Source organism: Ambystoma mexicanum, chromosome 3q, assembly GCF_040938575.1.
Source record: "Ambystoma mexicanum isolate Mex_15411 chromosome 3q, UKY_AmexF1_1, whole genome shotgun sequence".
NCBI classification, from domain to species: Eukaryota; Metazoa; Chordata; class Amphibia; order Caudata; family Ambystomatidae; genus Ambystoma; species Ambystoma mexicanum.
Window position 1 is genome coordinate 771,866,346 of NC_090926.1, and position 72,089 is coordinate 771,938,434.

Consider the following 72,089-nt stretch of genomic DNA (forward strand, 5'->3'; position numbering starts at 1 on the left):
TACATGGATAATGAGACACGGACTCAGTCGTTCCTCTTTGGGAGTCTGCAGCCGCTCTGACTCACGTGCCTGCAGGGGCTCCTTTTATTAGCTTGGGCCATGACATAGTCATGGCCCATCTTAAAGGGGCCATACACGTGAGGAAAACACATCCCCTTAAAGGGGCAATGCACACAGGAGGGTCCCACCTAACATTGCGTGTGTGTATTTCGCATAATCCTGCTTTCCTCGCTGCTTACAGACAAATCCATTGCCGTGAAGATATGTGTCTATATACCGTGAACCGCAATTAATGTACCTGCTCAGTGTGAGTAACACTGTGGCGGTGGTCGGTGCCTGCTTAACGCTGTGCGTATTGTAATGTCCTGTTTCTATCTTTGCTATAGGAAAGAGGACCCTGTCTCCTTTCTATTGTTATGTTTTGTGGGTTGAAGCCCATGTGTTGCTATGGGCGGTGTTTCTGCATGTGCGCCAGTTCGCACTTCACTCCGTGATTTATTGCATCCTGTTGGATTATTGCTGTATCATTGCTGTGCATGAACGTGCCTTTGAAGCATTACAATGGCGACAAGGACATTTCTTGACTGAGCGGAGTTGTTCGAAAGTGCCATCCCTCCAAGAGAGTGAACGTGAAACTTCCAGCTGCCCAATCCGCTAATTGCGGAGCCTCATTCAACCACCCACGCCGTGCTCCAGCTCACAACACCTCAGCTGCTCTCCTCCCTACCAAGCAACACAATGCTACTTAGTCAGCAGCAAGAGCACCCAGCTGCCCAGCCAAGTTCTGCACCAAATCTTTGGAGGCACATCTGATTCAAATTACAAGGTGAGCGTTTACCTCCTACTGAGGCCCCGCCACCATATCTGGTAATGAGGTGGATAGCAACTCACAAAGCCCACACTCCAGCTCCACTTCCACATCCAGAGATGAAGGCAGTCATGATTCATTACAGCTACAGGCCATGCAGCATTTTGATATTTCGGACACCAATAGCCTGGCGCCCAGATGGGCCAGGTGGCTCACAGAGCTACATATCTATATTGATGCGACAGGCATCCGTGAAGAATGCCGTTTGCGAGAAATCTTAATGCATTCACTAGGCCTGGCAGTAAGAGACACTGGGCCTCATTGCAACTCTGGCAGTAGCCATGCCGGCAAAACCAGCACGGCTGCCGCCGGAGTTGCATTTTTACTGGCACCCGCGAATGGGCAAGAACTGGGTCATGCCAAGTTTGGTGGACCTGGTAATTGCCCATTCACCGGTGCCGGCAATAAGGGACTCCCCATCCCCATTCGACCCCATAGGGCTGAATGGAATGGGATATCATTCAGAATGGTGCCGGTGCATCTGACGTGCTGTGCTCGCGGGTGCCGCTCTTTCCGCCAGGCCAGACCTGGCGGGCTGACAGGCGCCCGCGAGCACAGCTCATAGTATGGCGGTCCGGGAACTATGGTACCGGCATGCTTACTGGTACCGTAGTTCCCGGACCGACATGCTTGTCATGAGGCCCACTGTATTTGAGATGCCAGAAAACAACCCTGAAACATTTCAAGGTGTAATTGACTCGCTAAATAACTGCTAAGAAACGTGGATTATGAGACATATTTTCCACGCGACCACGCAGGATAAAGGTGAAAATATGGATAATTTTGTAATGAGAGTACTATGATTTCGACCGATACTCAACGGAAGAAGCACTCAAATCGCAAGCCATTGCATGCTGTAAGTCTCCTAAATTCCACAAGAAATTGCTTCAAAAGAGTAGAACCTTGGATGAAATTCTACAGCTAGCGAGGGCACATTACGATCTGTCTCTGCAAAAAGAATCACTTAGCAATATTGAAATAACGCAATCTGCATCACCAGCAGCCTTGTGCCCCATCCGCACGTCAGACAATACAACAGAGCAGAAAAAGTGTTACAGATGCGGGTACAAGTTCCCACAAGTCGGCCCGTGCCCAGCGGTAGGTCATCATTGTGATAAATGCGGGGGTGAAAACCACTTCCAATCGGTTTGTAAAAACATCACATTCTTTCAGTCAGCGGAGACCAGCAGAGACGCCAGGAAACAAGATGGCCGTCACTCAAGGTGGGAAAGTCCACGACCCAACACGTGGAGATCTCCTCCAGCCAGCAGACGCAGATCACACAACAGATCACGTTAATCGTCATGCAAAGACAGATGGCGGGAGGAGAGGGGAGACCACTCCAGTCGATACAGAAGTACTGCTGTGGGTATGATTGCCCATGAACTGTTTGCCTTTTGGTCTACGAAATCTTCATCATTCAGACTATTCCTGATCGCATCTGTGATCTGAATCCAGTATTGTACACATACGTTTAAACATGCTACATTATCCCTTCCCTGTTTTCACATGTGTACATGTTTAAGTTACTTTCCCCTTCAAATCTGTATGTTAGGTGGCATTGAAATGCTCAAATAATTCTGCCGGGGTTGTGCCTGATCTAATTGTTGGTTGGTGCTCATTATCTGGAGTCAGCAACTCTGTTTTGTGTTAATCCTGTATTCAGTAACACCCCCACACAGGAAGACTATTGCTTCGGGTGAAACCTTTTTCCCCATTTAAAATGACAGTGTATTAATTGATTTATTTCTCAGTAAAGCGCCATGTCTCCAAACTATTAATAGCCCCCCTCCCCGCACCCCGCATGTTCTTTAATTATGTTTCCTCCGGTTCACTGTACGTCTTTCCCACGTTAAATTAAGTTTTGTCCTCTAATGCAGTCGAACAAAGGTTGATTTTGCCGTTGTTCTCCATTTTTAATTAAATTCAGATTGAAATATTGTGTAACCAATGGCCATTTGGCTGACTGACGGGACTCAGGGTGCAGAACCGTGCAATTCTCTATTTTTGTGCGTGCCTTTCCTTAATGTCAAGTAGTGTCGAGCACTCTCTGTTCTTGGCACGGTCCCAGAGCCCGGGTTATTATATTCCTAGTGTAATCCATGCCTTTTCCATTTCAGTATACTGCCTCCAGCAGGAAGTCCTCGTTCATTAGTGGGTGGCAATGGCCGAATGCTACGCCTGCTTTTTGTCCTTCTGTGTGGTTACTAATCCATTCGTCTCTGCATGTTTGGACTCTGCACCAGTGTATAACGTCTGTGAGTCATATCTAGTTCAGGAGTCTAGCAAAGAGCTCTCACTTCTGCTGCATGTCACTTTGAACTTGATATGGCCGTTCCTTCAGGTAAACTCCACTTCCAAGCTCGTGAGAATATCACCCTGGATTGTTGAAGTAGACCTGCAAAGCTTTTTACGTCCATGCCAGGCACATGGACTCTTCCTCAAAGAGGGGTTGGGGCCCTCGTATGTACTGTATTTTGTGAATGTTTGCGTGTTGGGTGAAGGGCACAAGAGCCGGAAGGCGTCCATACTTTACCCCTCCCGTGATCTTAAACGTCATACTTCTGTGGCCCGCACAGGAGCCAACCAAGGTGCGCTAGGCATTGCTCAGACAGCGCTGCTGGCCTGTGCCCTTCATCTGACATTGGATCTGGTGACGTGGAATGTGGGACCCCGAAGATCACTGGCGTGGGGAGGGGGTATAGTTGGCAGGCGACAAAATGTAGAGTTGCATGTAGTAAAGAACTTCATTGCCTCACAATTTGAACCTAACCTACTTGCCTTACTAACCAGGAGAGAGGCAGCGGTGGGGGCGCCTCAAGCGGCTGCCAGTTCCTCCATACAACTTGGTAATGGACTTGAAAAGCGACATGGAAAAAGTTGGGAGTCAGACAGTTTTGCTTCTGCACCCTTGGGCCAACAAAAGAGATTAACGCCCACATTATTTGGTCTTGCCTGCTTTGATCACTGCATCATCCTAATTTCTGCACCAGTTCATGGAAAAATGCAGAAGAAGAAACCTCTATTGTGGAATTATAACTCATGTTATGAATGGAGTACCAACAGGGACGTCATTTAGGGGTCGCCAGAGGTCGACCTCTGAGGTTTGTTTTTTTCTTTTTGTATTGCAAGCTCCTGGGCTGTGGCCAGCACCATGTTGCGCTTTACTTCTGGAGTGGCTGGCTTTCTTGTTCAGGCCCCTTAAAAAAAAAGAAGAAAAATAAGAACAGGAGTGCCACAAGTCTAACACTTTCAGCACTGACCCTAAATAAGAAAGAATAGGAATACCAAATAATGTGTCTTTCTGGAATTCTATACAATAATTGCTTTGCTAGAATCATTAAAGATTTATTTCAGACACACTTGAGGGGGTGAGTCCCTGATTTAGTCTGTTCTTAAACACCTCAACTCAGCCTTTCATCCTTCTGAGGTCGATAAATGAGTACCAACACAGGTTGGGTGATATTGGGTGTATATTTTTTCCAAATAAAGCGCTTAAGCGTAAGTGCTATATAATATCACATCATTATCATTTGGTCATGGACGTCTGCTTGCAATCACAGTAATTTGGTAATATGGGCCTATACACACTGATCTTGACAATACATATGGTGATCCATTCTTGTATGAAATGTACATCACATTATAGTGATATCATAACCATATTTTAGGAACAATGCTATGTGATGCCGCTTCCTGTTTTGTCAACGGGCGAAAGGTCGTGTTCCATGGCTTCCCGCGATATCTCTTCGGGGTGGGGTCAAAAGACATAATTTCCTGTGATGTCATCAGGGGTCACTTATGCTACCCTTGGCCTTTTGGTGAAATGACATCCCTGAGTAGCAAGCGAGAGCTAAGGAGTGCAGAAAACGGTCCAACAGATCCCCAATACTCAGATTATGGCTGTAGAATCCACCTCCACTTTCATATATCTTGTGGTTAGCTTTGCTTGCATAGTCCCAAAAAGCCACTCAAATCTCAGAAAAGATGCAACATGTTGGCCTTACTGGGGGCTCATGAGAAATCAAAAAAAGCCAGAGTTCTGGGGCGAGGCTCCGATTCACTGAGAGCCTCGGGAGGCAGTGTCCATGGATGCAACAGCTACAGAAATGACCTGCACCTCTTCCTGAATGACATTGCATGGGAGACACTTGGCAATATTGTGGAACTGACACCCTTAGACTCGCAGGTGGCATAGGCTGAAGAATGAATTGGTGACATTGTGAACTATACTTGTAGCAGAGCTACAATATTTCGGTTTTGGCCAATAAAGTTGAGAATCTACAAGCACGATACACTACCCTTACATGCAAATGAGGAAGAGGCAGAAGACAGATTGCAGCAGAACTGCGTCCAGATGTGCAGGATTCTGAAACGCATAACAGGTGCTGAATTGATTTCGTTTGCCCAAGACCTGCTCCACAGCTTGCTCAAATTATTGGATGAGGTGACTATATCACTGGACAGAACACATCGGGTCTAGTCCAAGCTACAGCAGCAAAAGCAGAATGGCTGGACCCATGATGTCCTTACTCGGGGGAAAGAACGAATAATGGAAGCCTCACATCATCAAGCAGAAATAGCACCGAAAGATGCTTGAATCAAGCTTTTTCAAGACCTGGCAGACACTACCCTCTCCAAAAGAAAGGCCTTACGTGAAGTGACAACTTGGCTACGTGCGAAATGTGGTTTTCTATGCTCCTTGAATTTCAGATTTGAGGGTCGACATTGTTCCATCTACTCAGTGGATAAAGAGTTCCCTCTGCTACACGAGAGACCACATTAGACCCTTGACAACATGAGGACCGCGCCACATTGTGAGAGAACAGATCTACACACTGGCCTAAGGTTGGGAGGCCCAGCAGGAGGACGCACATCAATGAAGGGTGGCCAAGGTTCTCCAGGGAAATGTCTTGACATGAATAGGAGAGCAGGTCAATGCTAATATCCAATTTCCATTGGAAGGAACTAAATACACAGGAGTGGAGGGGTTGGGCTGTGGTGTTATTGAACCTAAGGTCATTTGGCAGTTCACGGGCAATGGGGCGAAACCCTGGAGATGGCGGGGACTCTCCTTATACTAGATAAAACCCGATGGTTGTCCGGTTAATATTCCTATTGGTCCTTATTATGCTCCTTCTGTCTGATATCATTATACACTTTTAACTTTGTACGACATAAACATGTCCAGTTGCAGTAATGTTGGAGGTGTGGGGGTACCCAAAGCCTTATAGAAATGACCCCTATGTTTACCAGTTGGTTCTATGATCCATTTTTGGGGCTGGGGAGGGTCTAAAGAGTGTGAGATTGAGGGAATTGAAAGGTTGGCTGTTACTGTTAAGGAGGGCAGGGGAGAATGAGTATTTTAAAGAGTGGGCTAGAAGTTCTAATAATCACTTTAAATGTTCAGGGCCTGAAAAGGGATTCTATTTTGAAACTATCACTGGATTTAGAACCATTGGTTGCTGTGCTTCAGGAAATTCATCACTGCTACAAAAATAAATTCAGGCTACATGTCCTTTGCAATATCTTTTTTCCAGTGTAGAGAACCGGGACGGGATATTTATCCTATTGCTAGGGTATCACGTTCTGATTGATCGACATCCGAAAAGACCACCAAGGGAGACACCTACTAGTGAATGGTTGCTTAGTTGGTCATCTCATGCCTCTTTGTTCAATGCACGCTCCAATGAAAAACAAGATGTTTTCCTCACTCGGCTTCTGCCAAGGGTTGCAGCTTTTATAGAGAGTGAGATATTGATGGGTGCAGATTACAACTTGGTTCTAAATCCAACTGCAGACAAATCCCTTCTCCCATTCCCATCTGATTTTGGGGATGATACGGACCTGGCAAGAGCCACTCTTACATGAGCTAGAATTAACAGAAGCATGGTGTCTCCCTCATCGAGGCTACGCATATAATATATTCTTCTCCCAATTACAAGGGGATTTCTCCAGGATCAACTTACTTCTCATTTCTACTACTCGCATACCATACATACCCAAGAGAGATACAAATCTGTATGTCATCGGATCATTCCCCAGTCTCGGCTTCACTAAAGGTGATCAGAGCAACCTACTTCTAAACTTTCTTTCCGGAGGCTATAGGATCCTATTGCTAGAGATCTCAAAGTATGACAGAAAACAGCGACAGCAATCACTATCTCTTTCAATTCACATTCTTCCTCGCAGGTGAGCACGGTGGTTGTTTGGGGTGGATACAGGGCAGTATATGAAGAGCAGAGAAAGATTGAGATCGCGTCTGGAGAAAGAAGTTCAGGAAAAGGAGCAAGAACATAAATTAAAGGTATCCCTGAAAGCACAGAGAGCTCTGAAAATTGCTAGAGCCAAATTGGGAGCTCATTTGAGGGAAAGGAATTCCCAATCCCGATTGAGGACCACACACATTTCCGATTCTCAAGCAGACAAAGCTAATAGATTATTAGCTTACAAGTTACAAAGTCTTGAATTAAACATTGAATTATTTGCTTAAAGTATGAAGAGGATGCAATGAAATATGAATAATAGGAAAAAGGAAAATCACTGAAAAATTGCTTCACTTTGCTTATGTCTAAAGATGGTCTAGAACGAGATAAGCGGCAATTCTATTTCGATTCGATATCTCTTCCTCAATTTTGGGAGGAAAAACGCTGTGTAGACACAGAAAATTGTTCCCACCCAGCATGATTTGATAAACCCTAATTATTCATGGGCTATTAATAATGTACCTGGGCTATGCCTCATAGAACATATTACTGAGCAACCTTCTAGATCCCCTCAGGTATGAAGGTAGCAACATAATATAAATGATGCACATCTCATCAGGCCTATTAGAAATCAAAGAACCAATATTATGACTTGATATTTCAAAATATGGTTTTAATCAAAATGAAGAATCACATAAATTATACAAGCTATAGAATGTGAAATTAAATAAAATCACATTAATTGATGCAAGATGCAACAGACAACAAACCACAGACAACGTTTATGGCACATACAATCAATTAGTAAAGCAAACATAACATAGACTTGAAATGAATAGCCCCCCAGATCTCATACTGGGTGGGATAAAGCAAGAGTCACTATTGACATATATTTATTGTTTATTTATTTTTGCATTTATATAGCACACACAAACCCCCAGGCATCAGGGTGCTTGTGGAAACCAGTTACTTGGGCCCGTAGGCAAGAAGAGTGCAAGTTCAAAAAACATGATGAAATCAGGTCTTGGAATCATAATCAGCACATACAAGTCACATAGCTCAGAGAAGTTACATATGGTTGATGGAAATTCAGTGGCGTAGAGTTACAGAGTGGGTGCATGGATTAGGGGGGGGTCAACCATCATGGTAGAGTTTATGCAAACAACCAGGTTTTGAGGGCTCTGCGAAAGGCCCCGTAGGATTCTTCCACTCTCAGAGTCGGTGGGATAGAGTTCCATTGTTTTGTGGCCATGACAGGGAATCTGGAGCCTCCAGCTCTAGCGCGTTTGAATTTGGGTTGCACCAGTCTGTGAGCGTATGGCGTTCTAGTTGGCCTATTCGTTTGGTGCATAACAATTTATTGGGGCAGATACGGAGGGGCTGATTTTGAGATGCATCTGTGTGTGATGATAAGTTTCTTGAATGGGATTATTTGATGGCTAGGCAGCCAATGTACTGCTTTACAGGCATCAGATATCTGTTTGTTTCTAGGTAGGTTCAAGGCAGCTTGCAAGGCATTATTTTGAATAGTCTAAAGTTTACGTATATTGTGTGAGGATGTGCCATCGAAAAGGGCGTTGCAATAGTCAAGGCTGGCACCTACTACTGCCCGGGCGATCATCAGGCAGCTAACCGCTGAGAGATAAGGTCTGGTGGCATTGAGGAGTTTGGTGGAGTATGCTGCTGAGGAGGATATGGCATTTACTTGGCGGAATAGAGAGAGGGTGGCGTCTAAATAGACTAGACTAGAGTTTTTACGGCATGTGAGACCAAGACCTTGGTACCATCAATGTTGAAGGCTGGGTAATCTGGGTTAAGTTGTTTTAGCACAGAATGGGGCCCAATTAGGAGAAGTTCTGTCTTTTCGTCATTAAGGCAGAGGCCATGGGTGCCCATCCAGGCTTGGATGGTGGCATATGTGGAGTTAAGCAGGGCGGCATCATTGGTGTAAGTGCCAGAGAGGGGAGGAGAATTTGGGTATCGTCAACGTAGTTGGTATATACAATGCCCCGAGAGTCCAGGAGGTCAAAAGGAAGCTTAGTGAAGATGTTGTAAAGTGTAGGAGATACGCATGACCCTTGGGGAACTCCACAATTGACAGGGGCCGGGGCCGCACAAGAAAACTTTCATAACTCTACCTTCTAGGAAGGAGGTTATCCATGATGCAGCTTCTGGGGAGAAGGCAGCTGCTGAAGTGAGGTGATGACATAGTATGTTGTGGTCGACTGAGTCGAAAGCTGCGGACAGGTCTAAAAGGCGCAGAAGTGCAGGCTTACCCTTGTGTCTGATCTCGTCCATTTGGTTCTTGAGATCGAGGAGCGCTGACTCAGTGCTGTGGCCCAGGCGGAACCCCAACTTACAGACACCTAGGATGTGGTTTTATTCTAAATGATGTTGGATCTGGATATATGCTGCTCCGTCAAGTATTGTCAGTAGAAATGGTACTGTGGTGATGGGTCGTCTTTAAGGCTAGATGGGACCTTGCCTGTTGCGAAAGAGGCATTGATGAATTTGGTGATGATTGGGGCTAGTGTTTCCGCACAGTCTTTGATGAGTGGGGCAGGGCATCATCTGGAGGGATTAAGGCTTTTCAGGATGTTCAGGGTATCCTGGGTGCATATTTTATTAAAGCTGAACCGCGGGGTGTCAGGGGTGTCGAGTGTAGTGACGTGGTTGGCTGGGGTGTCCTGGCAGGAGTGTTTAAGGCTGGTTTGTTTGGCGAGTATTTTTTTCTGTAGCATGGCAATTTTATGTAACATAGCATTCTGTATGCTGGTACAACAGGCATAGTCTTTATTATGGGTGGAGACTTGGGGGACTGGGGTTTCCAGTTCTCTGAGGATTGTGAATAGTTCTCGCATGTCTGTGTTGGCAGCGGCTATTCTGGTGTTGAAGATGGAGGCTTTGGCGTTAATGATGGCTTGTTTGTATTTTTTAGCCAGGCTGGTGAATTTCTGTTTGAAAAAGTTGGTGGGGTGTTTTTCCAGGACGATTCTGCAGATCTTTTTTTAGTTCTGAGGCCTGCAAGCTCCTGGGAGTACCAGAAGTAAGCGTGAGTTGTAGGATTCACTTTTTTGGGGCCTAGAGGGGCAATAGTGTCAATAGCAGCAGTTAGTGTGCTGGTGTAAAGATCAGATAAGATTTGTGAATCTGATGCGTTAAGGGATTCGGGTTTGGAAGCATCAAGGAGAGGTAATAGATTCTCTTTATTGAGTTTTCTGGGGCTGCGGGCCAGTGACGGGGATAGCTGCTTGGCGGGGGTTTGGTGTGCACAGAAAGAGGGATGGAGAAGGCAATGATGTGATGGTCAGACCAGGAACAGGGAGTGTTGGATTCAATAGAGATATTGCAGTTGAGGTCTGCTAGCCAGTCAAGAGGTTGTCCTTTAATGTGTGTAGGGTTGTTGATGCGTTGACAGAAGCCTAGGGCAGTTAGTGAGTTGGAAAGAGAGGTGGCATGTAGGTCAGTAGGATCATTGAGGCTGAGATTAATATCACCTAGGAGGGTCACTTGTGAGGAGAGCTTTATGTTGTGGCCTAATGTCTGGACAAGGTCTTCCTTGAAGGACTTTATGGCACCCGGTGGGCGATAGACAATATGGATAGTAATGGTATTGGTAGGGATTGTGGTCAATTTTAGTGAGAGGATGTCACAGGGTTCGTTAAGAGAAGTGTTGAGTTGCCTAATGTGTATGTGGTCTTTGGCTATGAAGGTGGTTCCACTACCTCTGGAGTTAGGTCTATCGCTCCTGAAGATAGTGTAGCCTGGGGGGATGGCTAGTGATAAGGCCGGGCCTGAGGCTGTGTGTTGCCATGTTTCTGTGATTGCTAGGGTATCAAGGTTGTTCACTGAAAGAAGGTCATGGAAGTCCAAAGCGTAAGCAGGAAGAGAGCGTGCATTGATCAGGGCCAGGTTGCGAGCAGGTTTGGTGCAGTTGTTAGTCCCTAGGTCTGATTTAGGCAAGGCCAAGGTAATGAGGGTAGAGGGGTTGGTAGACAAATTGGTGGCAGTAATAGTTTTGATCAGAGGGTGTACCCTTGGTGATGACGCAGCATGGGGGGCAGTGTCTAAGCTAGTCAGGCTGGTATCTGAATATATAGTGGTTGGATATCTATCGGCAGTGTGGAGAGGGGATGCATAAGGTATGGTAGTGGGAGTGAAGGCATGGGTGTTCCTGCTGGGGTGGTATTATGAAGTGTAGTGGGGTAGCTGCACCACAATTAGTATGGGTAGCTAAAGCTGCGATTAGGACAGCAGCATTAATGGCAGAGACATAGGGTGAGGGCTGCACCACTGCAGGCAAGGCAGTGGTGGAGGCAGTATTAGAGGCAGTGATAGTGGTAATGAGACACCTAGCAGCATTTGTAACTGATGCGTCAAGGTGAGTAAGGGGTGCAGCTGTGGGCATGGCAGTGTTGGACGTGGTGGCATTAGCACATGTATCAACATTTGTGGGGGCAATGGGACACATGTCAGCAGTTGTGGTGGCAATAGGGCACAAATCAACAGTTGTGGTGGCAATGGAGCACCTAACAGCATAGGAGGTGGCAATAGGGCACATATCAACAGTTATGGCGGCAATGGGGCACATAGCACCATTAGTAGCGGTTTCAAGATCGATAGGGGGAGCGGCTGCAGTTGCGGGCATCATGGCAGTAGTGACGGCATGCAAATCAAGTTTTGTTGCAGAATCATGGATGGCAGCAAGAAAGTTAGGGAGCATAGTAGCTGTATTGTCCTTGTACAGCACGGGTCCCTGGAGAGGACTCTGGGCAGAGGCGAGCGGCCAAGGGGTGAATGCCCAACACCTGGAGGTGGCAGAAACTTTAGTTTTGGTGGAGTTGGGGAGAGAGACTGCATGAGCTCTGGGGGTGAAAGCAGCATAGCTCGACCAGCCGGCGTTAATATATGTGCACATGCGTATGATACCGTGCTGGAGGAGAGGTTATAGCTGGAGGCAAATCGAGTGGGATCCCTCACTGGAGGACGTTCTGAGACAGCATGTGGCAAGGATGCTTTGTGTAAGGGGACAATCAAGTTCAGTTTGGAGGGCTTGTTGATGGTGCTGCCGATCATGTCTGGCTGCCGGTTCCAGGATGAGGGCTTGCGGCTACTGCGGTGAGGATACACAGAGTCAGAGTTTGGCAAGGTGCGAGGCTGTAGGTGTGGGGTCATATGAAAGCATATGATGAGTAAGGTCGTATCACATTCTTCGGTGCAGATTCTAATTGCGGTCAAGTGTGGAGGGGATAGGTGCATGTTGTGCAGTTGCATGTTTTGTAGTGGTGAGGTCTGTTGGCGGACTTCTTGGCATCTATGTCATGAAGGCATTCCGCTGTTCAACTGACTGGCATAGAATGCAGCGGGTGCAGGATACGCGGTCAGAGTGCAAGGGACTTTAACAAGTGGGTGCAGAGCCTGCTTTGTATTACAAGGCTCTGCTGCATATAGCATTTTGCACGGTGGGAGCAAGGGTGTCGGGTGGCAGTGGTATGTATTGAGCAGCTACCAGGTTGATAATGTAGACAAGTTTTGGATGTGTATGGCTTGGGGGGCTTAACCGACGCAGAGCTTGCAGCCTTTGCAAGTGGATTACCCTTAACTGTCAGCAAATGGTCCCGTTGGGCATGCATTGAGACCTCACAACGTGCCTCCCCAGACTTTATCAGGCTCTTGCGTTCAGGGAGTATGTCCACAGACACCCACGGACATCGTAGGGAGCAGCGGAGAGCTGCAAAGAGGCTCAGTGGCCTTGTGGTTCAGCCTTTGGGGACGGCCAGCTTTGCCTTCCGGCTCAGATGATCCAATGGCATTAAAGGTTGTGGTAGCCAATCGAACAGAGACCTACTACTCCTAATTTGACAAAGCGCTTTGGCAATAGGGTCTACGTAAGGTGTTCAATCCTACCGATGTTAACTCATACATTGCACATTTCGGCAGTTAAAATAATGAACTCTTCTTTCCTCAGGACAAAACTGTGTAATGGCATACCCTGTGAGAAAAACGAAAATGAAAACTCACTATACATTACTCAAAAAGTATTTAAAAAAAGAAAACATTGGTTGCCAAAGGCCACTCCACATGGCAGAGAGTACCGCAGGCATGCAGTTAAATGAAAAGCTAGTAAGGAGTTTAAAAACCAGAGTGTGTGTGGAACCGATACCATCAGAAGGGGCCAGCCGGAGACTAACTGCGTGAAGACAGCACATACAGAGCCAGTGAGAGCGGAGAACAAACTAATGGAGGGCCCTCTGCTCATCACCTGTTTCCCAGAGTATGGAGAGCCTGTGCTGCTGATCTTCAACAGACTGTGTATGAGACTCAAAAGGGCAGCATAGGCAAAAGCCTAAAAAGAAGAGGCATACTGACCTCTAATAAGGGTCAAGTCTAAAGAAAGCCAAGAGTTGTGGTGCAGAACTATATTGAATTTTTTATCCTGATTTATGTTTTATTCATTGTGCATTTGTAAGGTACTTAAACATAAAGTAAATTGGGTTTCAAAGCTCCCACAGGGCAACAGAGAGGGAACATGGGAATGAAAATCAGATACGACAATTAAAGACAGAGGCGGACCAACTAGGCCTTGTGAGCATTCAGAAGGTGCAAGTGCAGAGAGAGAGGGAAGGGAGTAGGGGGCGAGTGCTAGGTGCCCCCAGAGGGAAAAGCTGAGGAGTGAGCAGCTGTAAGTGCTTAGGTGAGTGGCCACCTGCTAATAAATAAGTAAGTGCAGTCCTGTGGTGGCATAGGCCAGTGAGAGCCAAGGCGAGTGCCAGGAGCGATAGAGTGAGAAAGATACAGCAGTCTCAGTAGGAAAAAGATCAAGAAGGGAAACAATCCAAATGTGAGTCCAGCGGTCTCAGTAGGAAAAAGATCAAGAAGGGAAACAATCCAAATGTGAGTCCAGCGGTCTCAGTAGGAAAAAGATCAAGAAGGGAAACAATCCAAATGTGAGTCCAGCGGTCTCAGTAGGAAAAAGATCAAGAAGGGAAACAATCCAAATGTGAGTCCAGCGGTCTCAGTAGGAAAAAGATCAAGAAGGGAAACAATCCAAATGTGAGTCCAGCGGTCTCAGTAGGAAAAAGATCAAGAAGGGAAACAATCCAAATGTGAGTCCAGCGGTCTCAGAAGGAAAAAGATCAAGAAGGGAAACAATCCAAATGTGAGTCATCCAAACTGGATGAGGTGGCCAATAGGTGGAAAAACACTGGCAACACTTAGCATGTCCTTTATCTGTAGATCCAATTGACCAAGCAATCTCTACTCTCTAGAATAAAACATCTTCCAGCCCTGATAGATTCAAACCTATTTTCTATAAGACCTTTAAATCACAACTCATGGGACCTTTGGAGGTACTGTTCCAGTCTTTATGACAGTTGCTATGTGTGAAACCATATTTGGCAGAATCCACTACTTCTTTGCTGTGCAATCAGACAAGAAAACACTTGATTGCAGCTCTTTCCTCTCCAGTAGCCTATTAAATGTTGATGGCAAAATATACTGAAAGATATTAGCCTGGCATATTATGATGGACTTTTCTTGTAGAACCTGAGCGGATGGGATTCATCATTGTTAGGAATACAAATGATATTTGATTCGTCCTAGTTCTGATTGATTGAGCCAAAGACTTGAGTGTCCTTTTAGGATTATTAGAGTTAGATGCAAAGAAAGCTTTCAACAGACTGTATTGGCATTATATTTACAAACTTCTCCAAGCTTTCACCTTTGGCCACACATTTATCTTACAAATGTCAAGGTTTCATAATCCTGCAAACAGACTGCAAATAAATGGGTTACCGCTACAAGGTAAGGCACTGCTGCCCCATGTCCCTGTTCGTATTTGTGCTTCCATTGGAGATTTTTGATCAAAGGATAAGGGAGCAGGAACATATTCATGGTATACCTAAAGCGAAGAGCCCTGCTAAAATGGCTATATTGTGGACAATTATGTTTTTTTGCACAACAGACATTCAACACACACTTCCTGCTGTGATGTTGGAATTAAGAGAATTTGAGATTGTCTCTGGCGAGGTGGAAAACACTGCTAAATCAAAGGGTTTCAATGTTTTGGTAACCCCAAAGGTTATGGATACGGTTGAAACCCAATATCTTTTGGGTGGTACTGCTGAGCAGCCTGCAGGAAGTCTACTTTGTACCAAAAATCTGTGTTTTTCTGGCAAATTGGTTAAAAAAAGTGCCTGCTTAACAATAAATTAATTACCTCCAGACCACTGCTTTGTCTCCCTGAGCTCAGAGACCTGCATTCTAGGTGCTGCTCAGCCGAGTGCGACAGGTGTCTTACCGTTTTCTAGCCCGGGGAGCCTTTGTCTGGGACGGCTGAAGACTGGGTATGCTCTCGCGGGCACCAATATTCAGAATTTACTTAGCATAGACTGGAAAAAGCCCATTTGGCTGCAGACCAACGACCTATAATCCTTTCGCCTGCTCCCCTTGGCGGAGGGGCACATACCCGTGCTACCGCATGGAGGTGGGAAATGCACTGAGTGCTGAGTCTTGGATCTCACATCTGTGACTGGTGATGACTCGGACCAACCAGCCACCTCTGTGCCGCGGCGGGCAATCTGGCTGATTGAAGGTAGAGCTCAGAGGATGTGTGGATAACATGTTGCTGCAAGCCATTATACAACAGACCACCTTACAGTGCACTGTCTTGCTGAGGTAGTATGGATATTGATATTTTATTTCTATCGCGCTCGTACACAAGTGTTTCAGAGCGCGACAAGGCAAGGGAGGGGAACAGGGGAGAACAAAACAACGATCTTACTAGGCCCAGTGACATTGAGAACGTGCAAGTGCATGGGAGAGGGGGCGGGGAAAAGTGCATGGAAGGGGGGAGAAGTGGAAAGTGCGAAGCAAAGGAGAAACAGATAAATAATAATAAATAAATAATAAAATCAACAAACAGTGGTAGTGCAGTCATCAATTTGCAAGTGCTAGGTTTAAGGCTACAGACAGGGAAGGTCTGATAAGTGCAGGAAGAAAAAGGGGGGGGCTGTATGGGTACGGATACAGGACAGAGGGTGGCCAGGTGCACGGTGCCAAGAGAGAACAGATCAGCAGGGCAGAGGGAGAGCGAAGGCAGAACAAAAGAGGAAGGTCTTGAGGTGCTTCCAGAACCGGACATGGTTCTCCTCAAGTTTTAGAGAGGGAGGGATGCTGTTCCAGAGGGTGGCCCCAGCCGAAGACAGAGATCTACCCCTAGCTTGTTTCTTTGAAAAACGACTGACCCTCAGGGAGTTAGAGGTAGAGGAGCGAAGAGCTCGAGAGGGGTTTACAATAGTCCAACCTAGAGACCACCAGAGCTTTGGAGACCATGAGCTTCTGGGGTAAGGAGAGGAAAGGCAGAGAACCTCTGAGGAGGTGCAGTAGGAAGTTTGACTTTTTAGAGACCTCAGAGATGTGGGTGGAGAAGGAAAGTGTGGAGTCAAAGAAGACCCCGAGGTTCTTAGCCTCGCAGGTGGGGATAGGAGGAGGAACAAGGGAAGCTGGCCAGAGAGTGAGGGGAAAGGATGGTGAAGGCGTGCCGATGAGGAGGATCTCCGTCTTGCTGGCATTCAGACAAAGATCATTGGTGGCACACCAATCTTAAATGGCAGTTAGGCAATCAGAGATGAGAGAGGAAGAGGAGGTGGGCGAGGGCAGCCTGGACATGAGTTGAGTGTTGTTAGCGCAACACTGGAAATTTGAGCAGAAAATGGCAATGCAGTGGGTGAGAGTTGCCAGGTATTGGTTGAAAAGCCAGGGCAAGAGGTTTGACCCCTAGGAAACACCACAGGTAGAGAGGAAGATAGATGATAGGAAGGACCCAAGTTGGACCTGGGAGGGTCGATCAGAGTGGAAAGAGGTCAGCCAGGCCAGACCCTGATCAGTGATACCCAGGTTATCACAGAGATGGTTGAGCAGGATGGTATGGTTGACCATATCGAAGGCAGAAGAGAGATCAAGGAGGATGAGGACAGAGGGAATGTTAGAGTCAAGGTTGGAGAGCAGATCTTCACGTATGTTCAGGAGAGCAATTTCCGTGCTTCTGTACCTGTTTGGGCTCTGCTGCCACAGGCTGCTGTGGAGGCAGACGACTGCCTGCTGGCGCACAGACACTCTGAGAGGCAATGAAGAGCTAGCTACCAAGACCATTCTGGGAGGTGCCAGGCCTGCGGAACATCACCGCTATATTGTTGTCTTGGGTGCTGAGAGATGGTTGACTGGGTGGCCTTCCAGTGCACTGTAACACTCCCTAACACACCTGGAGATGTGTTGCACTACATGCTGCAGATGATATATTATACAGCGCACAGCGTATTAACTCTTGCACAGAGCTTTCTATGGAGCCAATCACTGACCATTCACAATTACCAATAATAAGTGGCAGGGCAACATGGAAGTTCTGACGGGCAGGTCTGAAAATGCCCATGACGAAGAAAGAACAAGCCAACAGAACACATGCAAAACATCCGATAGCCAACATTTACCCAACATCATGCAGGCAAGCTTTTTGTTAGTAAACTCCAAAATGTAATGACATCACAGCAAACATATACTCACTGAGAGCAAAATGGAGAAGAAAGCATGAGACTCACTGAAGTGGAAAATAGAGTCAGCTTGGTGAAGGATGATACGGCTTTTGTTAAACCTGATGTCATGAGAATAACTAGAGATCTAAAGCACAATAGGGCAAAATGTGAGGACCTTGAATCCTGCTCCCGGCACAACAATGTTCACATAATTGGTGTGCCAGAAATTGCTGCTAATGGCTCCATGGAAGGGTTTGTGGGAACGCTGCCGCCGGAAGTGCTAGGCAGACGACCTTTGTTGCAGCACCACATGGTGGTGCACACTCACCTCACCCTAACATCCAGTCCTAAGTCGGGCGCAGCTATGAGACCAATCATAGCCTGCATATTACAGCGACCGGTTACTACATCTGGCCAGAGAAAAGGGAAAGTTAAGGCTTGGTTCCCAACATAATCGACATCGTCTCAGACTTCTCAGCGTCAGTGCAACCCGAGATCAAATTGTTCATTGTAGTCAAAAAGTTACTAGGCGAAAGATCCATAGCAAGGAATGCTTTATCCTTACATATGCATACTCTCCACTAGTTCTTTTCTTCATTCTTGCAATCCTGTATAGTCAATAACCTAAGGGCACCTGCATGATACTGTAACTGTCCAATGTATTATGCTTAGGTCCAGATGTGACCAGTTAGACATGGCTCATGCGGTCTCCTCCATGCAAGGTTCAATTACATTCTATTATGTTTTGGGCTAACACTGCTTTAATAGGGAAAGCAATGAGGGTGGGTTTCGGGTTACTGGGTGAGACATTCTAGTAAGAAATGCTAAGTTGCACTTTAATAGGGTTAGGTTCATAACTGTTTCAAGCCAAATGCCTACATGTATTTGCTGATGAAGTACGCTAACCTGAATATAATATGTTGGCATGTCAGAGGTACAGGAAACACAATTGATATGATAGGATAGGTTATTTATAATAGGCTTAATACCCAGAGGTTTCTAAGCGTGGACCCGGGGATCGAACCTGTTTGCTCCATGTCGTCTTGCTTCCAAGGCGAGCACGTTGCCCCTGAGCTATCCTTCCGAGACCGCGAAGACTATTGACATACATTGAACGAAACAAGATCAATATTTTTATACAAAAAACACATGCTCTTGATAAAGCTAATATTAATTTTGACAAAAACTGGGTAAGCAATAGATACTACACATCATATCCCTCACAAGCCAGGGAAACTTAGATCATCATTCATAAATCCTTACAGTTTTTGTCTATTGAGTCACTTGTTGAGCCCCATGGCATATATGTGATAGCCCACGACAGACTGAAAAGTCCTGAACTACTATTAGTAAACATGTACAGCCCAAATATTGATGCTCCCGACTAGCTGCTGACTACTACAGTGAGATGCTGAACAATTGTGATGCTTTTTCATACATTTGTAATTTACAGGATGCACAACAGTTTTTGAAGCAAATGTTTAATATTTGTATATATTTGCTTGTTTTTTAGACGTATTATCTGCTGTTTATTCAATAAGCACCCTACACTAACTTCGGACGAGCTGACATCTATAGTATTTCTCTATTCTGTCCACTAGAACATGCCCGCCGTCTGACACACATATTCCAGCAGTTGTAGCAGGCCGTCTTTTATATAAATCGCATAAATGCTTATGTGAGTTGTGCTGCTCGCGCTATGGACTGGCTGGTTAATCAACACAAACACATGATGGAGCTTACACGTTACACAGAGCACTCAGTTTGCAACAGGCTAATATAAAAGATATGCGTCTCATAGACTTAATGGTTGTTTTCCACAATGCCAGACATGTTTAAAGCGGTTCCATTTTCTATGTTTTATCTTTTATTTTTCCACCATCCAGTTTCTGCTTTCAGTGATTCTGTTGGGTGCACCCCAATGGTGTGTGTACTCTAGGTGGAGGGGTCTCTTATAAAAAATAAAACAATTTGGGCATACTGTAATTAAATTTAGTTTTCCCACCTTTCACAGGTCGAATTCTCTGTCCTTGATGAAAATTACTCCAAAATGCTGATAGGCCAAATAGATGTTTTCAAGTTTTTTTTAGACAGTGATTTAAAGCCCTTGTTTCTATTTATTTTTTTGTATACATTTTTTTTTAAATCCCTTTTGTTTTAGTTACTCTCACCCCGAGGAAGACCTTCACATGTTTCAGTATACATCGAAACCGGTTGGCTTGAGTGATGATGATTAAATTATTCACCTAGAAAATTATTTGAGGACTTCGTTAATTAATTCGACAAGTTCTGAAGGCGATGCTAATCTAGTTTTTTTCTTTGATGAATGCAAGCCATAATAGACTCCTTCATCTGATTATGATTATTCTAAAATTATATTGTAAAGAATAATTCTTCCTTTTTCTGTGTGTGTAATGTGTTGTCTCTTTTTGCCATTCATATGTGTTCCATCTAATACATTGTATGCACTTTAAAAGATCCAAGGTCTCCTCATTGAGTTGTATGTGATTTGTCTAGAATATTGCATGCACTTGAAATATGTTATGCACTTTAACCACGCTGATATCCTTTTCAGTATGTTGCTTTTAAGATAAAGTCTCTTTTGCACTTTTTTCTTGTCTGTACTATGAATGTACTATGAATGTCAGAAATATTTATTGTTCTTTGAATAAAACTGTTTCATTCATTCATTGCCATTTGAATGTATCCCATAGATGCCTCTTTTCTGTTCACATGTTACATTTTCATACATCCCTTTAATATGGCATTATAGACCGGGGAAAGGGCCATTATCATCAGTATGTCTTTTGGAGCTTTAGTTGCTAAGTAAAAAGAAACTTTACTTTAATGTTCAAACATAGCTTTATTCGGCTTTGTGAACCATAAAAGCAACTTTACATCACATTATAAAATTTGAACATATTTAGAACCAGAAATACGACAGAAAAATTACATATATTGCCAGTACAACCGAGAACCTAAAAGTGTACATTTATAAGACATAAACAATCCATATCTAATATGTATATAAAACCAATTAATCAACAATTATTAGTTCTAAAAGGCACTTTGCACTTTACCAGGGAAACTTATCACTTATTTTACAAAATGGTACTGAGAGAGTATACAACGGCAAGCAGGTCAGTGGCCTCCGTAGAGTACACACCCCCACTGGAATGATTCACAACTTCAATTAAGTTACCACTTAAGGGCAGCACAGACAATACATGGATAATACCCAGTGAACATGGACACGGTTTGAAACGATATATAAAACACAGTGATAGACATAGTCACATCTACGAGCATGTCGGGTTACGATAAGATCACGGTGTATAACGATAAGTGCAAAGTACAGAATAAACACAAAGGAGATAAAAGTGACACAATCAACTGAAGGATTACATTTGCACCAGGCATAATTAATGGAGCAGATTCACAGATGCTATAACAAATGGGAATTACGATTTGCCATAACAAATGCACTAATGAGACTTTCTTGTTTATGTTTTGTCTTACCTGTTGATTGTATGTATGTAACTGTGGGCGCCCTGTATATTTTGAATTGACTAAATGTGTCACACACAACGTTAATATATGAAAATGATGCAAATATGCGAATATACAATATGTCTTTTTGTGTTTATGAATTAGTCACAACTTTATAATCAGGCTCTGAAGAAGGATTTTGAATCCGAAATGCATTAGCCACATAGGGTTGAATTTTATGCTTGCCTCAGCAACTGCCTAAATGGTCAAGCTATACTTTTTTAGCTTTGAGAAATTGAAATAAAACATGCATTTAAGAAAATAAAGGGTCTTAACATATCTACACTTGAATGAAAATGTATTGATTTACTCAACAAAATTGCTGAACCCAAAAGTGGGTAAAGGGTGTGCGGCCCACACCGAAGACTCAATAGTCTTGGGCTTTTCTTCTAGTTCACTTTTTTAGTGCCCTACACGGTGGCACTTGACAGTAGGCTGCATCCTACTAATGAACCTTTAATTGAAAATAACAGATGTATTGAACTATTACATATCGATACCAACAATAGCAGTGCACTCTCGCCCTCTTTTTGTGCCATCTTCTTAACCAAGCCCTATGTAGCAATTTTGAAATAAAATAGAATGCATTCAAATCATAAGTACTTTTGCAGAATGCCACAGTAACAGCAATCTGTCTAATTCCCCTCCTACAATGAAGAAGTGGTAGCAAGTAACATTCCCTCAGGCCCGAATATCCTGCGCAAAAAAATAGGAAGTGACTGATCGATTCCTCTAAGTTGCCATAAACTTTGCATTGTGTGTCAGGGGGATTTGAACATTTAGCTGTGAAACTAGCCACCTTTAGGGTATTTGTATGCAGTTGAAGGTATAGGGCTCGTGTGTAACCGGGTGCCACGCAATCTAAGTAAGGCTCAAACCCCTCTTCCTGCTTTGACAATATACACAAAGATCCCATGGGCAGCCCAGCACATGCCCTTTTCATGTTCCTAATTGATTCTTATTTGGACTTCCTTTTGACCAGAAGGCTGTCAGGTCCAGGCCCTGCAAGCATTTACAAACAAACCTAAGCCAAGGGAGGGAACCTGAACCAGAGACATGCTGAAGACTTGTTAGCGCTTCTCTATATTTACCAAGTCCTAGTGCGCTCCTTACTCTCGTCCAGTATGTCAAGGGTTTATTTTCTATAACTTCTGAGATAGGCTTCAGGTCACTTTCCCAACGTAAGCCAGCCATGGGGGCGCCCTTTGGTTGCATAAGTAAAGCCCTCAAAAATATATTATCAACCATGTTAATTTGGTCAAATACACAGTGACCCCATATTTGGACTCCATATGTGGTTGCCACCCAGGTTTGGGTCCTGTACAATTTTAGGGCAGGGGAGACTGCTCCCCTTCCACGACTGTTATAAAATCTGCGCATTCCACCACTTTACTTTTCTAGCATTGCCACAGCCTTAATGTGTTGGGCCGACCATGTCAGATCTGCAGACCTTTTCCCTAAATAATCATAAAACCGCACCTGCTCCAGGGGAAAGGCTTCATTTAAAATCCTCAATTTAACTTTCTTGCTACGTTTGCGGGCAAATAACATCACCTTTGTTTTTTCTGAGTTTAGTACCATTAAGAATTCTTTGCACTTCCTAATAAAATCTTGCAAATTGTGTCTCGGGCCCATGGGAGTGATAGATAATAAAACTGCATCATCTGCTTAATAAAGTGCATAGAATTTGTCCTCCCCTAATTTTGGTGGATCAAGACAGCAATCTAACTATTCTTCTATATTTACATTGATGTACAGGCAAAATAAGAGGGGGGGGCAGACACCCCTCTTTCCTGCAAAGGACTCAGTGATCTCGCCACCCAGCCCCCATCTCACTGATGCCCTGTTACCAGTGTAGAGGGACTAGATGTTGTCCTTTTTTCTCAGTATATATCATAACTTCCAGCAGGAAACGCTATTGAACCCTGTGCACATGTCCACGAATACTGCGTAAATTCTGGTGTGTTGTAAGGTGATATATTTGGACAGGACTACGCTCAGCATGAAACATTGGTCCATTATACTAATGCCGGGTGGAAACCTGGTCTGGAGATGGTTGATATGATTCAACTCAGTGGCCCAACATTGAAGTCGAATCAACAACACCTTAGCTTAGACCTTACCCACGGCGTCCTAGAGCAAAATAGGTCTGTAATTTTATCACCCTTCATAAAAAGGGGTATGATTATCACATCCAGTCAGGATTGAGGTACAAGCCCAGTCCTGCCAACAAAATCAAACACTCGAGCCATCAACGGGGCCCAGATAATCGGCTCATCCTTGAGCAGATCTATCGGAACACCGTCTGGCTTCGGGCCTTCCCACAACCAAGCCCTACAATAGCCTCTTCCATCTGTACAATTGTAAATATTGGATAAGCCACGCCACAGTGCACTTTAATATGTTGCTGGACCAATCCATATGACTCACCCTGTCCCTTTTGGTACAATTTAGTAAAATGTTGATACCATTCATTCGGGGAGATATGGCTGGCAACTGGTCCCGCTGTCTTCAAGACACGTCCTCCAACAACCTTCCAAAAGCTCACATGATCACCATTTGTACTACAATTTAGCAGTTCTTCGCATTTGCTTTGAACATACTGCGCCTTTTTTAGGGTAACCACTGCCTTGTATTTGGCCCGCAGATTCCTCAGGTAGGGCTTATCAATCGGAGAAATGTCTTTCAGGTATATTAACAAGTCATGCTTGGCCTGCTGGCAATCTCCATCAGACCAGCCCCTGTTCCCAAATAAATCTTTCTAATCTTCCCCACTGGTTTTGTGAAAAAAGGCGACAGTATCTTCACCATGTCGTTGCAATAGTTTCCTATGCTAGCGGAAGAACGGTCAGCCAAAGAAACTTTAATAGTGAGTAAAGTAAATAGGCAAAATTAGGTTTATTAAATTAAATGTGGTTTATTTGTAGCTTTTAAATAGAAAAGTGGTTCATGAGTTAAGCATTTTAATTGCAAGTTTGGCTAAACAGTAGCGGTTTTAACATGAACATGTGGTAGGGGTCATGTAAAAGTAAACTGATTCTCTTTATGAAAGTGCAAGTATTTTCCTCATGTTTTAGCTATCTATTTGATGTGTTAAATAGGCTGTTGCAGCGGAACAAAGGTCCTCCCAGAGATCGTTTAAAAATAAATCTTGCCTGGAAATTGCATTCCCTGTCTGCTTTTGAATACAGAATGTTAAGAATGCAGTCAATACTCGTAGTTATTGACTGCGCTCTGAACATTCGGATTGGCTGAGAAGAGGTCAATAATGATCACCATGTTCCAACATGGGGAGGTGATAGTAACACAACTCTGAACCTTGGTCACACAGGACCCCGCCACCGGATCGCTCACCCGGGTAGTCTATAGAAATACATCACTGCACATTTTCGGACCAATCTCCCATTGTCCTTAATATCGATCTTTCTGTAAACCACTCATCTATATTTCTCTGGAAATGTAAGCCCCAAGCATTGCAAGATATTGGGGGTCATTACGACCCAGGCGGTAAGTACGCCAACTTTACCACCATGGTGTAAACTACGTTTACACCATGGTGGATGGCGGATTTACCGCCCCATTCCAAGGTGAGTGGGGCGGTAAATCCCCATTTCACCCTTCCCCATTCCCATTTTTGCCCCATAGGGCATAATGGGAGTGGGGAAGGCGCTAATTACGCCACCGTAAATTACGGTGGCGTAATTAGCACCAAGGCGGTTTAGCGCCATGGATTTTAACGGCTGCTAAAAGCAGCCGTTAAAATCGGAATCAGGCATTAAGGGTTAACGACGGCGTTAACCCTTAACGCCTGAGTTGTAATGAGGCCCATTGTCTTTCAATCGACACTGTGAGATCATATAGAATAGTTTTTTTTAGCAGAGCAACGGTACAGGTGACTTAAATAGTATATTGTGGCAAGCATTCATAGCCTATGTTAGAGGCATAGCGATGACTACAAAAATGAGAATATGGAAGGCTATTGGGAAAGATTTAGCTGCCTGTGAAATAGAACTGCATAAGTTTGAGAAGGTACACACAAACCTGCCCACAAGAAACAGTTTAGCAAATACAAAGTCAGCCCTCGACAAATTTAGAGAAAATACAAAGAAAGAATTATAATAGATGGCAACGCCTCCGGCAGCCAGGAGATGTGGTGAAACTGAGCGGCCTGGTGCTTACTTGTCTAGACTAATAAGAGATGAAACCAGGAATGCCTGCATCCCACAGTCACATAATCAAGCTGGCGAGTTAGGCCAAGATGCACAGGAAATAAAGGGCGCGATTCACAGAAGCTTTTTAAAATGGCACAATCGCATTGAAAAATGCTCTGTGAATCTGGCCCAAACTGTTTTACGACATTACACAGATTTATATAAGATGCAAGATGATAAAACAGCAGACGAAATCCGTGCATTACTGCTCAAAGCCTTAATATATAATTGAGAGAACAGCTAGACTGGCCATCCTCCATGGAAGAGACTACTCACATGCCATAGAGAAGCTACCCAATGGTAAATCTCCTGGCCGGCATGATCTAAGCGCAGAATGTTATAGGTCGTTCTGCGACCTACTGGCTCCACATCTTATCTCTATGGTAAGAATCAGCAGCTTCCAAGATGCTACCTTTGACATTGTCATGTTGTTTCTCAAACCAGATAAGATCCCAACTGAGTGTAGCTCTTATTGTCCACTGTTGTTGATGAACATAGTTACTAAGATTTACACTGAGGTAATTGCCAATAGATTGCTGCCGTGTATGCGACACATGATTCACCGGTCAGTTACCTTCCTAAGCCGATTCACAGCTCAAAATGTAAAATCATGCCGCAGACCAACCCTGCAGGATAAACAATTGTGCTCTCATTCGAGCACAAAAAGCTTTTGACATAGGGCCTCATCACGACTTGGGCGGTAACGGTAACGCTATTAGCGCGGGGGGCTATTAGCGCGACCGCCATAGCCCCTGGCGCTAATAGCGCGGGATCACGACTTTGGCGGACTTGGGAGTCCCCATTCCCCATTGAGCCCATTCGGGAATGCCCCATTGGGCTCAATGGGGAAAATGTGCGCTCTTACCGCCAGCGGATTTCCCGCCGGCGGTAATAGCGCGAATCTTCGGCGGATTTCCCCCCAGCTAAGGGCTGGGCGGAAATCCACCGAAGTCCTGATTTGGCGAACCCTTAAATCCGGCGGTAATAGCGCTACCGCCGGATTTAAGGGTTACCGCCAAAGTCGTGATGAGGCCCATAGTCTCATGGGAATTTGTATTCACTGGCCCAAAATGTATTGTGTATCTAAACATGGGTACTTCCAAAAAACTTTAATGGGGGCAAGTCTCGCGAAGGGAAGGGATGCGCATAAAACAAACAACTAGGATACTGGTGACCCCTCCCTTAACACAGAACACCGGAGTATTGACACTCCACAACCCAAATAATTGACTAGATACTTAGTCAAAATACAACACGGAGTTATGTACATAAAGGGAGCTGTTTATCCAAATATGACAACACAAAGAAAAACGATACATCAAAAAATATCAAAAGGTTAACAAAATAATGACAAATGAATTCATTCAGATAAGACCATTAATGTGACAGGGGGTTAAGTGGGTGTCTATTCCGATTATTGTCTTCATCAACAATGATTATAATTGATAGTTGCAACATAAAGGGCCTCATTACAAGTGTGCCGGTCTGGTAATAACGGTGCCGGTAAGCTTGCCGTTGGGGCCTGGAGGGGTACTTTAAGTGGCAGGTACCCCTGTTAGCTAGAAGAAGGTCCAGCTGATGCAGGGAGTACATTTATGAGGAGTTAGGATTGATGCTATTAAATAAATGTATACATTTGATGCTAACTTTCCTTTGCAGGGCCATGTGAAGTATATTAACGATTGCTTCTTTTCATAAGGTTGTGTAATTGTGTTGCTAACTTTTCTTTTTCTGTCACAGGCACAGTTACGGGGCGGCCTTAGCCGGGGAGGAGCTTTGACCCTGCGGTTTCAGTCACGAGCAGTACTCTATGTCCACACTCAATCCAGATTCGGCCGACGGGCACTGACTCCCTTATGGACAGTTGAGACTCCTCGTTAACTGAATGCAGTGGTCCCAGTTCTATTACTGCCTGGCAGTTGATAACCAGAGGCGAACGTCCGCTACTTTACAAACCGGAAATGATGTGTGTCACCCGTGGACAATAATAGTTGGTTTCAAGCCAGTGAAAATCTAAAGGGCTACCTTAGAAGGTGCTGTAGGACGGTGCTTTGCTTATGTGGCTGGGACCGCCCCAATTTGTGTGCTGACTCCAAGAAATTTGATCTTTTGTTTCCATAAATATACATCGTTTTTGTGGGTATTAAGATTTGGAAGGTAATCATTGCATCATATCTAGGATTTGCTGGGGGGGGTATCAAGGGTGGCCCCACTAGGGCACATACAGAAGATCCAAGTGCTTCCCACGTGCTGCAAGACTGCTTACACTGCTTTCCTCTGCTAACTCTGCTATCGCCATCAACAATACCACACTACTACAGATTGAGAGCAGTGTTTACGTCAAAATGCCACCATTTCCACATGAACATGCCAATGGTCCATGTGTCACACATATTATCCATTCCTTCAACTGTCACATAGTCACCATATTAGAAACATTTATACACAAATCGACACCAGCAACTTCGGTAGATATACGTGGCAATTGGGTGTTAGACATATGGACGTACCTCTCTGAAGATGGCTAGCAGATGCATGACCTCTAGATTTCGAGGAATACCGTTTAACGTGTTGCACAGACTACATTACTATAAAATGAAATCTATTAATTATGGTCACAGCGGTCAAAGCCCCAGATGCAACGCAGAGAATGCAGACTATATACAGATGATGTGCAGTAGTACTAGACCGCAAAAACCGCTGGCTAAATGTGTGTTAGAAGCGAACATAGATCACTGACGAGGTAATTGCACGGTATCCTATAAAATACCTTTTGGGCTTCTTAAATTAAGTGTTGTTGATTAAAGGTAGATCTGTCAACCTGTTTTGCCTGCTTGCAAAAAGATGTATACCAAAGAATTGCATTTGCAATGTGCCTTCCACCATTGAACATTGGTTAAATGATGTAACGTGGGCTAACAATAGCAAAGAGTTGTATGTCCATATGTCTATGGCAGCTTCCTGACACAAGCAGTCATGGATAAACGATAGAAACAACTTGCTAAAAGGTTCTCAAGTCAGTGCACAGCGTTCACGGTTACATTTATAAATGATATAATAAACTCCCGGTCAAATCCATCAATACACAAATTATGTATAGTACTGGAATGTATGCTGGTTATATATATATATATATATATAATTGTAGCTACATCTGTGTAAAATATCTGTCATGTTAATGTCCATGGCTCTCTCATATTGCATATTGTCGAATGCACCAATGTAGCTGTACTACGTAATATTGTAATGCTCAACCAAGTGGATGAATAAAGAATATTTAAAAAAAGAAAATCCTTTTATTGGTCCAATGCCCTATAAAAGGATTGCTCTCTTTGCCCTCGTTTTCTTCCTCCGCTGCCCCATTTCAAGCTCCCTCCACACCTCTGCAGGTCGTACCGTCTTATTTGTACCCCTCCCCGGAAGGTCTTTAAGGCTGTCAACCTTCTTCACCTTGCCATTCTCAACGCTCGCTCTGCTGTCAAACACTCCTCTGACATCTGCCACCTCCTTGAAGAACTTGACCTTGATGTCCTTGGTGTAACTGAGATATGGTTCACGGCCAGCTCTGTCACAAGCTTTGACACTCTCCTCCCCGACGGCTACAAGATCCTCTCCTTCCCCAGATCCACCCGGCCTGGAGCGGGTGTAGCCCTGAACTTCCCTGAGTGGATTCCTGCCTCTATCATCCCCACTCGGGAGGATAGCTCAGCGGCAAGGTGACAACCTGGCCATCACTGATCAGTACAATTCGGGTCCTTCCTATCTTCTATCTCCCTCTCTACCTGTGGTGTTCCCCAGGGGTCTAACCTCTTGCCCTGGCTTTTCAACCAATACCTGGCAACTCTCGCCTACTGCATTTCCGTTTTCTGTTCACATTTCCAGTGCTATGCTGATGACACCCAACTCATCTTCAGGCTTCCTTCAGCCACCTCCTCTCCTTCCCTCATCTCTGATTGCCTAATCGCCATTCAAAATTGGTGTGCCGCCAATGATCTATGTCTAAATGCCAACAAGACCGAGATCCTCCTCATTGGCACACCTTCACCATCCTTTCCCCTCACTCTCTGGTTGGCCTCCCTTGGCCATCCTCCTACCCCATCCTGCGAGGTTAAGAACCTCTGGGTCATCTTTGACTCTACACTGTCCTTCTCCTCACACATTTCTGACGTTTCTAAAATAACAAACTTCTTACTGCACCTCCTCAGAGGTACTCTGCCTTATCTCTCCTTCCCTCAGAAGCTCACTGTCTCCCAATCACTGGTTCTCTCCAGATTGGACTACTGTAACAGCCTCTTTCTAAATCTACCTGCCTACATTATCTTCTCTTCACAACTAATCCTGAACAGGACTATGAGACTTGTCCTTGGCCCCCAGCTTTGAAATCCCTCCATTGGCTCCCTGTCGATGCAAGGATTACATTTCAAACCCTCTGCATTGTACACAAGGCTTTCTGGGGCCGGGGTCCTATCCCTCCGTAAATACCTCCCCTCTCAAGCCCTTCGCTCCTCTACTTCTAACTCCCTCAGGGTCAGTTGTTTTTCAAAGAAACGTGCTGGGGTAGATCGGTCTTCGGCTTGGGCCTCCCTTTGGAACAGCCTCCCTGCCACCTTGAAACTTGAGGAGAACCATCTCCAGTTCCGGAAGCACCTCAAGACCTTCCTCTTCGGCTCTGCCTTTTCCCCTCTTCTCCATTGCTGATTTGTTCTCTCTCTGGCATCATGCACCTGGCCACCCTCTGTCCTTCAGGCCCAAGTACCTGCTCACCCTTCCACCCTCCTGCAATGCCTCCGGGCCACCATTTTCACTGGTGTCTGAATCTGTACCAACTTTTATTCTGCACTATCAGATATACCCTATCTGACTAACCTAGCACTTGCCACTTGCTGGCTCCACTACCATTGTATAGCTTTTATTTATTTATTTTATGTATTTTATTTATTTTACTTATTAATATTTATTCTGTTCTCTACTCGGTTCCACACTTTCCACATATCCCCCTTTCCATGCACTTTCCCCCTTTTTCCCTTTCCCATGCACTCGTGTGCTCTCAATGTCACTGGGCCTAGTAAGATCATTGTTTTTGTTGTCCCCTGTTCGCCTCCCTTTGCCTGGTCGCGCTCTGAAACACTTGTGTATGAGCGCAATATAAATAAAATATAATTTAATTTAATTTCCTTTCAATGTCAGCTTGAATTATTTAGGAGTCAAAATAATGTCTTCTCTGGGGAATCACTTCCGAGCCAATTTCACCCGTTACACCAGGAATTCACTAACGACTTGGAGAGATGCCATGGGCAGGAGGTCTCCAGATTGGGGCATGTAGCTGTTGTAAACAGGAATTTAATACCCAGGTTTGTAAAGACTGGCCCTTCTGATTATGATCGCTTCATCTTAGTTAAGCAAGCTTCAACAGAAGCTCTTTAGAATCATCTGGGCCTTTTATTAAGTCTTGTGGGCTGTGTAGATATCACACAGTTTTGGCTGGGATTCCCTCCCCATTTATTAACAACAGTTTTACATTTGTATAACGAACAAACAGCCCTTGGGCATCGAGGCACTAGCCTTGTATGGTTGTTCCCTTATGTCTCCTCAGACCAACCACTGTTTACTGCTGAAACAGGGTGTGGGCGTGCGTGGCGGGACAAGTCCCCACAGTGGCAGAGCCAGGTTTTGGGGCAGTCGGGGGGCGAAGTGGCACTCAGAGGGGTGCGGTTCAGGGGTCGTGCTGGGGATCACTACCATTTACTTAATTTTACAGGTTACAGGTATAACTAGGAGCTGTTGACCCGATATATATTTCATTTATAAAACCTTACACTACAAGCCACATCTATTATCAGTTACACGCCACACATTTGTTATGGAGGCAACGCCCAATTAAAATGTTATTTCAATTTGACAGTGAAATCTAGAGATCTGAATCGGATCCATCCATCAGCAAGGCAAAAAAGAACAATTCAATGGTCTTTGGAGGTTTAACCCTTTTAATGCATGGTCTGATCCCGTTGGGGGTTTTCATTGGAAACGCTGCCAGCGGAACATATAGCTCAGTGAGTGAGGCACTTGCTGTTGAGCTCATGATTACAGGTGAGTGTCGTGGTAGTACGCACTCAACGTTTTATCCTTTATTGGAAGATACCAGTAAATGGGGTAATAGTTACAGCTATTATTTCCAGCACAATGAAATAACACTAGCTGCAAATGCAGCGGTAGCAGGCGCTATGTAAAAACATCCTATTATTCACACACAGGTTTGAGTGCGAGCTCAGCGTTTCCTCATGGTTTGGACTTTTCTGGTGGCTCCAGTTACTAGGGCAATCCACACGTGGACCCCTTGCTCACCATTCTTAGAGAGGCACAGCTCCACCCTACTGATGAGGTCCAACCAGACCGAAACACATGTCTGGGGATGCTGTTGGTACTCTTGTTCAGAGGAGAATTGCCTGGCATTTCGGTGCTGGACTGCCCCAGGGCAGGACAAAGACTGATATGTTTTGGATATTTCTCCTCTGTGAAAGATAGTGAGCTAAAGACTCTGGGTAAGTCTCTGATAACCAGAACTCTTGTCTGGCAGAGGGACTCCCAGGACCCCCCTTGTTAATTTGCATATTTAAGTAACTTGGGGTCTCACCTTAAGTTACTAGGGGAATCCACACGTGGACCCCTTGCTCACTATTCTTGGAGAGGCACAGCTCCACCCTACTGATGAGGTCCAACCAGACTGAAACACGTGTCTGGGATTGCTGTTGGTACTCTTGTTCAGAGGAGAATTGCCTAGCATTTCGGGGATGGACTGCCCCTGGGCAGGACAAAGACTGATTTGTTCAGGATATTTCTCCTCTGTGAAAGATAGTGAGCTAAAGACTCTGGGTAAGGCTCTTGTAACCAGGACTCATGTCTGGCAGAGGTACTCCCAGGACCCCCCTTGTTAATTTCCAGACTGGGCCATTGTCAGCCCTTCCTCTATTTTCTGTGGCATTTGTATCCTGTGTTCATTTGTCGCTGTGTTTTCTTGTGCTGAGTCTAGGTCCCATGTTCCCCGCTGTCCATTATTCCAGGATTATTAGTGTTATTTTGCATTTTTATCTTGAGCTATTTACAGATAAACGCTTGAACGTGGACCTGGCAGTGGATCCCTTTGTTGCTGAATCTATGGATCTCTTGTGCCCTGATAAGGATCTCCTTTACACCCCTTCCTTTGCGCCAGGGTCCAGCCTGAGGCCTTATTGGGGCGCCCAGACATCCTGCTACTAGTCACAGGAGCCCCTGAATGTGAATCGGATGTAGCGGGTTGGGGCTCAGATCGACACCCCCACTGTTTTCTTGCCTCCCTTGTTTTGCACCCTCTCTGACACACCCCCACCCTTTCCTGGTGGTACCTCTGAAGGCAGTGGCGCCAACTCATAATATGTGGGAGATTGAGGTTGGGGGTATCATCTAGTGGCCACATACAGTAGATTGCAGGGCTATTTACACCTCAGTGCAGAAGTCCCCAGCCCCTGCTGAGCCCCCCCATTAATCGACGATTATCCTCGGGGGAGCCTGTGTTCCCCTTGGTCACCCCGCCAGGATCCCGACCTCTCTAAACACCCAGAATAAAGCCGCTTTCTTAAGCAGTAAAGCCCCGGCTGATTTCCATAACTCACTGTCATCATATCCCAGTGGGATGTGAACTGGCCGCTGATAGTATTTAAGCAGATTCAGAAATAGCGCCTTGTTTTATAGGCGCATGAATGACGTGTACCGTAGAATACACTAAAACACTAGGGTGCGGCGTGTGTGTGTGCCTGTCGAGAGGCCCACAACTGCATGCTGGTTAGTAATATAGTGAGGTAATATAAGCAAACAGTGAGTATAAAAATAAAATAGTATTGGACCCGGCCTCAGCAACAGCCTGATACCTCATTAATACCATACCAATTCCTTTCAAATTGCTATGAGAAAACACAGGATATGCTCCCAGCCCCTTAGGGTTTCTTTCGTCTTGATTTGAACTTTAAATGCAAGTCTTATTTCGCCGGAGAAAACGTGATGCCACTGGGCCAGTTTATTCGGTCAAAGTGAAAGTGGGCAATTCTTTTGGCCAATTTGGGCCAGTTTGATGATTTAATTCACATTTTGTGGCTAGTATTTTTGACTAAGGTTGCTGAGTAAATATTCTTTCAAATGCACAATTTCCACAATGTGCATCACACTTTATCATAAATCCCCCTTGGTTACTATTAACAGTGTCGGAAGGCAGCAGGGATGAGTCAACAGTACTGCGATTTGAACTTGAAAACTGCAGGCTGGCCGCATATTTGAAGCAAATGCTTAACTCGCTGAGCTATTCTTTTAGAGGTCTTCACACAAATGTATTCTACATGTTGTAACCAAGCTTTGAATATCCTTATGCCTTGCACCTGAACACCCTCGGGTCTGGAGCGCATTACAAATAATAAACTAAACTAAACTAAACTAAACTAAACTTAAGGTCATCTACGAATGTAAGGGCCTGGATTACTAACATTTCCATCAGTGCAGTGAAATCTTGCATCAGACACATTGCCCCTGTATGTATAAGGACTCAACCTTTCAAAGCTGCGATGGAGGACCTATGGCATTCAAACGCTGGTCCAACTCTCCATTGAAATGAGTCTGAAAAGTTGGCTGCACCTCCAAATGCGTATCACATGGAGCATTTAGGTTACTTCTAAGTCTGTTAAAGCTGGGTATTGCTACACCTCCCTTCACACACACTGTAATCCTTCCCTCCAGTTCCAAGTGCCAGGCTGTATACATCCACTGGGCCACATTATTCGTCTGCAAGGTCTATTTTTCTTAGGCTACCCCAATGAACCTCAGATTTACATAAAGCTGACAGGAAGCAGAGGTGTCTCAGCTGATAGCTTAAGGGAATGCCTTGTTTCCATTTATAGCTGGATGGACACAAACCCCTTAAAAATCAACACCAATAATACGGACGTCCTGGTCATGAATTCTAAACCTTTGCGTGGAACATTTGCCCCATGCCTAGACCTCTCAGCATCATTGGGAAATCTGGGTATTATTATGCATTGAGACTTGTCTCTGAAATAACACGTACCCTCAATGGGGAAATAGTGTTTTTGCAGCTGAGAAAATGAAAACGGATACGTCCCTTTTTCTCCTTCCTTCAAAACATCATCATTATAGATGCCTTTGTATCCTCATGCCAGGACTTAGGCCGCAGCATTTACTAAGCTCAGTTTAATCACTCAACTTCAAAGAGCTGTGATGAATTACGGGATTCAGTCACTTCTTCCATGGGGGAGCCTTTCCATGTGGGGCTAGGGAGGTGAGCCCGCTACGCAATAGTCTCCCCCTAGTGGTGGCAGTAAGCGGGACCTCACAGGGAGAGACCCCGCCCCCACTGAGGAACAGGGACTCTCAGTCCGCAGAGGAACTCCTTAAAAACCTTCCGTTGTGCATCACGTGGATACATCAAACCAAACCACTGTGTGTTATTGCAATACAAGATTCAAGATTCCTCTTGAAGAACAATATATTACAAACACTATGAAGAAGAAGAATGATGATTACTTCCTGGTCTGGGACCAATAGTACTGTGATTGAGAAGATTGAACCAAGAATGAAGAGTGTTCAACAAACAGAGAGGATGGACTACAGTCCTCTGCTAGGTAGCATCCAGTCACCTGTAATAAAATGGGAAGAGGGACTTCTCTTAGAGGGAGAAACGAAGCCCTGCAGCTTCAACCCATTCAAGTCATGATTGGAACAGGAGAAGAAGAGATCTTCCTTCGGGAGGAAGGCACAAGGTGTTGTCGACCAGAAGCCTCAAGGAAGTCCGAAGCCACTGAGCACAGGGGAAGAAAACTTCAAGAAGAAGAAACAGACCGTGACCCTGGAGGCATGGACTGGTGAGTCAGACAACTACGCTGAGTCCATTGGAGCCTTGAAGCCACGGAGAAGAGTCCAAAAGCAGACGGAACGAAAAACCAAGTTGTCCTAACAATGTATTAAGTCCAGTTCCTGCAAACAGTCCTGGTGATGCTAACGCTCAAAAAGCAAGGTAGCGGGGATGGTAGGAAAAACCCAGGAGGGCACACAGCAATAAATAATACTATCAGCCTACTCCTCACAGTGAGTAGCCCAGAGTTAAGAAGCCTTTTATTCTGTACTATGTGTTTTAATGTTGTTTGACTTGTATGCTTTATCATTTTCTGTTTGTATTAGTGCCTGCTTGCCCATTGGCCTGAGGCGGTATATACATTTATTTTTAAATAAAAAATTAAATAAAATGAGAAGAGTGACAAACACTCTGGGACTCAGCCTACTCATCCCAGTGGGTGGTCTAAAGTTAAGAAGAGTGATAGACACTCTGGGATTCAGCCTACTCGTCCCAGTAAGTGGTGAGAAGAGAAAAACCATTGTGAAACCCATCCTACTGATCTCAGTGAGATAAGAACTGTACAAGATAATTACTATTGGGTCTACAATAAGAATAGCAACGAAGAAGACAGTGAATCAGAAGAGGGGAATGTGATATCAACTGTCTTATGCACCAAGAGTTGAGGAACTGTAGCAACAGAGAAAATAAGAACCTTAAAAATAGAAAATCAGTCTCCCTATTGGAACCACGAAGCTAAAGCATTTAGAGACTCTGAAGAGAGATCTTTTCCCAGGATTTCCAAAGCTAACAAAGCTGTGGAGGAAAGGCATGCCAAGGGAACAATCAGGAGATCCCAGGACTGGGAAAAGTCTGCTGCAAGAACTAAAACAATTACTTCACGAGATAGCCAAGCAATATCTCAAGATTGCATACTAAAACTGAAGAAGCCTACCCAGAAGAAGGGAGTCATTCTCCTGGTCTTTTGTTGTTTTCTATTAGTTGGAGGGAAGACAGAATGTTTATTTTTGGACTTCAAAACAGGCAAAGAGCTCCTATCTTAGTTAGTTTGGTTAGGTAGGGAAACCCATAGACTAGAGATAGCAGGCATTTTACCATTTTTATAAGAATAAAGAAGGTTGAACTTACACAAAACAGTCTGTCTCCTCCTTTTGATCTAGCACAGAGTGCAGAATACAGTTGCAAGGCTTTTACGAGGTCTGAAGAAATTCGACCATATTTCGCCCGGGCTATCAGCTCTGTATTGGAAGTGAAGTAAAAAACAAGTCACTATGAAATCCATGTTCCTGTTACATATATCGTTACATGGGAACAGAATAAATCTTCATCCCGGAAACTCATTAGTTGCCATCTGGTTTGGCAGCTGAAGTTTCAGTCCTCTTGCTAAATTATTGTTCCAACCTTCAAGAGGGCTAAAATGGGAGGCCTAAAATCCGGAACTCCCCTCAGCACTAGTGAATTAAAACAAACGTAGGCCCAGGCAACATCAAAGGGCAAATTACAAGGGGGGATCAGTCGAAGGAGGATTGCTTTGAAGTAATCACAAATGGCAATAATGGTAATTCGAGAGTAGACAATTCTGAGCATAGTCAGAACAATATTAAAGGGAAATCCAAGGAAGATACGAATGATGATGCTCTATATAAATCCATTATCAGGGTGCTTAGGGATGAGTATCCTCAGGAAGCGGCCAAAATGTCTGTCGAGTCGAGGCAGGCAGGTTACGAGGAGGGCACATATGAAGATTATTGTGCTGATATGGACGTGAATGGAAAGGTGAATGAGACCAATATAGTAAAATTGAAGGAACAGCAACAGGTCTATCAGACATTTGACCTGAGAGACCCGATATGACCTGATCTACCGGGGCTGGTCCTGACAACTCTATTCGAGGACTCGACTAATGGCCCATTAAATATACCATTTGTATTGTCATTATTGGGGCAGATCCCTAATTTGGGCCTGATCGAATCGGCGGACATTTATCTGGTAGATTACATACATAGGCAGCGCCTAGATTATGTCCGTCTAGTGATACGTCACCCTTAGTTAGAAACCTAATGATGAAAGAGGCGGAACAATTCCATTCGTAGAGGCAATGACACTTTTGATTATATGCATGTTCAACCAAAATCATTACCTCCCGCAGGTAAAAATTATATTACATCTAAAGAAGAACAACCAAATTGGACAGGTGGGATGAATGAGGCAGCTCCTGGTACGGGGGAAAAACAGGACTTGAGATGGCTTGCCCTGACGTTGCGAGAGTCCATTGATACTCTCAAGAAACCAGGGAAGACCCTCTAGTGATTAGTAATCGGATTTTTAAACTTGTAAGATGGAATTCTAGGGGGTCTTTTAATCTGTTACATAATTCGGCCCTAATGAAGGAACTTGCCCAATATGAGATACTATGTATTCAAGAAACCTGGTCGAGGGTTCCTTTATGTTGGGAGGGCTTCACGGTCTGCTCACTTTGAGCTCAAGAGGGTATTAGGGGTGCCCAAAAGGGGGACTCATAATTGCTGTTAAAAATGACTTGAACCCTACAATCATGGGTGAATGGGCTTTTTCTTTTCTTTTTTTTGTGATGGGCCTTACACTGTTGTTTAATGGCAGGGAAACTCCTTTTTTGTTGCTAAATATATACTGGAACCCGGCTGAACATTCAGATCATCAATTGGAATTGTGTAGTTTGGGATCCCTATTGGAAAATTGGCAGGTAGAGAACAAAAGAGGTCATATTGTGATTGCTGGGGATCTGAATGCTGACATTAATGTAGACTCCTTACTTGGGGATACTCTGAGTAGTAACTTGGACGAGTGCAATCAAACTGGTGTTAACCTGAAATGCAGGGGAAGAATATGGACTCAGTTTTCCGAGGTGTTGGGCTTGGAAATACTGGCCAATCACTTGCCCACCTGGAAGGCTAGAAGACATAACTCCATTATTGACTATATCATATGCTCCGTGGGTGTGTTTAATTGCACAGGCAATTTTGATATCATTGAAACTAATCTCAGTGACCATTGTATGCTGGTCCTGGAATTGGGTATCGTGGTACCAAATGATGTAAAAACAAATTACAAGTATAACCTGAATGTCAACTGTCCGGGAGAATCAAATGGTCCGGCAAAAAAACAAGTCGTTTCATTGCTACTATGATTGAAGACCATGACATCTTCTCAGAAAATCAGAGGGTGGAAACATATTTGGCCCTTAAATTTACAGAATATATAGATAGGTCCTAGGCCAAACTAGGTGACCCGAAAGTTACATCCAAGCCAGGTGCCAAGTGAAAATCTCGAAATTTTGACTTGGAAGTAAGGGATAAAAAACGTCTAATGCGAAAAGAAATTAGACAAGTAAGGAAAGCAGGGTACACTCTTATAGAGACACTGGACAAGCTTAGAAAAATCAAGCAAAGATATAAAAACTGGTCTATACAACATCGAATTCTTAGAAGTCAGAAAGATGGTGAAAGTATGCTGGAAGCTTTACGGGGTGTCAACTCAAGGAATTTCTGGAATTTGATTAACAACTGGGATAAACCCCAAAAAGTGTCTCTCCTGAATCCCATAAACGAATCACAGTGGCTGGGCCACTTTTCTAATTTGTACCATACTAAAAATGTAGAGACATATGTTATGGGAAAACAGGAACCGAAATGGCTGTTGAATTTTAACAAGTGGGACATAAAAAATCTAATAATCAAATCTAAAAATTCGGGGGCACCAGGGCCCAATAATTTGTCCAATAAAATCTTTAAGTGCGACCCTGAAATATGGTCTAAAATACTTACTCTGTTGTTTACTAATATATTAGTAACGAAAATGATCCCATTATCCTGGAGGGTATCAATTATAATCCCGATCTTTAAAAAGGGATCTCGCCTATGTCCAACGAGTTACAGGCCAATAGCCATTGCGGACCCCGAGTCAAAATTGTTTTCATCACTGGTTCTAAGAGATATAGAAAAATGGATGGCAGAAAAACAAATCTTGGATATGAGGCAATTTGGCTTTAGAAACAATATGGGTACCGAATGTGGGAGGCTGATTCTGAATTGTTTGAGAGCAGAAGCATTGAAGAAGGGTGCAGCATCGGTTTTTGTTGCATCAATGGACCTAAGCTCTGCTTTCGATTTGGTAGATCGGACCATTTTGTGGCAGAGATTGGGTGCATTGAACATGCCTGCAATTTTGTTGGACATACTTAGGGCTATCTACTCACAGACATGTGTGAAGGTGAGACTAGATTCTGAGGGGCTGCTCTCTGACAAACTTACTATATACAATGGTCTTCGACAAGGGTGTAGATTGGCACCCACAATTTTTAACCTGTATGTGAGTGGAGCGAACCTGGCGCTTTTGAATAAGGGCCTTGTATCGCCTAAACTTTTGGATATGCATCTAGCATGGTTAGCCTATGCTGACGATTTCCTCCTCATGGATAGCACAAAGGTGAGACTACAAAGAATGCTTAAGGCCTTTGAAGGCTTCATCTCCTCTATTGCATTAAGGATTAACCCAGCTAAAACTGTGATTCTCCGCTTAGGTAGAAAAACAAGAAATTGAATTTATTATCCTGGTCATGTGGCTCCACCAGACTTTGGGGGTAATTCATAGAATTTTGCGCACAAGTGGCGCACGCGGCTGGCGCACAGTGTGCGCGTGCGAATCCCTGCACCAGCTGCGTGCGCCAAAACCCATTTCCGCGCACAGCGTATTCATGGATTCCAGCCACCAAAACCAGCCGTGGCGCACAGTGGCGCAGCGACCCTGCAGCAGCGCCAGTTACGCCCCCAAGAACGCCTTCCGCGCAGGGAAAAGCCATCAAAATCCCCAATCCAGCGCAAAGGGCTGCGCTAACCCTGTACCAGCACGGCAAGCGGGCTACGTGTATCACTGGGGTGCGCGGGAAGTTCCACACACGATTGGCCTGGGCGCGTGTATTTCAGGGGCTCGCGGGTGGTTTCACACGCGATCGGCCCTGGGGGAGCGTGTGCGTGTATTTCAGGGGTGCGTGAGAAGTTCCACACGCGATTGGCCTGGGCGCGTGTATTTCAGGGGCTTGCGGGTGGTTTCACACACGATCGGCCCTGGGGGAGCGTGTGCGTGTATTTCAGGGGTGCGTGAGAAGTTCCACACGCAAATGGCCTGGGTGCGTGTATTTCAGGGGCTCGCGGGTGGTTTCACACGCGATCGGCCCTGGGGGAGCGTGTGCGTGCATTTCAGGGGTGCGCGGGAAGTTCCACACGCGATTGGCCTGGGCGCGTGCATTTCAGGGGTGCGCGGGAAGTTCCACACGCGATTGGCCTGGGCGCGTGCATTTCAGGGGTGCGCGGGAAGTACCACACGCGATTGGCCTGGGCGCGTGTATTTCAGGGGTGCGCGGGAAGTTCCACACGCGATTGGCCTGGGCGCGTGCATTTCAGGGGTGCGCGGGAAGTTCCACACGCGATTGGCCTGGGCGCGTGCATTTCAGGGGTGCGCGGGAAGTTCCACACGCGATTGGCCTGGGCGCGTGCATTTCAGGGGTGCGCGGGAAGTTCCACACGCGATTGGCCTGGGCGCGTGTATTTCAGGGGTGTGCGGGAAGTTCCACACGCGATTGGGCTGCGTGCGGGTATTAGGGGTGCGCGCAAAGTCTTACACGCGTTTGGGCTGCGTGCGGGTATTAGGGGTGCGCGCAAAGTTTTACACGCGATTGGGCTGCGTGCGGGTATTACAGGGGTGCACGCACATTTTTACATGCGATTGGGCTGCGTGCGGGTATTACAGGGGTGCACGCACATTTTTACATGCGATTGGGCTGCATGCGGGTATTAAAGGGGTGCGCGCGAAGTCTTACACGCGATTGGGCTGCGTGCGGGTATTACAGGGGTGCGCACGAAGTTTTACATGCAATTTCAGCAGGGTACGTGTATTCCAGGGGTGCCGGGGAGTCCTACATGTGATTTGCCAGTGTGGGTCCTCCCAGGTGTACCCTGTACACCCTCCACGGCCCCTGCAGGCAGCCCACACCACAGGGGACTACCCTGCATCCCTGGTCATGTCCCGCAGGCAGCCCACCCAACATGGGCATGCCCCCCAGCAAAGGCACATGTCTCCTTGCACCAATGATCACCAACTCATGTCCCCCACTGCACCCCCACCCCCAGCATTGCGGGGCACCTGCCAGCAGGCCCACACCCATGTCTCCCACCACCCCCACCCCCCCAGTCACCAGGGGCAGCCTCCACCAGGCCCCCACCCATGTCTCACACCACCCCCACCCCCCAGCAGTGCAGAGGCACCCACCACCAGGCCCCCACCCATGTCTCCCAGCACCCCCACCCCCCAGCAGTGCAGGGGCCCCCACCACCAGGCCCCCACCCATGTCTCCCACCACCCCCACCCCCCCCAGTCACCAGGGGCAGCCTCCACCAGGTCCCCACCCATGTCTCCCACCACCCCACCCCCCCAGTCACCAGGGGCAGCCTCCACCAGGCCCCCACCCATGTCTCCCACCACCCCCACCCCCCCAGTCACCAGGGGCAGCCTCCACCAGGCCCCCACCCATGTCTCCCAGCACCCCCACCCCCAGCAGTGCAGGGGCACCAACCGCCAGGCCCCCACCCATGTCTCCCACCACCCCCACCCCCCAGTCACCAGGGGCAGCCTCCACCAGGCCCCCACCCATGTCTCCCACCCCCCCCCAGTCACCAGGGGAAGCCTCCACCAGGCCCCCACACATGTCTCCCAGCACCCCCACCCCCCAGTCACCAGGGGCAGCCTCCACCAGGCCCCCACCCATGTCTCCCAGCACCCCCACCCCTCAGCAGTGCAGGGGCACCCACCACCAGGCCCCCACCCATGTCTCCCACCAGCCCCACCCCCCAATCACCAGGGGCAGCCTCCACCAGGCCCCCACCCATGTCTCCCACCACCCCCACCCCCCCAGTCACCAGGGGCAGCCTCCACCAGGCCCCCACCCATGTCTCCCAGCACCCCCACCCCCCAGCAGTGCAGGGGCACCCACCACCAGGCCCCCACCCATGTCTCCCACCACCCCCACCCCCCAGTCACCAGGGGCAGCCTCCACCAGGCCCCCACCCATGTCCCACTCATGTCCCCTTGCACCCCCACCCCCCAGCAGTGCAGGGGCACCCACCACCAGGCCGCCACTCATGTCTCCCACCACCCCCACCCCCCAGCAGTGCAGGGGCACCCACCACCAGGCCCCCACCCATGTCTCCCACCACCCCCACCCCCCCAGTCACCAGGGGCAGCCTCCACAGGCCCCCACCCATGTCTCACACCACCCCCACCCCCCAGCAGTGCAGGGGCACCCACCACCAGGCCCCCACCCATGTCTCCCACCACCCCCACCCCCCAGCACTGTGGGGCACCTGCCAGCAGGCCCCCACCCATGTCCCACTCATGACCCCTTGCACCCCCACCCCCCAGCACTGTGGGGCACCTGCCAGCAGGCCCCCACCGATGTCTCCCAGCACCCCCACCCCCCAGCAGTGCAGGGGCACCCACCACCAGGCCCCCACCCATGTCTCCCACCACCCCCACCCCCCAGTCACCAGGGGCAGCCTCCACCAGGCCCCCACCCATGTCTCCCACCACCCCCACCCCCCCAGTCACCAGGGGCAGCCTCCACCAGGCCCCCACCCATGTCTCCCAGCACCCCCACCCCCCAGTCACCAGGGGCAGCCTCCACCAGGCCCCCACCCATGTCTCCCAGCACCCCCACCCCCCAGCAGTGCAGGGGCACCCACCACCAGGCCCCCACCCATGTCTCCCACCACCCCCACCCCCCCAGTCACCAGGGGCAGCCTCCACCAGGCCCCCACCCATGTCTCCCAGCACCGCCACCCCCCAGTCACCAGGGGCAGCCTCCACCAGGCCCCCACCCATGTCTCCCAGCACCCCCACCCCCCAGTCACCAGGGGCAGCCTCCACCAGGCCCCCACCCATGTCTCCCACCACCCCACCCCCCCCAGTCACCAGGGGCAGCCTCCACCAGGCCCCCACCCATGTCTCCCAGCACCCCCATCCCCCAGCAGTGCAGGGGCACCCACCACCAGGCCCCCACCCATGTCTCCCACCACCCCCACCCCCTAGCACTGTGGGGCACCTGCCAGCAGGCCCCCACCCATGTCCCACTCATGTCCCCTTGCACCCCCACCCCCCAGCACTGTGGGGCACCTGCCAGCAGGCCCCCAACCATGGCCCCCTGCCCCCAGGTCCTGACGATACACAATCATGGCAGTAATGGGCAGCATACCCAGCACAAACACCCAGCCAAGGATTGCATCCACCCACATAGCAAATGCAATTACATGATACAACCCCAATGGCAAGTATGTAAATGAACACATGTCCGTCACACACACATACACAATGGGTGCAAGTGAATGTCAAAACCCATATCATGACATGCATGAAACCAATGAGAAAATACCACAAAAGAAAGTTATAAAAACATGTATTCTCGAAGAAAATGAAGTAAACAAATCAAACATACAACAATGGGGATAACAAAATAAATTGTCCATGTCCGATAAGTAATGTAAAAATCCAAAAAACAAAGGATTCCAAAAACTAATGTTGTCCAAAGCAATATCATGGTGAAAAAAAATAAGGGAAAACCATTGCCTCATGGTGAACACAAATATAAATCAAAAAAATGTATTTTAAAAAATCCAACTATACACAAGAATATGCCAGGGTCCATGAGCCCAACACTATAAATGAAACCTACTACTACCTAATAAAAAAACTATATACAGAAAAGTGGCCATTGTCCGAGCGGTCCAAAAAAATCTCAAAAAATAAAGGAAACCTAACACTAACTAACTAAAGATCTATATACAATGACAGCGGGCAAGTCCTGCGGCTCACTCTGTGATGTTGCCGGCCAGGGCATCATCGAACTCCATGTCGATGTCCTGGAGGCGGGACTCTGTCCTGGCCCCGAGGTCTCGCAGGGATAACCCCATGTTCACCTCAAACTCCCTGCGAGCTTCCTCGAGGCACTCAGCCCGCCTCAACGCCCGACGCATGGAGAACTCCGCCCTGACCATAGTGAGCCGCTCCTCTTCCGCCCGCTGCCGCTCCGCACCTATCCGCTGGACCAACTGCTCCCACACGGAAGACACTACCATCCCAGGGTTCTCCTGCCCTCCGGCCGATGCCTGCCCCTCTGATCTTGATGGCCCCGAGCCATGATGCCTCCCACGTCGAGCCTGCTGCTGCCTCCGACGCCACTGCCTCTGCCAGCACGACGGCATCCAGGCTGATGGAAACCACCGACGCCGTCGTGCACGTGCCCTGCCCGATGATGCCATCACATCCTCCATCTGCTGGGGTCCAGTTGCTGTGTTGTCCACCCCTGCTGGACCTCTGACTCCCGACTGTGGCAGGGATGGGATCCCCACCGAGCTGGCTGCATTGGTCAGGGCAGGTCCACAGGGAGCCCTGGTGGCATCTGGGCCGGAAGACGGCAAGGAGAACGACCGGCGTATAGTCTCCACAGAGGAGGAAAGGGCCGCCAGATTGGCCGACACATGCAGGAAACCCCCGAACATGGCCGATCCCAATTGGGCCACGTCGGCACGGTGCTCTTCGTGATGACGTGCGTGCTCCTCCTGGGAAGCACGCACGGCATCACGAATCACAGCCGTGCGCATCGCGACCCCAATCAGGACCTTCTCCACACGGCCAGGGGTCCCCTCGTCCGCAGGTGGAGGGGAGTCAGATGACATGGACATCCCCTCTACCTGCGGACGGGCCTGGGACGGGGCATCCCTGCTGGTGCAAGGTGGTGCACCCACAGGTTCAGGGACAGCGACATGCACAGGCCCCTCCACGGTGACCTGTGCTGCCTCCTGCCCCTGCCCCTGGACTGCACCACTTGCACCAGCAGGGATGCCCCCACCAGGCCCCATGTGCGCCTCAGTGGCGGCCTCCTCCTCCTCTGTGGAAACCACCAACCTGGATGGCTCCTCGCCGTCTACCGCCGTAGCAGGCCCCTGTGGGGGCTCACCCACCCCTTCCGCTGCAGCCGTGGGGGCATCCCCGCCGCCTTGCTCCACAGCGCCGTCTCCGCCCTCTCCTTCACTAGCCGCTGCGTAGAGGGAGACATAGAACACAAGCATCAGGGTACTGTACAATGGTCCCCTAGACAGGAAGCAATAGCAGATGAGTGCCACTGTCAAAGTACACTTCCATCATGTCACACCACAACACATGTGTCAGTCCAGGCAAAACACACACAGTGACAGTCATGGTGCGTGCCATGGACATTTCAATGCATGTCCAATGGACTCTCGAATCATACAATGTAATGGGACTCACATGCATCATGGGTCATGCCTATCACATGCACACACTTCACCTCAGTCACATCCATCTTGCCCCGTACACCCCAATCACAGTGCATACAAGGATGACTAGGCTGCATCAGTGAATCTGTACATTGTCACAGACATGTGTCATGCATCCATGGCACTCACAAGTCACAGACACGCAGGTCAGGCACACAGACATGGATACCACATATGTATCTGGCATCAGCACCCATCCCTCGCTCCCACCCATGTCCAGGAACAGAGACTGCCATGCTCTCATGTGTGCAATCTGCACAGGGCTCGCCATGTCGCATTCAAACACATGCAACAACCGTGCGGTTCACACATTACAGGTTGCACATGCATTCCCATGATGTCCCTGCACACATACATACGTACATGGCCTATGTCACACATGCAGGCAAGTATCAGACAACCAACACACTGCAACATGCCCTGTCTCACACAGCAATGCTTGGCCACTTACCGCTCAACTCCAGACGGGTCTCCCTCTCAAGGACCTGGGCGTGGAGCGCTGGGTGTGAGTGTTCCAGGACCCTCAACTGGATGGAACTCATGCGGCCCCGGCCCCCCTCCACGAGGCGCCGGGCCTTCATGAGGGTCCTGGACCTCAAGTCCTCCCAGCGCTTCTTGACCTTCTGGATGGTGCGGGTTGCCACCCCCTCCGCGTTGATGGCAACCACACAGTCGGCCCAGATCCTCTCCCGTCCTTCCCTGTTGGCGCGGGACGATCCGAAGAGGGCATCATACTGCCCCAGGACTTGCTCCACCAGGACACCAACTTCGGTGGCAGTGAAGCTGGTGCCCCTCTGCCCCTCTGGCCGGGGGTTGCCACTGGTGTCAGATGTGGATGTGCCCGACATGGCAACCCCAGGGGCAGGAGTGGGTGGGCAACTGGGTCCTGGGGCTGGGCTGTGGAGCGATGTTATTCGAGTCGGGAGTCTTCTGTACCAGCAGGGGTGGACACAGCAACTGGACCCCTGCAGATGGCTGATGTGCAGGCACCAAATGGCAGGGCACGGTGGCAGCAGGCAGGCATGCAGGCAGGCAGCAGCAGATGGCACGTGGGAGGCTGCTCGGGGCACTGGGGGGCAGTGATTCGGCCTTCTGGGCAGGAGCGTGGTCTTCCGTGTGTTTTCGCGTGGCCAGCTTGATACGGAGTGATTTGGCACGTGAAAAATCTGCACGTCAGCGTGTAATTCGAGGAAAGGCCCTTAGCGCGTAAGCGCGTCTGCACGCATACACATTTTCATTGGACAGAAGGCCCCTCGAGCGCAAGCGCCCCTGTGACGTGACACGTACAGACGTGCATGGGCATCACAGCGCGCGTGAAAAAGTGCACGTCCGCGTGTAATATGAGGAAAGGGCCCATGCGTAAGCGTGCGTGAAAAAGTGCACGTCCGCGTGTAATACGAGGAAAGGGCCCATGCGTAAGCGCGCGTGAAAAAGTGCACGTCCGCGTGTAATACAAGGAAAGGGCCCATGCGTAAGCGCGCGTGAAAAAGTGCACGTCCGTGTGTAATACGAGGAAAGGGCCCATGCGTAAGCGCGTGTGAAAAACTGCATGTCCGCGTGTAATGCGCGTAATCGCGCGTGATAAAGTGCACGTCCGCATGTGACGTGACGCGTGCGTGCGTTTCCCTCAGCACGGGTTAAAGGTGAGCGGGCCCAGCAGTTCGCTGTACGTGCCTTTCGTGGAGACCGACGTGTGTTGCTGCTTCCTGTTGTTTCACGCGCCATCACTACTTCACAGCTCTCAAGGACGTATCTCTTCTTTTGGCGGTGGTATTGGCTACGCGTGTTTTTCTGCATCGCGCTAGTCAGACGGTGAGTCACAAACGCTCCTTTTCCGACTGCGGGTGCCCCTGTGTATCGCACCCATTTTCGATGTCATCGTAGCCTGCGTGTCCCACGCGTACGCGTTATTCGTGTTACTGGGTGCCACCGCGTACTGCGGGAGGTTTAATCCACGCACGTAGGCTGCAGGGTTGCATGCACGGTTTTACTGCAGTTTTGGGGTGCCTGAGCATTGCGTGACCCGTCACCACATCACCGGGGTCACATACAGCCTTGCAGGTGCAGGGGGGCTGTTAACATCTTGCTTCCCACCCCCTTCACCCCAATTGCCCAGGTCAATTGTTCTGTACATCTCCCATTGGCACCACTCCATCTGTGCCAGCACTATTACATCTGTGCCATGGTTGGGAGGCCACCAAAGGTGAGGGGCGCCTCAGCTGGGCGTACTCCTCGTGGCGGGCATGGTCGGGGACGTGTCCGTGGTGACCAGGGAGTAGGGGGACTCCAGGGTGTCCAGGGCAGCCACAGAGGGGGAAGAGGCAGGGGTGCGCCACTTGAGCACAATGTTGTGCCATGTGTCGGTGCAGCCATGCCACCACCCCCTGTGGTTCCGGGGGATGCAGCTCCTGCATCTGGCACTGGCACCCGTATGACCCGGCAGTCCGTTCCATCGACTGCCACGGGCCCAAGGGTAGCGGTAGCTGCAGGTGCAGCTGTGGACACCGCCACCCAGGCTCAGGGTCTGCCAGCGCAGGCTGCGTTGGCACTTGAAGAGCCCTTGGTAGATCTCCAACAGGCCAGGGGGGAAACCATTGGGGCAGGCCGGGCTGCTCAGACCAAGACACGTGTCCCTGGGGCAGTCATGTCATCTGCTGCCCCGAACAGCCGGGTGTTGGCAAGTGCAGGGGCAGATGCACCCAACAGCACCCCGGTTGTGAGTCTGCCAACCAGGACCGTTGCAGTCAATGACCCTGCCACAGCTGATGTTGCTGCGCAGGGTCCGTTAGTGGGCACCCAGCTGCCACTGACACAAGACAGGCCTTTGGTCATCCCTCCACCTGCCACTCCCTCGGCTCAATCCACCGAACCCACTGGCCATACTGGTCAGGGCGGCATTAGCCAGCCAAGGTCTGCGCCACAGTCCAAGAGGAGGAAGGTTGCACCTGCAGCACAGGCTGGGACCCCACACACAGCCACGACCTCCTGCACGTCGAGGAAGAAGCCTTTCTGTAAGCAGGAACTGGACTTCCTCGTGGCTACGTGCGGGGCCACAGCCGTGACATGCTAGTGGGTGCCAATAGTCAGACTACGGCTGCCCAACGTGACACCCACTGGAAGCATGTTGCGGAACATGTCAGTTCATTCGGCCATGAGGTACGCACGCCGCAGGAGTGCAAAAAGCGCTGGAATGACATCAAGCGCAGCACTAAGGCTAAGCGTGCCTCAAATTACAACTTGACTCTGGTGACTGGCGGTGGGCCTGCACCAGAGGAGGAAGAACTCACTCCGCATGAGGCTCTCGTTGCGGAGTTCATACCACCAGAATTGGTCGAAGGAGTGGGAGAGATGCTGGACTTTGATGCCCAGTCCAGTGAGTGTTGATGCGTAGTTGTTGAGGACGTGTGTGTTTCACTTGTGGGATGTGTTGTGCATGATTGCTGCTACATGTGACGTGTACATGGTTCTGATGTGTAAGTAATGCAATGCTACCGTCATGCATGTCTCCTCTGCCTGCATGTGGGACTCCATGTGGCCATGCTCCCTTGCCCCTCCTCTGCCACTCTGCACCCCAGTTCCACCTTTGCACTGGTCTGCTTCATTCTTGCCAATGTGTAGTTTCTTGTTCATGTGTCCTGTGTAGATGCTAACTTCCAGCGTAGAAACTGCCAGACATATGCCGTGTGGTACAGCCTTAGTACTCGATGCAGGGTATCCCACTTGTACTGTGCATGGGTCAGATGTCCCGCAGGGACATGAGTGCCCATTCATGCTCCATGTGCATTGCACGCATGCCCCTATGTGTCCTTGACTGGATGATCACTGTAATATGAGTCCTTGGTTACATACATTGCCTGCCATATTATCGGCCTCCCCATGTCAACTGTGGCTCAGTCCTGCGTTGCACACATGTTTAGGCTCTGACAATCTGTGTGGCTCACAGGCCTCAGCCTGTTCAATGGCCAATGACTCTGTCCAACTCTTGTCGTGTCTTCTTCACACGTGGCCGGCCTCCGGTTCTTCCATCATGTGTCCTGCCCACTGTCCCAGCATCATTTGCAGTGTTGTAATTTGAATCACATTAAGCTGTTGATGCCAGTCAACACTGCCTGTCAATACACAGGTGTATGGTCAGCCTTTTGATACCATGCTAGGCATCCCTGCTTTGGTACTGGGGTGGAGGGGTGCTTGGCTTCTAGACATGGTACACATTGAATACACAATGCACTTGATGTCTGAATTTGACATTGCACTGCCTTCACATTTCCTGGCACACACTATGGAGTGCTTGTACATGTAGGTAGTGAGTGGCGTACACATTTTCTGCACTGCATAGACCCACTTCCATGGAAACTGCCACCTTTCAACAGGTCTGATCACAGAAGCTATTCAAAGTAGACCCAGCATGCATGCCAGGTCATATGTTGTGTGTCACATGTCTGCCGGATGCCTTTGCTGTTGGTGTGTGTGTGTGTCGTGTGCTTCTGACATGTGTACTGACCTTTTCCTCTCTATTTTTCAGGTGATGACACAATGGATGCAGAGGATGGTGTTGTCATGCCAGACACAGGGTTGGTAAGACCACATCAACCCGGCACTAGTGGGGGTCGTGGGGTGGTAGGCCACGAAAACCCCCAAGTGCTGCAGTCCATCCTGTCTCTGGCTGCCTATGAGTCCAGCCTTGATGACGACTCTGACGTCCATGTTGAGTTATATGAGCATCAAGTCCATGTGTCAAGGGTGAGTGATTCTGATGTGGACACTCCTCTGTCTGCGACACCTGCACTGAGGGATCAGACAGTCTTGGTTCCTCCGCCTGTGGTGGATCGGGACGCAGGGTCACCCTCCACACCAGTCACTGATGTGCCTGAGACATCACGTCGACGGGAGCATGTAGTCGTGCAGCCGCAGGCGGTGCCAACACAGCGAGGACCCCGGTCCTTGGGTCCAGCAGGGGTCAAGCCCGGCAACGCGGTCGCCGCGCGCAACCGCTGTATACTGAGTGGGAGCAAGACATGACTGCCAATTCCGAACGGCAGGGGGCAGCAATGGAGAACATCGCTGACAGCATGGAGCGTGTGGCCCGATCTGTGCTCCCCTCTGCTAGGCAGGTGCTTCTCCAGCAGCAGGCGGCACGGTCCATGGCCCGCTCGCTCAGGCTGGGCATGGTGGCCTCAGACAGGGCACGCCAGGCTGAAATGTCGTCTCTGCGTCAAGCAATTTCTGCTCACGCAGAGGCGCACATGGATGCCCTGAGGGAGGAGTATGCCTCCCTCAGATCCACTCTGGGTGTCCTTATGATGTCCCAGAGGCAGCAGGCAGAGGAGAGGTTTGCACAGCTTGAGCGCACCATCTCGGCTGAGCTACAGGCTTGCCGGGAGGTGCAGCTGTTGTCCAGCCAGGCCTTGCAGGAGGAACTCCGTGTTACACGTGCTACCTTGCAAGAGGAAGCACGTGTATCACGTGAGGTTCTGCATGCAGACCTATGTAACATCGCCACACAGAACCAGGCTCTCCTGTCCGGCAGACTTGCTGCCGACGAGGGGCAAGCTGCGGCTAGGCGTGGCCAGGCTACTGTGCCACGTCCTCCTTTCCAGGATGAGCCAGACTCGGACGACCATCTATCTCCCACATAGGTCGTGCTGTGCAGGCGTTGAGCCCATGGAGGTATTTTTTTTTGGCTCAGCATCATCGCATGTGGATGTTGAGCAGCACCCTGTACCTCCTCCCTCCTGGGTGCCTCCCCTCCCCCCGGGTCGTATGTGGCCATTTTTGATTTTTCTTTTAGTTTAGTTAGTTAAGTTTCTGTTTGATAGTTAGTTTAAATAGGTAATGTAGGTTTTCCATAAATAGTGTAATTAGTTAATAGTTGAGTTAGTTTAAAATTTGTAGTCTATTGTGCTTTCATGTGACAGTGCGGTGCCTTGTGGTTTTTGAAGGCATCCACTGTCTGTTCCAGCTGGGCCCTTCATGGTTGTCTTGTGTATGTGTTTGCTGCTTGGGTTCCTTGACTCACATATGCCACTCCTGCCTCCCTTATCCATGGGCTCGCAAGGATGGTTCGGTGTTACAGAATTTTACACAAGGGCTTTGGACTGTCATATCTGTGGCATGTCTGGTGCTTTGTGACTTGTGTTGACACCCCTAGTGGGGATGATTTAGGTGTAATTGTCCACTGTTCAGCTTTTGCTAGATGGGGTGTGTCATGATTAATGTGGACATTGATTGCTATGCATTGTGTATTATGTTTCATATCTTTCCTGTACACGTGCTTGTTGCAATTCATGCTGTAGATAGTGTTCCACACTTTGGAGGTGAAAGACGGACTGATGGTGTGATTTGTGATGTGACTCTCTGACATGGTCAAGTAATGAGATGCCTGATGAGACACACACAGATCACTTTGATGCACTGATCATGTGTTTCATGCCCTTTCTGCAGGGGGATGAGGCACCAGAGCACCTTTGCCAGCAGACATGGCCCATTGGACGACGGAATTCCTGACCCGTTTGTTGGTGCCCACATGCACATGTGTGCACAAGCAGAGCCACAGTGATTGCAGACCCACATCCTAGAACTGCTGACATGTTCCAAGGAACTCCAGGCAAGGTGAGCATCACAGAGGGGCCACGACACAGCAAAGCTTGCACCAGGCGAGTTGCACATGCAGGCTTAGTCACAGCACTGAGGGTGAGCTTAGATGAATATTGGTGTTGAAGCACACAATGCAGCTCAGATGTGTTTGTGGACTGATGGCTGTTGATAGTAGGGTTGTCTGGGACACATGCAGGGGCAGTGGCACATACCCTGCGGTACACCAAGGTTCATTGAGGCACTTGTATCAACCATGTAGCCTTCCGAGACATGGAAAGGGGCAGCTCACAGGGACATACAGCAAGAGACATACTCAGGTGCAGTGCATGTCTATTCCACGTACTTCATGATAAATGCACTGCCAACTTTGTTTCGGTCATGGTGGTACGCAACTTGCTCTGTAGTCATGGCTTGCTATATGGGTCTGTCTGCTTACCCAGGGAACATTGCATGTTGTGTGAATTGTGACACATTGGTGTTCCATTTGCCACGCACCCACCAGCGGCTGACTTACTGCATTGACTGTGTATGACCCGTCACAGGGGTGATGTTATATATGGGTACAAAGCATCGAGCACAGATTGTCTGTTTGTAGAGTAGTTTGTTGCTATGGGGCATGTTTTGTGTTGTGTTTTTGTGTAATTGGCACATACAGGTTGTTGACTGTGTCTCTCTTTGCAGCATTGCAGTGCTCCTGTAACCAGACCTGAGAGTGCGCAGGCAGGAGGCCAGCACTCAAAACCAGAGCTAAGTGTCTTGTTGATTTTCTTACGAACTGCTCTGCATAGGCTTGCTGGGGAGTGTACTGATGCATGGATGTATGTGTGGTTCTATTTGGTATGTTTTTTTTTCCCTAATCACCCGTGATCCTATGCAATTTTGAAACCTGTACCCTCTACCCGGTGTTCCTGCTTCCCGTGCCTATCCAAGCAACGTTCCCTGACCCTCTTTCCCCACTGGGGTTGCGGATGCCTGTGTAAGCCCCGAACTTGCAGGCACCAAAACCCTAGAGGGGGTGGTTGGTTCGTACCACTCCTGAGCCTGGACTACAGAAGGCCATGACAATGATGTCCAAGTTTGTTTGGATTGTGTATGTGTTCATGCAGGTTGTACATTTTCGTGCATTCCCTAGTTTCATGTGTCATTCCTCCTCCCCTCACCTGCCACTCATTCCAGTCATCCAGTGTGTCTACACCTGTCCCAACTGCATATCCCTGAACGTCATTCCCCACCAGGATCTCAGGGGCCTGTGTGAGTTTGACCTTGCAGGCACCCGGGACATGGTGTGGGTGGTTGTTTCATGACACTCCCGCGCCTGTACAGGGGACCTGTGACAGAACACATCCATTCATGGTGCATCATCCCATGTCATGAACCACACATGTCTCACATCCTGTCGTGACATTGTTTTGCTGTGCTACCTTGGTTGTTGCATCATTGTGGTAGTACTTGGCGTTTGTGAGGTACTGCTACGTCAAGTCATCTACTGGAGGGTGTTCGGGTTCGTTTTCATGCCTTGGATTTTGTGGATTTGGAAATGTGTGGATTCTGAGGGTTCAGGCATCTTTTTACACACAAGGTGGGAGATGGACACGAAGGGTAAAGGTGATCCTGTGGCCAGGTGGAAATGAGGGTTGGAGGCTCCATGACCCAGGTGCAGTTGTTCAGTGGGTCATGGTCATTTGTGAGGGGGGGGGGGTTGTTGTTGATAGTTGCGTTGCCCTGCAGTGTGATGGGAACTCTGACATTGTAATGTTGTTATCCTATGTACATGTTGGGTTCTGCTGATCAATGCCTGTTCATGTGTTGTGTTTTCCTTTCAGGTGCGAGGGGATAGTTGTGGTTTGACATGCTGGGGTGTACACCTGGTGAATGTTCACATGTGATGTGTAGGGAACACTGATGGTCACTTGAGTGCACATGCATATGTGGAGTGCATGTCCTTGCAGAACCACACACTTGCACTCGGATGCACTCCATGTACTCCCACCCTTGCATATCCACGTGTACACTGTTTGCCTTCTGGTGCCCACTGTGTCCCGGCAGCACATGTTCTGTGACCGATTATGGTTCCAGAACATGCCTAATTTGATGTTTGATGTGGTCTGTCACTTAGATGTGATGCTCAGGGTGTGCATCACACACAATGGCTGTTCACTGTGCTGTGCGCTGAGCAGTGTGATGCAGGAGTAGGACACTGCACACATGAGCTGCAGTGTTGATTTTGCAATGCATAATGTGCATATAGACAGGCATTCATTGTGATGTTACGTCTACGACTGTTGTAATGCATTTGGAAACGACTTATTTTGGGTGGGACATTTTGTTGGTCTGTCATGTCATCTGATTCCAGGTCAGGCATCATTGTCCGATGCCACTGTACATTTAGGACATGGCAATGTGTACCTTATCGTTACTGCGTCGGTGTATGGGTATTGCTTGCCATGTCATGTTGATGTTTGGGAGGGTTTGACTGACATGACAGTGATGGCCATGGCCTGTTTTGCAGGTGTGTGTGATGCACACCTTGCATGTCCAGGTCATCCGCTTCTCAGAGCATTTAGCTGGGGGTGGTTTCTCTCCGCAGCAGGGCCCTCCCCCTGGAACAGACTTCCTGCCTGACTTGAACTTGAGGGGAACCATCTCCAGTTCTGGAAGCACCTCAAGACCTTCCTCTTTGCTTCTGCTTACTCTCTGCCTCTCCCTTGCAGAATTCTTCACTGGAACTGCACAGGAGCTGCAACTGGGACACTCTGACCAACCTCGGTCCCTGGCCCAGCCACTCTCCACTTGCACTGCCACCCTGGCAACCCCTGCACTGCAGTACTGTCTCTCTATCCCTACAGCCCTCCCTTCCCAGCACTTGTCTGCACTTACCTTTGCAGTTGCCACCAGGCGACCTATGTATTATTTTTTGGCCTACTTCCCCTGTACTGGACTCCCCCCCACCCTTCCCCTTGCACTTTTCCCTTCCCCCTACCCCTGCACTTGCACAATCTCAATGACACCTGGCCTAGTAGTACCGTTCTCTGTGTTCCCTTGTTCCCCCCCCCTGCCTCATTGCGCCTTGGAATACTTGTGTATGGCCCATGTCATGTCACATGTCATATGTGTGCATTTTGGTTGCACAGGATAGCTTGTGTTTAAGTAGCTAGGGATGCAGACGATGTGGCACTTCCATGGCAACTATCTCAGGGTGGTAGGGTTGTGACAGTTGACTGTCACTTTGTCATCATCGATTGTCACCTGGTATGTGCCAGGCCTGTGTGCACTCCGCAGGGGTGGGAGTTTAGGTGAAAAATGTGGCCACAAGCTGGGTCCGGGCTTCCTCCCCACGAGCCCTGTCCCCTCCCATGGGCAGCGCCTGTGCCTGTGGTTGGGGATGTGGGGGCACCACCGGGACGCCCTGCCGTGTTGCAACATTGTGCAGGACACATGCTGCCACAATGATCCTGCACACTACTGGTGGTGCATAGAGTAGTTGCCCACCAGAGCGGTCAAGGGAGCGGAAACGTGACTTGAGCACTCCGAATGTGCGCTCCACTATGCCCCTGGTTGCAATATGGGCGGCGTTGTATCTTACCTGGGGTGGTGTGGTGGGGTTCCGGATTGGCGTCATCATGTGGTTGCTCAGAGGGTAGGCACTGTCCCCTGGGGAGGTGATAATAATTGAGATTATTAGGGTTGGGATATTTGTCTGTGTGTGACTTGCATGCATGTGCAAGGGCATTTGTACTGACCTAGGAGCCATGTGTCGCCATGCTGCCCAGCTTCCAGGGCCCGGCTCAGGGCGGACATTCTGTATATGAAACTGTCATGGGTGGAGCCAGGGTAGTTTGCATAGACAGAGGTGATGATTCCCTTTGCATCGCATACCACCTGTACATTGATGGAATGCCAGTGCTTGCGGTTTCGGTAGATGTGCTCAGTGGCCCTAGGTGGACGTAGGGCCACATGGGTGCAATCTATGGCACCGAGCACTTTGGGGAAGTGTGCCACCCTGAAAAAATCCAGGACAACGGCCTGCCTTTCTGCGGGTGTTCTGGGCATGTATATGTGCCTGCGGACTGAGGGGCGCGCTGTCATGATTGCCAGTACCTGGTGTAGGCAGCGTGACTGCGTGGCCTGTGAGACCCCCCCCACTATGGCAGTGGTCCGCTGAAACGACCCAGTGGCCAAAAAATGCAGGACATTGAGCAGCTTCTCCAAGGGGCTCAATGCTTGGGAGCAAAGGGTGGGGGATGTGAGGTCATCTTCCCACTCCCTGACCAGGTCTAGGATGATATGGGGTGGAAACCTATACCTCCCGTAGACCTGGTCGTCAGGCATCCCAAAAAGGCTTGTCCGTGGTACAAAAATGCGTGCCCTGGCAATTCTCCTCCTCCTGCGGTGTCCCACGATCAGTGCAGCAACAAATGGGGCATTCATCGTCGCTGTATATACGCGTTTGTTGTTTGCGCGCACTTTTATGCTGTGCGCGGGACGCCTCCGTGTGGGCGGACTCGTTGACGCCTGTGCACGTCTTTTGCCGTGCGTGGGTTTCCCGTATTCGGGTGTCATCGCGTGTGATCGGAGGGGAGCGAGCGTACACGCGATTGGCCTGGGTACGTGTGTTTCGGGGTGCGCGGGTAGTTCCACACGCGATTGGCCTGGGTACGTGTGTTTCGGGGTGCCGTGAACTTTCACACGCGATTGGTTGAAATCCACGTGTGTTCTGTCATCACGTGCAATGAGCGATACACCCTTGCACGTCACGTCACATACGCGCTCACGCGATGAGGGCCTTTGGTCCAATGAAAATGCTTTTGCGTGCAGACGCGCTTACGCGCTAAGGGCCTTTCCTCGAATTACACGCTGACGTGCAGAATTTTCACGTGCCAAATCACTCCGTATCAAGCTGGCCACGCGTGAGCACACGGAAGACCACGCTCCTGCCCAGAAGGCTGAACTACTGCCCCCCAGAGCCCCGAGCACGCTCCCACCTGCCATCTGCTGCTGCCTGACTGCCTGCTGCCCACGTGCCCTGCCATTTGCTGTCTGCACATCAGCCAGGGGTGCTGTTGGTGTGACCACCCCTGCTGGAACCGAAGACTCCCGACTGGGATTCCATCGCTCCACAGCCCAGCCCCAGGACCCAGTTGCCCACCCACTCCTGCCTCTGGGGTTGTCATGTCGGGGCAAACTCCATCTGTGACCACTGACAACCCCCGGCCAGAGAGGCAGAGGGGCACCAGCTTCAGTGCCACCGAAGTTGGTGTCCTGGTGGAGCAAGTCCTGGGGCAGTATGATGCCCTCTTCGGAAGTTCCCGCGCCAACAAGGAAGGACGGACTCGGATCTGGACTGACATCGTGACTGCCATCAACGCGGAGGGGGTGGCAGTCCGCAACTTACAACATGTCAAGAAGCGCTGGGAGGACTTCAGGTCCAGGACCCTGAACAAGGCCCGGCGCCTCTTGAAGGCAGCGGATGCCAAGGGGCGCCGGGGCCACTTGTCGGAAGAACAGATGAGGGTCCTGGAACGCATATCCCCAGCGCTCCACGTCCAGGTCCTTGAGAAGCAGACCCGTCTGGAGTCGAGCGGTGAGTGTACATGCATCCTGATTGTGAGCAGTGCGTGTGGTGATTGTTCAGTAGTGTGCAGGTTGCACATCTGTTTGTATGGGGTCGAGTATGGGTGGGGGTGTACAGGGCCGTGGGGCTGACACATGCGAGGGCTGTAATGTGTGAGACATGGGTGGGGGCCTGGTGGAGGCTGCCCCTGGGGGGTGGGGGGTGGGGGTGGTGGGAGACATGGGTGGGGGCCTGGTGGAGGCTGCCCCTGGGGGGTGGGGGGTAGGGGTGGTGTGAGACATGGGTGGGGGCCTGGTGGAGGCTGCCCTTGGTGACTGGGGGTGGGGGTGGTGTGAGACATGGGTGGGGGCCTGGTGGAGGCTGCCCCTGGTGACTGGGGGGGTGGGGGTGATGGGAGACATGGGTGGGGGCCTGGTGGTGGGTGCCCCTGCACTGCTGGGGGGTGGGGGTGGTGGGAGACATGGGTGGGGGCCTGGTGGGGGCTGGCCCTGGTGGCTGGGGGGTGGGGGTGGTGGGAGACATGGGTGGGGGCCTGGTGGAGGCTGCCCCTGGGGGGTGGTGGGTGGGGGTGGTGTGAGACATGGGTGGGGGCCTGGTGGAGGCTGCCCCTGGTGACTGGGGGGGTGGGGGTGATGGGAGACATGGGTTGGACATGGGTGGGGGCCTGCTGGCAGGTGCCCCACAGTGCTGGGGGGTGGGGGTGCTGGGAGACATGGGTTGGACATGGGTGGGGGCCTGCTGGCAGGTGCCCCACAGTGCTGGGGGGTGGGGGTGCTGGGAGACATGAGTTGGACATGGGTGGGGGCCTGCTGGCAGGTGCCCCACAGTGCTGGGGGGTGGGGGTGGTGAGAGACATGGGTGGGGGCCTGGTGGTGGGTGCCCCTGCACTGCTGGGGGGTGGGGGTGGTGGGAGACATGGGTGGGGGCCTGGTGGGGGCTGGCCCTGGTGGCTGGGGGGTGGGGGCGGTGGGAGACATGGGTGGGGGCCTGGTGGAGGCTTCCCCTGGGGGGTGGGGGGTGGGGGTGGTGTGAGACATGGGTGGGGGCCTGGTGGAGGCTGCCCCTGGTGACTGGGGGGGTGGGGGTGATGGGAGACATGGGTTGGACATGGGTGGGGGCCTGCTGGCAGGTGCCCCACAGTGCTGGGGGGTGGGGGTGGTGGGAGACATGAGTTGGACATGGGTGGGGGCCTGCTGGCAGGTGCCCCACAGTGCTGGGGGGTGGGGGTGCTGGGAGACATGGGTTGGACATGGGTGGGGGCCTGCTGGCAGGTGCCCCACAGTGCTGGGGGTGGGGGTGCTGGGAGACATGAGTTGGACATGGATGGGGGCCTGCTGGCAGGTGCCCCACAGTGCTGGGGGGTGGGGGTGGTGGGAGACATGGGTGGGGGCCTGGTGGAGGCTGCCCCTGGGGGTGGGGGGTGGGGGTGGTGAGAGACTTTAGTGGGGGCCTGGTGGAGGCTGCCCCTGGTGGCTGGTGGGTGGGGGTGGTGGGAGACATGGGTGGGGGCCTGGTGGAGGCTGCCCCTGGGGGGTGTGGGGTGGGGGTGGTGGGAGACATGGGTGGGGGCCTGGTGGAGGCTACCCCTGGTGGCTGGGGGTGGTGGGAGACATGAGTTGGACATCGGTGGGGGCCTGCTGGCAGGTGCCCCACAGTGCTGGGGGGTGGGGGTGCAGGGGGACATGTGTTGTTGGGCAGTAGTGCTAGTTGATATGTGGGTTGGCTGGTGGACATGGCCATGGTGGATGGGGTGCCTGCAGGACATGTGCTGGGTAGGCCCCTGTGGTGTGAGCCACCTGCAGGGGCCGTGGAGGGTGTAGAGGGTACACCTGGGAGGACCCACACGTGCAATTCACGTGTGCTGCTCCCCGCGCACCCCTGTAATACACATACCCTGATAATATCGCGTGTGTAACTTCCCGCGCACCCACGAAATACACGTACCTCGCTCAATCGCGTGTGTATCTTCCCGCGCACCCCCGAAATACACGTACCCCGCTCATTCGCGTGTGTAACTTCCCGCGCACCCCCGAAATACACGTACCCCGCTCATTCGCATATTTAACTTCCCGCGCACCCCCGGAATACACGTACCCCGCTCAATCGCGTATTTAACTTCCCGCGCACCCCCGAAATACACGTAACCCGCTCAATCGCGTGTGTAACTCCCCGCGCACCCCCGAAATACACGTACCCGATCAATCACGTGTGTAACTTCCCGCGCACCCCCGAAATACACGTACCCCGCTCAATCGCGTATTTAACTTCCCGCGCACCCCTGAAATACACGTACCCCGCTCAATCGCGTGTGTAACTCCCCGCGCACCCCCGGAATACACGTACCCGATCAATCGCGTGTGTAACTTCCCGCGCACCCCCGAAATACACGTACCTGCTCAATCGCGTATTTAACTTCCCGCGCACCCCCGAAATACACGTACCCCGCTCAATCGCGTGTGTAACTTGCCGCGCACCCCCGAAATACACGTACCCGATCAATCACGTGTGTAACTTCCCGCGCACCCCCGAAATACACGTACCCCGCTCAATCACGTGTGTAACTTCCCGCGCACCCCCGAAATACACGTACCCGATCAATCGCGTGTGTAACTTCCCGCGCACACCCGAAATACACGTACCCCGCTCAATCGCGTGTGTAACTCCCCGCGCACCCCCGAAATACACGTACCCGATCAATCGCGTGTGTAACTTCCGCACCCCCGAAATACACGTACCCCGCTCAATCGCGTGTGTAACTTCCCGCGCGCCACTTTTTTGATGCGCTGGGACTCTACCGCCTGCCTTCGTGTGGCGGACGTGTTTCAGCTTGTGCGTGTCTTTGGCTGTGCGTGGCTTTGCCCTATTCGATTCCATGAATACGTGTGGTTTGAGTGCGTGTGGGCGTTCCGTCTGCTTCCCTGCAGTACATCCCCAGTTACGCCCTTATTTTCGCGTGTTGTTCCCCATTCCGCGCGTTACGCCCCATGTCCCGCCCACTTTCTGGTGTGTGCGCTGAGGTTGTGCGCTTTCACTGTGCGCGTCGCGCACGCCTTTCGCGATGTTGCAGTGACTTGTGCGCCATGCACGGGTTTGGCGCACATCCCACGGTGAACACGCGCAGGGACTTCCATGGATCGCACGCATGCGTGTGCGCCTGTTTTTTTCTGCTTGCGCATGCTTGCGCATGCTTGCGCCAAAATTTTCGGCGCACGTTTGTTCCATGAATCGGCCCCTAAAAGCGCAATCAGATCTGAAATATTTGGGCTTTGTAATATCAGGTACCAACTCAAGAACTATGCTCAGGACTCAACTGAAACTCAAGGCAGACATTGCTATTTCCCAGATGCGGGCTTTAGATGTCAAATTTGGTCAATTTACAATGTCTCCATTGAGAGAATACTATATAAAAAAAGTTATTCCCCGCTTAATATATGGAGCCAAATTAGAACTTGTAAGATGTGAGGGGAATTGGTCCTTTATAGAGAGCTATATTTGGAGAGCTGTACTGTTTTGGCTACCCAAATGCATTCCTTTCAATTTAATTAAATATGAACTTGGGCTGAATTCTCTTCAGTCTTTGGTGACCTGGAAAAGAATGATGCTCTGGAGGAAATGTAAATTTGCAGAGGATAATTCATTATATTTACATGCGGGAAGGGATACGAAAAACCCTTTCTTAGAGGATTTGAATGAAGAAACCTTTAAAAGGCTTAAATACCTGGGTATGTCAGTTACTTCCCTGAAGAATAAACCAATGAGGGTTAAAGAAAGTGTCCTGGGTTTTGACTGGATGCATACAAAAAATGGAATACTAAATACAAAATTGTATAATCAAGTGTGTGCTCTCAATAAATAGCTCCCGGAAATGGAAAGCTATCTAGCTAAGTATCTGAACAAAAAAAACAGAAATGATTATATGCGTTTTAGATATAATGTACTACCTACTAATCAAATGAACTCTATCAGACAGAAAGTACAGGGTTCCGAGCTATGGTGCAGATAATGTTGTATAGAAGGTACGGTTGAGTCTCCGAAGCACATTTTACTTGTGTGTCCAGCTCTCAGGGAAAAAAGACTTCTATATTTTGGTCAATATGTACATAACACGGCGGAGGTCGATAGAGAATTTATTTGGTACAAAATGGTGCATAAGAGTAAAAGTAATCTAAATATTAGGGTTGCAACCTTTTTGAGAAACATGTGTGCCCTTTAAGGTTTTGCAATAGAACATCATTTTTCTTTTTGTTTTAAATTTCGTTGTATTGTGACTTAGTTATTGAAAATTTGATAATGAAATGTTTTAAATGTAACGTTTTTTTTAACTTTGTTCTATTGGGATTTAACTACTGAAAACTTGGAAAAATGATATGAAAATGAAATGAAAATTGCACTGTTTTGTATGTATTTTTTGTAAAGGTTTTATAAACCAAAACAAATAAAAAATAAAAAACAAAAAAAAACAAATGTATAGCTTTCAGAAGAAAATCATTTTTGTTCAGTATCCTAGCTTGCACCCAAAGCATCTCCTTACATTACTACAGGACTAAGGTGTATCATGGTGAAGGATAGCGCTCCAAAAATTCAGGGATGTCAATTCAAAAAAAGCCATGGGTTGTGGACCTGATATTACACAAGCTGATGACATCACAGGAAATAGCATCATGCGATTTTTGACCCTTGGCACGTTACAAGGAGTGAAATCATCCTTTGCCCCTTATGCCATTACAGGAAGTTGCAGATGTAAATAAACTTAAATTAGCTTGTGATTAATAAAATAACAAATAGTTACTAAGGCAGGCAAAAGACTATTTTAGTTACCACCCATATTTTAAATAATATCCTGCCTTGGAATGCCATGAATGGATTGATGATATGGCAGGGCTACACCCAAAGTCAACATAGTCCAGGGGTTTTCCCTTTAAATGCCAGTACAGCTGTATATGCCAGTGTGATGTAGCAGACACCCGGATCAAGAAAGAAGTCAAGGTCCAAGCAAGTTCAATACATCTATTCACGGCTGTGTACAGGGATGGCACAAAAGAAAGTAACAAAACGAGGATGGCTGTCTCCAAATGTCTCTCATTCTCTCTCCTTACTATGAGAGGTTATTTCTTTGGGCCACTATGGCAACAGTTCTGGTCTTTATAGGTTCCCATGGGTGTATTTCCACAGGTTTCATAGATATTGCGTCACCACTCTGTGGTGTTGCAGACTCAAGGATATCCTGAACACGTTCCTTCTACTCAAGAGAGCATAGGTGCTGGCTTTCTGGGGTCCCACACTCCACAGCTTACCAAGTCTCTAATGTTTTGTAATGTCTTCCAGGTCTCCTGCCAGATGGTATATTTGATTTCTGAAGACCATTTTATTGTGCAACCTGACAGGAAAAACTGCATCTGAGCTCAGAAGGTAATAAGAAAGATTCACATACCAACCACCTCTTCCTAGCTCTCATCTGAGATGACGCCCATTGGGCCATGAGAGAGGCAAAAAGATGTATCAATATTGCTCACTGAGAGCCTCTTGCTTCTTCTCATTTCCTCTATTTCCAAAGCACCCTAGTTCTGATGGAAGCTCCTGGCACCCCAAAGACCTGCCTATGGCCTGATCTGGCCCTCTGAAAACATCATGTTCTATCTAACTTGCCTCTTCCAAGGTGTTTGCCTCACTGAGTCGCTCTTACATAATGGACTGGTCTCTAGATTCGGAGACTCTCTTCTCCCACCTCCATCTCTTATCACTGTAAGACAGCTCATCTGGACTATCATATTTGTTATCCTCACTCTGACTGTTTTTAGTCCAAAACCTTTCTGCGTCTGTGATCATCTCCTCCCTTTTGTCCTTCACCTTTTCCTAACTAACATTTTGGCCTGTTCTTCTTGCTGGCATTTCTTTTCGACTGCCTTGCACAGCTGTCTTTGCTGCTGCCACTCCCTCTCTACTACCTTGCACTGCTCTTCTCACCACCACCTCCTCTCTACCACCTTGCCTTGCTCTTCTTGTTACCAACTTGTCTCTGCCAAATTGGGTTGTCCTCTTGCTCCATCAACCTCCACAAAATAGGCTCTTCTCTAACTCTTCTACCACGACCTTCTTTACTACCTCCTCCTTTCATTTCACTCGAAAATGTACCTCCTCCCTCCTTTCCTCTGCTGTTACCTCCTCCACTCCATGTTTTACCATCTCCTTTACCACCTTCTCCTTATCTCCCCCCACCTCCGCTGCTCCTGTTACTATCACCACCCTTTTCCTTTAGACCTCACCACATCATTTTCCCTTTTAGATGTCAGCTCCTTCTTTCTCCTTTTGCCACTTCTCTGGTCCTTCCATCTCTCCAGCCACTTTCTTCTCCAGTGGTCTCCAGCTTCTCCACACACAAGGCGCTTGTTGATAGAGAGAAACACTTAGCACCTGGGGCATATTTGATTTAAAGTCTGTTCCCTCCTCTACCTGAGTGTGCCTTTCACTGAGGGGTTACGCCTGTGAGTGGTGATTGAGTGAGGGTGTGGGTTGGTTGATTTCCCTCAGTGCACCTGGGCTGATTTTTGCTCAGGGAGTTGGGCCAAACCTATATCTGGCCTGTCTGGCAGTTGGATTTTAGAATGTTTCTTCTGACCCCCAGTGAGATTTCCTGCACTGAGCTAAGAGCTTCTGCTTTCCCAACATGTGCATTTAAAGGAGAAGTCTTCTCAGAGGTTTTATTGTCCCAATCAGTCGGACATGTAATATTGAGCATACATCGGTCGATCGTAAAATAAATTCCAATGCCTCTTACCGTTTTTCCCACACTTGCACATGCTAAATCAGGTACCGCCATCTTATGCTAAACGTATCCGTTGATCCCTCGCCCTAAGTTCAAGTGCCATTGTGGCAGTCATTCACATCACCCCCCCTCAAGCTGACATCTTACGCAGCTGTGAGGAATTCGACCATCTGCAAGGGGAATGTGCACTCGCCTGGGCTTTTTTTGTATAGTTTTGCAATGAAAATGAATTATGGGAGATCAACCTCAGAAGATGTGTGGGGCTAATCCACATACATTTTCCTCTGCTCACCACACAACAAACACATAGTTGTGTGTACTCTGGGGGGACTACAGACGCAGTCCTCCCTGTCACAGTTAGCTGAAATGTGACAGCCACAGGTACATCAATGCATCTCAGGAAGGGGGAAGGCAACAACTTCCTCCAGCCATGGCCAGCCTAATTAAAATATCAAAGGCTCCATGGATCCGCCCTCTCTATTGTCTAAGTTCTGCTGGTGGCAGCGCATATTGATGAGAGTTAATTAAAACAGGCCTGCGATAGGCCTGAATGCAGAACTGACAAAAGGGGACAGGAAACCCCAACATCTCTTTGATATGCAATGTGTCAACTTGAAGCTAGCTTCCACCCCTCTGTATGAAGGGCAGTGAATGGCATGTCTGGGACAACTGTTTACAGTAGGCAACCCCTGCAGGGAAACCCCCTTTCAGAGAGAAGTATGTGAATTGATGGAGACAGAAAGTCTGTCCCTGCCACAAACTTCAAGGGAGACCTGCGCTTTGATCAGGAGCCACAGAGAGCATAATTACCCAGAGAGATACTGTGATCCACAACAGACAGGAAGATGGGTGGAACATAGTAGTACATGTTGTCACCAGTTACCTTTCCTGTTGCAAAGCACTCTGGTTGTGAGCTCGTGCATAACAGAAGATTGTTGGTGGTGACCCAGGAGTGGTTCCTTAATGTAGGCTTAGCCTGCACCAATCACTGGGGCCCATTTGGCTTTAAAAGAGGCCTGAGCCCCTCTTTTGGGAGATCATCCGATGACTTCGAAAGGAGTAAGAAGAAGGACTCACTTGGACCCTGGCTGAAGGTACAGTCTGCCTTACAACTTCCGCCAGTGAAGGAAGGCCAGGATTTCCATTAGGAAAGCAAGATCCATCCCCTAAACATCTCCCAGGGAACAGAGGAAGATACCAACCACAGAGGAACCATCCAGCAGCTCCAGAACCAGTACCCAGCCAGAACACAGCGTGCCCTGCTAGGTTCTGCCAGCAAGCTTCCTACGTGGGAAGTGCCCGAGAGTCCCTGACCAAAGGACAAGGCTGTTGCCTGCAAACACTCTCCTCAGCTTTGGGCTGTCTGCCTTAAAGGACAACACGTGTCCAACGAAGAAGCTAGGAGGAGTGCCACGACAAGCATCAACCAGCGTCAATATTTTAAGGACATTTTCGAGGCAGTCGAGCCCTCGAACCGTGACCGGCTGCACCACTGTCTTTTGTCACGCTGAAGTCACTAAAGCTGTCCGAGACACCTCGACCAGTGTTCCAGATCCACCAACCAACACAGAGACAACGATTCTTGACCCCAAGCCGCCATGTAGGCCAGCCTGCAGCCGTTTGTCCAGCCTCGCTTTCCGAACTGCCTGCCGCCTGATACCCGCAGCTGTCTCCAGTCTCAAACTCTGTCGCAGTAGCAGCAAAGGAACCTGGAACCGACTTGACGCTGTCAAACATCAAGATCAAGTCAAGCACTAGGTACTTTGTGGTTCTGTCCCACTCATCCTTCTCCAAAGGCCCCTAGTGACGTTTAAAACCCCTTGCTCCATTGGTGCTGAAACCAAATAACCTTGAACACTAAAGACTGATTGCTTTACCAACTACCCTCCTGTCAGTATCCAGAGTGCATCCCTTTTCTTCATGAAACTGTCTGTCCTCTGTGTTCCTTTACAGGGTCGGTTTTATTTTGTAGTGTGCTAGAACTGTCTGTTGTAATAATAATAAAGTAGATATTTTTATACAACCTTGACTGGACAGTGCCTTTTATCATTGGGTAATAATTGTATTTTCACTGTGTTGCAACTAACCAATGGTCCACGACCTTGCAGAGACAAGCCTGCCGTTCCGTCCACATTACCAAAATTGGACAAGGAGATTTATAATTGACTTTTTTTTTTCTTTTTTACAATAAAAACAGAAAAAATTGACTTGTGTTTCCAATCTGTTCGGATCCCTTTTGGTGTACAAGAAGTGTGGGGTGATTGATAGTTTATAAACCGATATTCCTCCCTGGACCACTCGTGCCCCGGAAGTAGATTTGTCATAGAATGCATGTCTCATGTCAACGGCCTTTGTGCGCAATCCATTGACGTGTCTCCATGGAAAGGTCAAGACGCCTCTTTCCTCGATAAGTAAAAAAAACTCTTACTGATCAGACAACATTGGAGTTTCTTTTTCCTTTGTGTCAGTCTATTTCATTTCAAGCCTCCATGATTTATTTCTGCTTTGTTCAGCTATCTATCAAGAACGACGTACTGAGAACCGGTACTTACACTACTTCAAATGAATTAACTCGCATTTTATGTTTACAAAAATTATTTAATGTACAATTGTCTTTACCAAACCATATTAAAATTCAAAATTTACAAGGCTTTTTTTGTACATGTGTCAATACGAAATTTCTAAGTTTGTGTCTATTATTCTTGTCTTTGCACTATGGGTTTTTATAACACGGCTGTTTCTTCTCTTACTACTTAAGACTGAGGAAAGTTTGGAGTGACAAGCCAAGGGGAGAGAATTTGTGACACAAAGAAGTGCAGTTACAGTAGAATTAAAGGGTCTAAAAAGAGGAAGAAAGTTGGGGGAATTAACCAAACTAGAGAGTTGACAGTAAACAAGAACCCTTTCCAAATGTCCATAAAATAGGGTAGTAGAGAAGCTGAGTGATAGAGGGAATAGCGGGATCGGGACAGGGTTTACATGTTTACATTCTGTGTGGAAAACGACCAACGATAAGGAAAGATTGTAGATGGTTGTGATGTAAGAAATCAATAACGGATAAACTTTAGGGATAATAGCTGGTGGGAGAGGGTTAGATGGAGCAGCCGAGGGGTGTGCTTTTTTCAAGAGAAGTCCTTACATAACATTCTAAGGCCCTGATTTGCCGGTATCTTGCGGGTATTACTAGCGGGATACAGGTAAAATGCACTTACTGGCCCTCATTAGGAGGTTGGAGGAATGGGTTTACCGGCACCGGTAATGGTGCCGGTAAACCCATTCCGCCCTATTACGAGGTCTCCTCGTGGGACACGCAATGGGCGCCTGGTAAAACCAGGTGTCCTTACCGGGTCCCGCGAGGAGACCAGGGGCCAGATTACAGAAACTTTGCACCAAGGCAAGGGCAGAGTTGCACGGTGTTAGCACTAGGGCAAAGTTTGCCCTATTTTTAAAAACAGTGGCACGCACTAGAAAACTACTGCACCATGACAAGGGCAGTTTGGCATATTAAAAGCACCAGAGCAAAAATTTGGAATGGTCCTGGTGAATGGGGAATTACCGGTCCCTCCGACCGCAAATCGCAGCGTGGTTACCTCCGAACTCGGAATGAGGCCCTGTTCTGTTTTTAAAAATAGGGCAACCTTTGCCCTAGTGCTAATACTGTGCAACTTTGCACTTGGCTCGAATGGGGCTCGAATGGGAATGGGGATGGGGATGGACCGGGTCCGGGTTCCTCGGACGAGGAATTACCGGGTCCGCTAAGGTTGGCATGGCCCGGTAAGTCCTCATTCAAGGAACTCGGGCCCGGTATGCGGTAAGGAGGCCACCATGCTGCTAAATACGGCATGGTTACCTCCAACCTCCTAATGAGGGCCACTGTCTCTGCCACCCGATATCCCGGTATTACCGGGATATTACAGGTGGCAGAGTGCCGGCAAGTTCCCATTCCCATGAAGTCCCATAGGACTCCATCGGATAGGATTTACTGAATCACTGACACCCTTAATAACACGGTTTGCCAGTGGGGGCGCGGAAGATCCGTGGCACCACTGGCAAACTAGAAGTGTGCGGGTCTGTTAAAAATGCCAGTGCCGAAAATACCGACATTGTTACCCGACCAGTACACTTGTAATGAGGCTTTTGCATGCATTTTTCTTCCTTGCTTAAGCGTCATACAGCCCAGTCTCGTGCACTTGTCACTTCGCTCTGTCATGTCCCGAATTTAGCAACTCATGGCGGAGGAGTGACACTGTAAAATCTGCGTTGAATCACTGAAACAGATTTACTGATAACACTTTGTCTGGATGTGCCAGGGCCTCCCTAGAAATCATGGAGCAATCCTGTTCCAACTCCTTCTTCTTTGAGCAACTATGATGTTTCGGTCGGCTCAATGTCATCAGAGCACCTGACAACCTAGGCCTTCGAGGCAGGCGGAGACTCCTCTTTCCGCCTGCCTCGAAGGGGCACTAAGGGCCCCGAGACTCCTCTTTCGGGGCCCTTAGTGCCGAGTTAGCATACGCTCCCTCAATAACCAGTGCTGAGTCGAATAAGCCTCCAGTAACCTAGGCAGAGAAGACTGGGCATATTGGCAGTTATTGCGCAAAGTTAAACCATGGGGGAAAGTCCAGCTTGAATCAAATCAAATTTGATAGAACATAGAATAATACAAAATACACTAAAATTAGCAAAAAGCGCAGGAGTGACAGTACCAGCAAAGAGAGGCAAAGGTATTGAATAAATTAAGCAGAAATTGTAGAATATAAAACCTGATAACATAGCCTTACCTGAAACAGCTATTTAAGCACCCAGGCAACAACTAAAGGCAGGGTGGGCTTTAGCCAGAAAGGAGAGGACTACAAATGTACTACTCACACAGTACAAAGTATAGGTAGAATCTGATTAACTGCAGGCAACAGTCACCACAGGCGCTATGAAGGCTGTTGGCCAGAAAACTACTTGAGACCCTGAACTATTCTATCACTGCCATCCTCTAGATACCCACTGTCGGTGGCACCAGGTTGCAGAGTAGGACCTAGTCTTTTTGGAAATGTGTAACTAATTAAAGGGCTTGGGCGGGATGAGTGGCTTGGTGTTAACAAAGGTTCTGATGATGTCTGTGGATCGTTTTGTGTTGGAAAATAAAAATCTGCACCCAAAAAATGTTTCAGCAGAAATGAAGTATGCTGTCACTATATTGTAATGTTATCTTAATGGGCATTTGTATAGCGCCTTTCACCATTGGTATGGTCTCAATGCACTGTAGGTTGAACGTACTCACAGACCGGTGTGCAGGTCAGTGGAGCTAGTCATTGCAGTAAACAGTGCATGTGTACACTCTGTATGTGTGCAACTAGACCACATTTTTCGTGGTGGGTGGCTGTATTCTGATGCTGGAAGTAGTGTGCAGTGTATTTGAGACAGGTAACACTGAAATGGAGTACAATGTAAAAGGAATAGGGGGGGTTAATATCGGCGTCCCCTGCACGCTACTGCCACTAGCTCCATGCCCAGTGTGTGCTCTTCCTTTCAATGCAGGGGGTTGCTTTGTGTAGATGGGGAATTGGCGGAGCAGAGGCAGCAGCGCTTGCAGTGGCGGGACTCATCCACAGAGCACTGTAATTGTGATTGCACCAATCAGTCCCACTCTAAAGCCATTAAAGAAACGGCGCGGGCAGTGGGTCAGGCAAAAAGCCAGGCGCTGATGAGGTTCGTGTGGTATATTTCATATTTATTGAAGAACAGGGGTGTCATTACGAAGAGAAATGGCTTAGAAAGTGGGCCATAACAAGGAACTGGGGCAGTCCTCGTGTAAGTGCCCTGCCCTCCTTTCCTCGTGGCATCTCTTTCCTCTCTTTGCCTTTTCTTTTGGCTGGGTGGAAACAGGATGAAGGTGAGGGCAGAGAGCTCCAAGACAGTCAGGCTGCCCTAAGCCTGCAGCCATCTTCCTCTCGACTGCCCTCCTTATACCCTAAGCTCCGACTCACCGTCAGATTCCGATTCCTTTCTCTGTGACCCCACTTTATTTATTTATTGTGCATTTGCTAGGTGCTTCTACAGCAATTAAATTGTGTTTCAAAGCACCTCACCCTTAGCGCCGCCACCCCATATACTCCACAGTCATCCACCCATTGCGTTCACGCTCCATTAACCCCCTTTTCTCTTGAGATCCCCTCCCCGATCCCCAAATAAGAGGCAGGACCAGCTGGCAGAGTGGAAGTTGAAACATACATAAAGACAGAAGTTATCTTGCAGGTGTTCAGTTTCTCAGCCACGCCTCAGGATTCTGCGTTGAGCATGGCATCCTAACCCCCCCCCTTAAGGTCCGGAGGACCCTGATGGAGGCCCGTCCCTCTCTACCCCATGCCAATTGTGACTTTTGCAACACTCACTTTACTTTTTCCACTTTACTTTTTCCACTTTACCTTTTCCACTTTACCTTATCAATTGGCTGGGCAACTTTACTTTTTCAATTGACTTGGCCACTTACTTTGTCCCCTTTACTTTGTCACTTGCCTTCCCACTTTGCTTTCCCCTTTCCCACTTTACTTATCACTTGACTTACCCACTTGTGACTTTCCTTTCCCACTACATGAACTTACTTTCCCCCTTTCCCTTCCCATGCAATCTTTGATTTCCCACACTGGTTTTCCTGTCCCCGTCACGGTCTTCCCTTTTCTCTTGACGACTCTCCCCCCTTCAGCTGTCTCTCCCTTTACTTCTCTTTCTTCAACCCAGTGCCGTCCAAAACTCTACTCCCTTCAACGCTGCCCCCCCAATCCTCGCATTGCCCAGCTCCAACCCTTTACTCCATTCCTTCGCCTACCGTGGCCAAGCCCTATTGCTACCTTCCACCCTGCTCCCGTAAGCCATTACCTTCCCCCTCTTCATACCCTTCCCAGCTCCTAAAAGTCCTCCCCTATTCTTCCCAAGCCCTGCTCCTCTTTGGCCCAATTCCCACTGCATTGATATGATATGATATTTTATTTGTATTGCGCTCGTACACAAGTGTTTCAGAGCGCAATGGGGACATTCCAATGTCCCCATCCTTTGCACTCCCAATTCTCCACGATACGCCGATCCCTCCCATTCCCCAATTCATTCCTGCCCCGCGCCATTTCCGCCCTCTTCCGAGGTTCCAATCCCCATTTCCACCCTACCCCCAATTTTAGATTCCTCATTGTTTCCCCGAGCCCCGTTTTCCCCTAACTCCCTTTGTTCATCTCCTATTGTTTCATATCCACAGTTTTTTCTAACATTATCCTTTGATACACTCCCCAAAACCCCCAACCCACGGTTGGGGTTGGAAGGTCTTCCAAGCCCCCTTATCCTCCGCTTTTACATGGGCATCCCCTGAGTGCCGTTCTTTCTAAGCTGATGGCTGCATAGTCCCCTTGTGGTATCTGCCAGTGCTTTCTAATGGGAACGACCTGTGGCTCCGCCATGACTCTCTGCTGGTAGCCTGCGGCAGAGAGTTTCCCCCAGTCATCTGGTCGCTGAACCGCCAGTATCAGGTCAGCCCTATAGCCCTT